Source organism: Falco rusticolus, chromosome 6 (genome assembly GCF_015220075.1).
Source record: "Falco rusticolus isolate bFalRus1 chromosome 6, bFalRus1.pri, whole genome shotgun sequence".
Lineage (NCBI taxonomy): Eukaryota > Metazoa > Chordata > Aves > Falconiformes > Falconidae > Falco > Falco rusticolus.
In genome coordinates, this window is record NC_051192.1 from 33,417,026 (window position 1) to 33,489,114 (window position 72,089).

The window sequence follows — 72,089 nt, forward strand, 5'->3', positions numbered from 1 at the left end:
CCCTCTGTGGGGAAACCTGTATTTCAGTCAGCAGCATCCGTCAGCCAAAATAGAAGTGTAGGGACAGACGCTAGAGAAAGGATGACACTTCAAAGTGGTGGCCGATTTCAGAACGAGTGTGTTTCTGTGTACCATTAAGGCAATGCCATGCTTGTACTAACGCAGCATTTTATGCGGATTTATGTGCAGAACATAACTGTCACTCTGGGCTCATTTTAGTGTGCTTTGCGGTGCTAATTAGGCTCCTGGTCCTGTCGTCGGCCCAGACTAGCCCATTTGGTGTCACATCTCCCAGCAAGGTCATGCAAGGCAACGAAGGAGAGAAAAAGTGTGTTGTACAGCTCCCTCTGCTTCTGCAGCAAATAAATCCTATCACACTTCAAGAGAATACTGCCAACTGAAAATCCACAGGTCTTGGCCTGGGGCTTGCTCAGGTGGCACTGTGCCGGTGCCATATTCCCTCCGTTTCGGGAAACCTCTGCACGTGGCAGCAGCCGGATTTGAAGACCAGGTAAAGGCACTCGGGGAACCGCCGCGTCCATTTTCTTTCCTGCTGATTAAAAAAGGCCTGGGCGGAGGTTTGATCAACTTGCTAAAGCTAGAGCTAAACCCAAGTCTCAGCGAGCTTACAGGGGAAGCGGTGTGACACACAGCGGCCCGCGAAGGAACGGCTGTCGCAGCGTCCATCTCGCACCCGCCCGGCGGGCTCCTCCCGTCCCGCGCCCGCTGCCTCCGCCGCGGCACCGCGGCCCTCGCCCCGGCGATCGCTGCAGTCGGGCGCCACAGCCCCCGCCCCTCACCGGCGGCCGGAGCGAGGGCCAGGCCGAGCGCGCCCCAGGGGCCCGGCAGCGCCGCGGGCCGGGGCGTCGGGCACGGAGGCGCCGAGCCGCAAGCGCAGGTGAGACGGCGCCTCTGCCCCGAGCGGCCGGGCCACTGCGGGGTGCGCCGAGAGGGCAGGAGGGTCTCCCCGGATTACTACGATTTCCGCGGTTTCCAGGGAGCCGCTCGATCGCCGCTCGCACGCCGCAGGCGGGAGGGAGGCAGCGGTCCCGGCCCCGGTCCCGGCCCCGGCCACCGCCGCTCTCCTCGGGGGCGGCCGTTGGGAAGTACGTCACGGCGGGCGCGCGCCTGCGCCAGGGCGGCGGATTTGAACGGCGGCGGCGGGCGGGCGGGAGCCGTTGGGCCCCTTCGCGGCAGCAGCGGGAGGAGGAGGGGGAAGGATGAAGCGCACGGCGCCCCGCTCGACTTTGCGGAAAATCATCAAGAAGCACAAGCCTCAGTTACGCCTGGCGGCTAACACCGACCTGCTGGTGAGGAAGGAGAGGGGCGGGCGCCGCGGTGGCGGCCTGGAGATGCGGGCCGTTCCGCCCCTCGGCGCTGCCCCCGGCCCCTGACCGGCGAGGCAGGCGGAGGCCGGCCGCGGTCCCTGGCCGCTCCGGCAGTGTGGGGAGCCTGAGGGCCGAGTCCTTCAGCTCCATCCGCGCTCTCCCGGGGAGCCTGGGGGTGGTAGCGCAGGGCGGGGGGGGGGGGGGGGGGGGGCAGTTGGCCGCTTAGGGACAGGGGTCCCTAAGTGGGGACATTTAGTTTCGAAATGTTTTATTGCTTGAAAGACGCGGGCCGGTGGATTGTGCGTGCTGGAGCGCTTTGTAGTTGCTGTGTGTAATGGGATGTCACGTTACTGCTCAGGGTGTTTCTGCGGTGACCTACGGGCAGAGGGGCACAAAACTTGTGGGGAGATGGAGGGCGGGTTAGCCTAATAAAACGTTAGTAAATAGTGGCTGCAGCTTTCTGCAGCTTTCTGCCTGCTGTATTGTAGATTTCTGACCGAATTTGGGGATTCAGGGACAGGCTGATGCATAAATATTGTGTCATTACATGTACACGCTGCTCTTCGAAGAGTTCTATGTAAACGGGCTGAGAAATGGGAATTTGGTTTACGTGGCTGTAACGTTTGTTGTTTATGTAGGGCAGGTCGGGTATGCGGATATCAATCCACTTAATTGTGATCAACGAGTTGCTAAACCATTAAGTCATCTTGAATAATCGATCCTACTTTTGTAGAAGGCCATCTAAGTAATCTGCCCAAAACTAAGGAATGACAAGTCTTGTTAGTTATCTAATGAGAATAAGGTGTTGAGATCCTGTTCATTGCTTTAAAACACCTGTCATAAAGGTGTAGACATAACAGAACCACATCAAAACAAGTTTCAGACAACAGGTCAACCAATTTGGATTCCTTCTGACCTGCAATAAGGGATTTGTGGCACAGGAAGGGTTTGTCTCACCAAGAAATTACTTGAGTACAGCAAGAAAACCTGACCTCGAGATCTTGTGGTAGCTGCTGTGTTGGAAAAAAAATATATCTGTGCATAAAAAGTATTCTTTGAAGTGTGTTCATAGGCTTGACTTGCTGAACTGTCATGCCCTCTTGTTTACAAATGTGTGTGATTCTCAGAACATTAATGCATGCTGTATACTAGTATGGTACCTGACTTGAATTGTAAGTCTGTATTTCTTACGTGTATAAAAGTTGTCTTGCAGCATCTTGAAGGTTGGTATCTGGGTATATGAGGCTAAATGTAGATATACAAAATTGAAAAAAAATAGATGAAATGAATATGCTAATTACATGAAGGGATTTACATTTGAATGTAAGCTGTACATATTTTTCTAATTGGTCTAATAAAAATAAGATCTTTTCCTACTTCTTTCGCTATCTTTGGAGTATTTTATGGACTAAAGACCTGGCCCCTTGCTGCTTGTGCTCACACCTACTCAAAGCTTACTCAGTGTCATTTATTGTCAACCAATCAAACTTACATAATCACTAATAACATTTTTTGTAGATGTTAGTAACAGTTGGTCTGTGTTTCCATGGTCATGTTAATTAGGCTTCAAGGTAGTGTAGCTGTCTGAAAAAGGGTAAGTGGGACATCCATCCAGATCTTGGGCATTGGTTCCCATCTCTTCTTTGTCCTGGCACCAGCATCCTGTGGATTGCAAAGACAATCAGTGAATTGAATTGACTGAAACTAACAAACAACAACAATCTGACCTAGCTTAAAATATAGCTATGCAAATACTCATTCTAACACAAAGGATGAGATAAGAATGAATTTTAATAATGTGGTGGAAGCATGGATTATCTCTTCTGGTGATGTAAAATTAAATGGCCTTTTATGTTAGGAGGCTTGGCTTTTTTATTTTACCTTTAAACAGGAATGCCCAGGGGTGGGGATTGCCCAATATATTCTTCAAATAAGCATGTGGCTAAAAGCTCTTTAGCTCTTTATTTCTATGAATAAATAACACAGCTGCAGTTTTGCTTTATTTAAAAAAAAAAAAAAAAGGGTGAGGGGAAAGTTTAGTTCTGTAGTTAGACAAGTAGTAAGTTTTGGGAGTGGTTTTTTAGTGTCTCTCTTATTCCCTACAAACCTTGTAAGAGTGATGGCATACTCTAGAAATTGATACAGTAGCTATCTTAACATGACAAAACCATATACATTTTGAGTAAAGTGCTTGTGTCTTCTGTGGGGGAATAGAGAATCAACTAGTTCGGTTTCTGGGTTGTCTTCCTGAATGATCCGTGCTCTGGTTTGAATCTGCTGTGGTACTAACCAGTCTAAGGAGGAGGTCTTCCTACCTAGTTTATGACTTAATCTGATTGTTTTCCTTTTCTTGGCCTTCAGTGATTATTTTTCCTCAATAAATCAGTGTTACCTATGTCATCGTTACTAACAAGTCTGAGAGACATAAGAATTCAGATAATTTATTAAATACTTGAATGTTTCTTCTTCGGTTTTCAGATTCTTTCAATCAAATCTCTTTGCAATTTGAAGCTTGTCAGAACCTGTTTCTGTAAGTGTTATCTTTCTCTGTGCACAGCGTAGCTAACAATTTCATCAAAATTATCAGAAGCTGATTTTTTTGAAGGAGTGTGATAATATTTTTGAGTGAAGAGATAGGAATAGCTTTTAAGGTTTCCCTATGCTATTAGAACTCAGTTAGTTACCTTTTGAAAATAAGAGGTAAAGATTTAGTACTGAAGTTCAGCTGTTCCCCCCTCCTCAACGGCCTGAGAAGAAAAAGCTGCAGACTTTGCTCTTGCTTGAAATTACAGAAGAAAAGCAAGAGCTCAGCTGCTTGTTTTATTCTGTAAGGGCAGGTTTATATTTACATTGCAGGAAAAGCTTGAAGTATTGCACTGAATGACACCTTTTTTCTTGGTTACCAGCACAGAATGATGACTGAAGGCAAAATATCAGTCTAAAGAATTGTTCTAAAGTTATGGCCGCAAAAAAAATTACAGTGCTTGTCCCTGCTATTCGTTAGTTCTGTTGAACAGGTGTGTGGGAGCTGCTGTGCAAGCAGTGTTGTGAGTTTTTACATACGTTTTTAAAACTTTGCAATCTTTTTTTTATGGGAAATAAGCATTCTGTTGTGTAAGGTAGTTTTCACATGTAGTTCAAAACTTTCTAAATTTTATGTAGATGGACAATAATACATAGTAAAGCAATGTCTTTAAACAAATACAGTATCACTTAGGTACTTGTCAGTAACTGCTGCTCATGCTATTCAGTCATTCTGCCTTTCATTAGCCTCTCTCAATTGCCTTGAATAATCTGGAATATTTATTAACATGTGTGCTTTATTGTGGAACGTTCTGATTTTAGTTATGTGACTATTTTTAAACCTATAGCAGGGGAAACTTCTCCACATGCAGCGATTCGCTTTGAAAATAGCAAGATAAAGGTACAGTGATTCTGAGAGAAGACGTGTTTCCTAAAGGCAGTTTTAAAATTAATACTTTTGCCTTTAGGATTCTCAGCAGAAGGACTTGCAAGTATGGAAGCTTTTGTTCCATGTCCCTTTTCTCCCCCAAGTTTTTTCCAGAAACCTAACCTCCATGTTGATAAGTCTAATAATGAGCGTTCTAATGTTGAACACTATTTTAGTGCCACTGCTTGATTCTGTCGGAGATTATTTCTGTGTAACTAAAGAGTAGTTTAAAAATAGCTTTGATATTTTGCTAAATAAATCTGCAAGAACATCTGCTTTTTGTGTTGTAGATGCTCCCAAATGATGCCAAATATTATGTAAATTTATCTATAGCATGCTGGCTTCATTTAATTCAGGAGATTAAAAAAAACCACCCTAAATTGCTTGTCATATGGACAGTGAAATGCCTGTCCTCTAACAGATTCTTTGTGCTGCAAACCCACTGCCAAAGTATTTCCTATAAACTCTAACTTGTTACTTATTATATATTTCTAGGCTTTGCAGATGAGGTATGGCAGAATAAGTATATAAATTTATATAAATATTTCATATATTTTCATATATTTCAGAAGTATTTTTATGCACTCTTGATTGAAAATGTATTTTTGTACACTTCACATAGCAAAGTTAATATTGTTTGAAAGTTTAATTTACAAAAGGTGCAATTACCAGTTTTCAGGCTGGACTGTTAAAACAGTTCACATAATGTTTGTATAATGCTAAAAATTTGTATTACAGGTCACTTATTGCACAGGGGTGCTTTTGGCTGGCAGTTCTTAGTCCACGTTAGATCAGTTCCTTGCCTGCTGAAATTTTTGCTGCCTCTGTACTAGCAGTGTAGCATTCTGTATTGAACAGAATACTGCCCTATCAGTTCTTTTCATGTAAAAAGGTTAAGTAAGCAATGAACTGGGAAAAAAATAGATGGAGCCTCCTGACAGTGGAGAATTTTTTGTTCTGGAGAAATTAATGTTGGTGCTTCTTTACACTGGAAAGGGGCAGAAGTCCTTGAACTTGTCTGTGGTCCATTTGCTGATAAGGCAGGGATAAATTTGCTGTTCGTTAAAAGTCTGGCCATTGTAGTGACTGAAAACTGACTATACTAACTAGTAAGCAAAAAAGGCTTCATCTTATTCTATGATATTTATATTTTGTTATAAAAATACTAATAAAAATCAGATTTGACTTCTGTTAGATCAGTTGTTGTTTGTATGATCATTTCTAGAGCACTTCAACTATTCAAGTATACCAAATTTAAACTTTATTTACTGGAATCTTGCAGTAAGGAATGTCTTGGGAATTTATTGGGACTTGAACTGAGTGGTACTTCATTTTCCTGAGAACACCTTTCAGGAATTTGGAAGCAGTCTAATATGTGAATCCTCTGTCTCAAACAATGAACTTTTTTAAAAAAAAAAACCCAACCAACTATGCTTAAGCAGTTTGAACCCTTCTTGATAATTTTTTTTTTCCCCTCTTTTAAAGGTACACTTGAGCTTCTTACTGTTTCTTCATCGGCTAGCAGAAGAAGCCAGGACAAAGGCTTTTGAGAACAAAAGTAAAATAATTAAACCTGAGCACACTATAGCTGCAGCAAAGGTAATAAAGCATTTGTAATATTTTTCTTTTTTTTGTTTAATGTAAAAATGTATTACAAAAGCATATGCAAAAGTTTTCTGTGTTAGTGTTTATGTGTTTGGATTTATAGTCCAGAACCTGCAGAGACTTAATGTTCTTTAATCCATTGTTGGCATAGTTCACAGTTACCAAGACATCAAATTAACTCTCCTTGCCCTAATAAATATAGCCCTATTTTTGATTATTCCATGTTTAAGTTCATAGTTTCATTATGTGGGTAAGTCTACACAGTAGTCTACCAGCAGGCATCCTGAAAGCCCAGGGAATAGGAGCAAATTCCAAAGTTGGAGTTCAGATGGTACTATATCAAGGAAACATTCTGTTTTAACTCCAGTAATATAGATGAAGCTTTATGGAACAAGTGAGAAATAGTTCAAAGAGGTTCAAATACTTTACACCTTCAGTTCTTACCTGCTTAGTCTGAAAGATGTTTGAAGTGGTTTCTTGCAGCATTGTGTGGATGGTACTTGAAGAGATACTTCGTGTGATGTGTTCAGCAAGCGAAGGACTACGCGAGGATTAAACTGTGGGTTGTTATATGGGTAGTTAAGCATAACAAAAAATTGCTCTATGAATATCTGTGAAGGAGGAACCCTTTGAATTACAGAGCATGGTAAGTTTTGTGTACATGCAAAAGAAGAGAAAGAGGAAGGTACTATGCAGCTTTCTCTAGAAGGGATTTGAGTAGTGCCAAAGTATGACTGGAATCCTTCGTATTCCATAGCTCATTTCACTCGCTAGGATGTATCTGCTTTAGGTTTCATGAAGGAACTCAGTCTTTAATTTGTTGTCTGTTCAACCACCTATTTACTGCTTGGCAAACTGGAAGAACAAAACAGTGTTATCTGATATTTGGGTCCCCTGGATTCTGTTTATCTTCCCCCCCCACCCCCCTCTGGTGAAGTGTTTAGTTTGATACTTTGTATTACTATAGTAACAGAAATATATACAGGATGTGTAGGGTAGCCAAGTGAATGTTACAGTTGGAATTGCATTTGTGATTTCTTTTTAACTGCAATCTTAACATTATTTGAACATTTTTGTGCTCCATTTATTAATTTTTTTTTTAAGATGAGAAGAAAGGAAAAATTGCCTGTATTTTAATAATGTTAACACTTAAATGGTCCCACTTGGGCTTTGAAGTTCATTTTTCAACTTAAACTCCAAACCAAAAAATGTCCTTCCAAGGGTCTGGGTACTCTTGATATAGAAAGAAATAAGGCATTACAAACAAAAATTGAGCGTAGTAGCCATATAATCGCAAACCTTATTTTTATCTTTTTGTCTAGGCCTAACAGGGTAAGAGCTTCAAGGAATATGCTGAGAGCTTGGAAGTGTTATTGGTATTTCTCAGCATTTCATTTTTAAAATAAGCCTTTTCTTTTACAGAGTTCTTGATTATGAATGTTCTTATTAAAAAAAAAACCAAAACAACAAACAAAACCCACCAAACTTTCTGATACTGCATTTTTCTATGTGCTTTATTTCTAACCTTTTCCCTAGTCTTTTACCCTTGGTGGCTATACTCCTGGAAGCGGATTGTTTGGCTAGGTGAAGCTTTGGTCTGATCAGCCTAGCGTTTTGGATTTCTTACTGCAGCCCGGATTGTAGTAATAAAAGCAGTTATAAATATACTTTTTTCTTTTTGCAGGTTATTTTAAAGAAAAGCAGAGGCTAGAAAACAGACCACTGGAATTCAAAAGCATGTTTTTCTGTGTTTTCTTACTAACGTGAGATCCTGCGAGCCAGCTTTTTGCACGCGTGGAAGTATTTATTGATGTCTATCTCATGACTATTTTGCTGTTTCTTAAAAAAACTAATTTAAAAATCTTACAATGTATATTTTCATACACTTCATGCATACTATTAAAATGTGTGTCACTTGCCTTGAAGACTTCCAGCGTACCTTATTTCTTCCATAATAACAGAGGGATGCCTATACCATAGTCACTTTTCACGTACAATGTGACATTTATTATAAGTGTGAAACTTTTAAAGGAGAACAGCAATAAAAATGCAGGTTCCACTAAATCCATTATAGATCAAGTCGTTGAAAGTAGATTTACTAGTTAAACAAAATTTTGGCTTTCAAAACAATCACTGTAGAAACTAGTGTATTGAATGCCTTGGCTTCGATTTATTTATAAATGTCTTAATATTTTCTAAATAACTTTGAAAGATAGGCTGAAACTTCTGTGTTCTGGGGAAAGAATACATACTTTGTATTCTAAATAGCACTCAACTGTTAAGCTGGTCTTTTGTTTGATGTGGTATATGAGACAAGTTGGTGGTCTCTGATGCAGTTGGTGTGGAGAGATGCATGTTATGGATAATAAAAGATCTGGCACAGCTGATGTTTTTGAAGTTAGATCCTGTACAAATAGTGAAGATCAGTTGGCATGAGTGCCAAGCTACTTCCTCCTCCCTTTCGATGAGTGTCATCCTAACTTGTCAGAAGTCTGGAAATGTTCATTATGTAAAAATATCTTCTTAAATTAAGATCATATCTGTTCCTAATCTGATATTTTAAAACAGCTGCTGAATGCTTTTCTTAATAAATCTTTTAATAAAGATATAGTTGAAACTCACATTTTGAGCTGGTAATACAGTTTTGTGGAATATGAGGTATCTGATGCTTATGCACAGTGATCTATTCTTAAAATAAAGAATTTTAAGAAACATTTTATATTGAGTAGTCTAATTCTGTTTAACAAGTTACTGAGTGTATTCTAGAAACTCAGTAAAAAAGAATTGCATTTTATATTTTTGTAATCTAAGGAAACTGTCCACATACTTTTAAAAGCCTGTACAACTTTTGAAAAGTCATTCTTTTACAGTATGCAGAAAGAAAGGATGACTCTTCTGCTTGCTTAACTCAGGGGCTTAGTTTAGTCTGCTTCTTGTAAGGTTGACTAGATTCCTTACTCTGCATTTTCTTCTCTTATTCCATTGGAATCCACAAAGAAAAATGAGAACATACATGTGTAGAGGATATTTGGACTTAATAATTTGAAGTACCTTCTCGGGAATAAGGGAGATCTGGCTAGGTATTTAATTACTGTCTGCGATTTAACAGTTTTATTACAATACTAGATTTTCCTTTGTTAGAAATGTTTTCTCTTAATTTTTCCCTGAAATATTTTCTTACGGTCTTGTAAAACCACATACCTTTCCTCATCATACAGTTGTTTGAGTGCTGTAGCTTTTGGAACTTGTTTTGATGTCCACTTCTTATTTTTTATTTGCCTAGGAGCAAGATCGACTGTGAGTTTAGCAGAGTGTTCTCATTCTTATGTAGTAGATGGATAATCAGCTACCATTGGGGAAGGGAAAGAAGGCAAGGAGGGGTTAAAACCAGCCACCAGTGCACTGTTATAATATCTTACACAGTGTTTTCGGCTTGTGTTCATAGTTAAGAAAGTGCCTTTTTTTTTTTTAATTGGAGAGGGTTTTTTTCTTCAGGCCTGAGACGTTTGAATCCGAATGTATTCTGTTGCTAGATTGCGACTACTTTGTGAATGTTTCATACTAGCTGAAGCAGGCAGGTATTGAGAAGACCTGAATAACTTGGCAGGTCTCTTAATTTTCAGTAAGCATTTATTTAAAGTTTAATGTGGTTGATGTAGTGTGGTTAAGCATTCAGAAGTATACAATGCTCTTATTTTTTTCTAGTATCTTCTTGAACATTCACTACAAGGTTAATTGTATTCATATTTGGCAGCTCTCCTGTACTCCTTCGTGTATATACATAGGGTCTCTTCTAATCGGTACTCCTTACTAGATTTTAAAAATCGTAACGCCTTACGGCAATGTAGTCATGAACACTTCCAATTAATACAACTTCGGAGAATATATTAGTAATTCTTTTCCATTATTGAATCTCTATTTAATGACAAAACATCAAAGCACATATTTCTAGAAAATGTCTTTTTAAACTAGATCTGTGGTAGAAGTCCTAACGAGCTTGGGTTCTCTTATTTAAATTCCTGTGTTGATTCTCTGTCATTAGTAGAAAAAAGGCAAGGATTATTGAGGGAAGAGTCATGCAGATGCATTGTCTCTTCTACGCTTCTGTTTCCATGAAACCTTGAGAAATTCAGTGTTTAGAAACCACTGAGGCTATTGACTCACTATTGAATTTCCTCTGGTTTTAAAGGTAAGATTCAAGAGATTTTGGGAAGGGGGGTGCTCTGACAATACAGTTATGACTCTTCATTTCCTCAGAAAACAGGATAGAAAACATAAAAATTTAAATGCACAGTAAGACATTATTCAGTTTTTCCATTCTTTCTTCTCTTTGCAGCTTTCTCAGTATGTTTCTGTTTCATGTCCTACTGCACCCTTTCACTATGACCATTAATGAAAGAGGGAAAAGTAAGAAAGTAAGAAAGAAGAATTTGGCAAAAGTATTTGTGGTGGCCCTCATGTTGGTTTTCAGCTTTTCATGTAGCTAGTGTTAGTCCCTGGGCCAGCGAGTGGCATCATAAGTGCTTAAGGCACAGAAGAAGAAAAATGTTTATTGATAAGCAGGTGGCCATGAGGGAAGAGAGTGTTTTCCCTTGTGGGGTGGTGCTGCTGATATTTTTGTTTCATCTCATGTATGGAGTGACGGAATAAAGAGGATCTGCTATTTGCCAACTTAAGTAAGTCTTATGAGGAGTATGGACAATTCTAGCTCTCATGGTCACATCATTTTTCTTGCAAGTGAAGAGAGAAGATAGTTGTGAAAACTTTAAAACCAGATTCATGCACCCTTTTATTTTGTAGGATGTGTAAGTTTAATATTTTCTGAGTGGTATAAATCACCTGATTCCTAGATTTAAAAGTATTTTTTTTAAATGTGAATATTAAGAATGGTATATCAGTGAAGGTAGATCCATGGAGAGATCTAGCTGTTTAACTCCTAATGGAGTCAACAGGAATATATCAACCTGTATGATGTTGTGGGTTAGGGCCCAAATAATTACTGTCCTGTCTGAATCTAAAGCTATGTTGGATTATTAAGTCTGCTGTTTTGATTCAGAAAATCAATACAGGTGGTAGAGAGGACACTTACGCTTTGGAGTTTCATTGTGCTTGTATGTGGGGGAATGCATGATTGCTAAAAAAAAAAACCACCTTAAGTTGCATAATACAAATAGATACAAATAGGACATATTCTTTGTCTATAGTGATAAAGTAAAGGAAAAAAATCAGAAATATATATGCTGTGATAGGAAAATTCTTTTTCTAGCCATAAGGTGGGGATAGAGCAAAAACTGTCATTTTCTTCCCTGCAGTGACTTCCTATTAAAGAAAACATTCTGTTTATTCCTACTAAAAAGTGACACTTCCAGATTCTTTAAGACCGCCAAACCTGTGCTGCTGACAAATGTAGGGCAATTAAAGTTTAAAAAAAAAAAAAAAGAAAAAAAAAAATCTCATTCACATCAAAAAGGGTATTCTGCTGATCCATGCTGAGAGGGTGAAAGTCAGATATGTGAGGCTTTGATGCATTGCGAAGATTTTTCTTTCTTCGAAGCTCAGTGTTTCAGCATCGGATAGTTTTCTTAGTTCTAGGTTTATATTTATTTGTACAGCATAGCCTTGTTTTTAAAAACTAGTGTGTTCTATGAGCAGTTTTATGCAGGAGATTTTTTGTACAGGACATGGGCTTATATTGCAACCTTAATGATAAAATATGTAGCTCACATTGGTTGAATTGCTGTTTATCTGCTTAGAACAACTAATGACAGGACATTAACTACTAAATACATAGGGTTTTGAGGTGACTTGTGGGTATATATTTAGGTGTGACATATATTTCAAATAAAAGTGCTGCTTACAGTAAAGCAAAATTACATTTTCCAGAGCTGTAAATTTGAGTTGTTCATATTGTTTCACAGCACTGTGTTTATTTTTTTTTTCATTTCAATATACTATATATGTAAGTATTGGAATATAGATTCCTTGATATGTTTTAGTGGTACTGTACTTGTAGCTGCTGTGGTAGCCTACTCACATATGATAAGAGCATAATAGAACAAACTTCTTACATGTTTGAGTAGTTTCAGTTCTGGGCTGAGAAGATGCTGACAGCATTTTAGTTGTGTTACATACAGAATTGCAAGTTCTTGAGGAAGTTGGTGAAGAGTCTTCCCACCTGACAGCTTCTGGTTCTGCAGACATAGTTGGAATTCATTCATCTACTGTTTGCTGAACAATGTTGGGGGTATGTCAGTTTCTTTGCAGTCCACATTCAACAAATTCACACAGGCTTTGGTACATAATATCCTCCTGTGGGCTGGGTTATTAATGTCATGCTGACCAAACTGCTGAAAGATCTTTTCAGGTCACTTGATACCTGTGAGATCAAGTTTCTTACTGAGAAGGTCGCTTTCCTGGGGGAATGATTTCAGTGCGTGGAGAACTTGGTAGAGCGTAGAATGCCTAAACAGCTCTAAAATTACTTCTGGTTTACAAAAGACATGTAGGCACAGCCTTACTACTGGGTGATAATGCAATCGCAGCAGTTAAAACCAAGAGCACTTCCTACAGGAATGGCTTGCTTTTAACCTTCTAGCACTAGGTCAGTCTCTACAGGAACACAGACTCTTGTTTTGTTACGTAAGTGTGTAGAAAGCACAGAAAGCTACATATTTGGGCAATTGAACAGATCCTGAATCAAAAATTACATTATAATAAGGAATAGGGTTGGATTATCTGGAGGTTCTAATCCCTTATATCAGGTTTAAGTTGGTCTAAGCGTATTTGTGCTAACCTCTAAAAGTGACAGCCTAATGTGATTTTTTTTTTTCATTTGTTTAACTTCAGGTAAGTACACTTGCAGATTAGAATATGTAACTGTAATCAGTTTGAGTAAGATTTGCTCAAGTTTTATAATAAACCAGATAAGGGAAAACATTCAAGTAAATTAAGCCAGTCTTTAAAATTCTGTTACATAGCTGAAAACTTAGTACGAGGAAGCCTCTAGTCCTAGGTGGTGCATGGTACTGATAGAGTAAAAGCTAAAGTTAACATACTGGTGATGGGTTACATTTAAACTTATTTAAATTATTTATTCTGTAGTTTGTACACACATAATTTACTCTGAGGAGTGAAAACAATACCATTTCCAAAATTAGTCAGCTGTTTAAGTATTACTGATTTCTGGAGGTCAGTTAGCAATTAAAAATGAGTTATAGACAGACCCTAATTTTTTTTTTTTTTTTTTTTTTTTAAAAGAGAGGGGAGTCTTGTAAGGAAAAGGGAAAGGTATGGCATAGCAAATGATTGTTTGGCCAACCTTATCTCTGTTTCTGTAGTTTCACAATTTGTTTTTCATATTGAAGTTTAATTGTGGGTTTCTGCAATTTCCAGACTTAAAGGGTTGGGTTTTGGGGGAAGGAGGACAGTAGTTTTCATATAGTCTAAGTAACAATGCTCTTCTGAAACTTGTTTCAATAGTTGGCGCTGTGTCTGTTCGACCTTAACTTCAGCTTAATTAAAGTTTTCTGGTGTATGGGATATCTTCCAAAATTGTCATTGGGGTTCCACATGGTAATTAATTTTGATGGTACTTCTCCTGTTGCCTATCCTGAAAGTTTTCTTTCCACAAATTCACATGAAGAAACCTTGAAAATTCAAGTTCAGAAGTGGACAAAAGAAATTAATCTTGCTTAGTTTTTTGTCTTCATTATTGTTTCCCTTTCCTTTTGTTGGATAAGACTGGAGAACATACTGAAGTTTTAATTTAGGGCTGCAACATTTGAAAATCCACTACTGCCAAAAGAATGGATTAACTATCAATTTTCTTTGAAGGCATGTTAGTATTCTTTATGTGAATTTGGGCAATAACTCATTTTTCATTTAAACGCTTAAATGGCCAACGGGTTGTTCGCTTATATTTGTTTGTCATATGTTAGTAAGTCTTTAAATATATTTTTATATATATATGTATATATGCAGCTACGGATTTCAGAATGAGAGTCCTCCTTCATTACTACTTGTGGGTTTTTTTAGGTTAGTTTGTGGGGTTGTTTTTTTGGGGGGTGGCAGTGATGTTTGCTTTTTAGTGGAAACAAGGAAAGTTACTGAAGATAGTGAACTTGATGAGTAGGCACTGTAGTTAGTGTGAGAATCCTTCATCAGTCTGTTGGCTTTGAAATGTATACTGAGTTCAAGAGAATTTAAAGAAAAAGCTTCAAAGGAGCCATCAACAGCTAGGCGAAGCTTTCTTTTCCTCTCTTTGACTGAAATTTGTAAAATGGGAAGGAGAGAAGGAACAGTTGGCTAAGAATGGTTCCAAACTTGAAAAAAACCCCACAATCTAGCCCCATCACTGGTATTATTTCAGGTTTATACAATGTCTTGCAGACAAATGATCTGAAATTAGTTTGAATCCACCAGTCTCAGAAGATACCTTTGCAGATGAAAGCTTCAGTCTCACAGTCAAGGCAGAACATGGTACTTTCCCTGGTCTCAGCTACTGTGGCTCTGTGGTGTGTGCTATGTGTGCCATGGGTCTGTGAGGTGAGACTCTGCTTCGGGCAAGTATCCAGTCTTGGAAAACACAGTGCTGTATCCATGACATTCTGGGGGAATTTCTTGGAACATCAGTACTGGAATGGCCCTGGTGTCTTTCCATATGATTCTATAGCAGGGCTGCTCTGGAGAATTTTCTTTTTCTAACCTTTCCTGTAGGTTGTTCTGTGCTTTTGTGGACATTAATACAGAATATTTTATTTAAGTTATCCTAATTTGTAAGTAAAATTCAAATATTAAATTCCACAAAAACATTAATCTTCAGGGAGAAGCCAAGCATAGGAGCTAGTAGCCCTTATAAAAGATTTTGAAATATCGTTGCTTACATTTCCCTGGTCACTGAAATATTTCTGCATATATGTTGCATAAGCATAAACATTGTAAGGTTGGGAAAGTAGGACCTAGGGTTTAATGACACTGTTTGTTGACTGCAATTTTTGAAGTTGTCTCAACAATCTATGGAATACCTTACTGGCTTGAAAAGGTGTTAGTTGTGTTAATTGTACTATAGTTTTGTACCTACAAACACAAATTTTATTGTTCACCTTCACCATGCCTTACGTTGAACTTATTTGCTAAACAGTGCAACTATAGCCGAGTTGGAAGAATAGACAATATTAAAAACATAGTATGAGCTGCAAGCACAGCAGTTTTACTTTGGCATATTATTCTCATGAACCTAGAATCTTTTGCAAGGTTTTCCTGGAAATAAAAAGAAAACACCTTTCCAAATCATCTTTACTTGGGTAGGATGGATGCTTAATTACATTGAACTTCTCCAAAACAAACTTTTGTGTATTGACCTGAATTGTACCTTGGATATTTCTGCTAACATGTTTTTTTCCTGCTTCTTGCTTGCCCACTTTCATTCACAAGGGAAGAGGATGGGGTAAGCTGGATACTCCTTTCCCAAGGAAAGCTCTTCTAATGGCTTTTATTTTTTTTTTGGTGAAGTTCCTGGTGAAGCAGAAGGCTGTGCATCTCTCAAACGATGTCATAGAAATTTGGTGATTTACCAAGAGAGTATTGTTTTGTCTCTACTAACAGTAGTTTAAAACATTTGTTATGATGTGTAAAGACCTTCTCTGTATGTATTGGATTTTATGTATACAACTTTTTAAAAAATTAGTTTGGTTTTTTTTTTTTTACAGTTCAGAAACTCTGGCTGATATTTTCTAATGTATAAAACCCCAGATGGAACTTAGACTACTTGGGGCTATGTTCTATTCTCTGAAGAACCCATCAATATCAAGCTACTGTCCAGCTGAGAATCCAGGAGAGGATTTTTGTTAGATTATTTTTTTTTGTTCTTTTTTTTAGGTGTTCTGTTGTTGTTGGTTTTTTTTTTTTTTTTTTTTGCCAACTACAGGGACTACTAGATATTTTAAAGGTTTTTTACAAAGTATTTGATACTGTATGCCTTTATTCGAGCATGAAAATCCAATTATGACTCATCTCCCAGAGAAATCTTCCAGTTTCCATAACATTCCTAATATTCTTAATTTTTAAGATTAAGCAGTTTCTTCCAAGTATTTTCTGTTCCTCCTTTTCCAACCCCTAACTTCAATGCTAAGGGAAGAGAGGGAGAGGATGGTTGCAGTGTCACAGACCGTTGACGCTGGAACCTAAGCAATAATAAATACCAAGCTAACAGGTACCAGGCTTTAAAGAGTTGAAAGAATAGATGAAGCAAATACTCCATGTTCCTTATTAAATTTAGATGCTCCTTTGGGGAGATAATTCACAAGATGAGCCTTCATTAGCATCATTAGCAGTGCTGTTGCTTTTGCTTAAAAATTGTGGAAATTTCCCTGCCCTCCCCCCCCCCCCCCCCCCCCCCCCAAAAAAAAAAAAACCAACCCAACTTTTTTTTTAATTATTATTAACAAAAGAGAGAAAAGCATCAGATCCAATGTAAACATGAATAAAGACAATTTCATTTCTTCTTTACTGTGTTAATTATTGGTTGAAAAACATTGTTTCATTTTCTTTATTTTTTTTTCTAAGGAATACATATTCTTTTGAGAAAACTAGATTAGAAGCTTAATGTCTAAAGCTGTACCACATCTAGGACTTTATAAACTGTAGTAATATCAGTTTGTTAAAAAAATAAAATGAAGTTATTGTACAAACAGGAAAAATACTTCTAACAGTAAAGAAACACTTTTGAAATACCAACTTTTTTCACTTTTTCTCTTGCAAATTCCATGTATAATTATAATGTTTGTTAAAAAGCTTGTGTATAATATTTTTAGAGCTTAGTAAATTTAATTCTTGTCTGCATCCCTCTTGAAAAGAAATGTGGACCATGTTTGAGACATAATTTGCGTAACAAAATATCTTTATTTCTGAGTTAATTTAATTTTTACATGCCTCTGTTACAGAGGAAGTATACTTCTAATAAAAATCATGTGTTTAGAGCAGTAATTTTTGCATTCAACATAAATTATTTTTATGATGTTACTGTTTGATGTGAAGTCTACATTTTCTATGAGTAAAATTCTTAGCAGTTACAGTACGGATCTCATTTTACTGTATCAGTACCACTGTGTTACCAATCACTATATTGGAAATAAATCTTTAGAGGTTGATATCAAATTCTGAGGAGAACTATGACTCTACTTTCAATACAAGGTACACTCAATATTTTTTTTTATTTTTAATTTTTTTTTTTTTTACCTAGGCTTCTTGTACTACCCTTGGAAACCCAGAAAAATAAATTTTGATCTGTTCTTGTAATTTCCCATTTAAATAGGGTCTAGCACCACATGAAACACTTTCCTGACCTTTGGCAATGTCAGAACATGAAACAGAGGAGGAGGATATCCTATGGTGTATAGTACATTAAGGGGATTACCTCATCAGCGTGAAAGGTCCATAACTAATCTACACCAGAGACATATGAACCGTTGGAGGAAGACATTCTTGAGGATATAAAGACGCACATCAAAACATTTTCTGTAAGAGCTTTTCAGCACATAAGTGGAGCAGCCAGCATGGGAATGTTTCTGAATTGCAGTGTCAAATCTGTTTTGTTTCCAGTGTTTTTTATTTATATACATACCCATACCCCAAATGTCAAGCCTAAGATGGAGCTGATAAAAGACACAGTCAAACTGTGTTTCTTATAGAAAACGAAACTGAGGGGGAGATTGTTCCTGGTATTTTTCTTACAGTAAGAAGCAAGGTTCTCCTTACCTTGTGAACTGTGGATATTTAACAACATAAACATTGCAGGAGGTAACCGATTAAGAGGGAAGCATTTCCTATTTATTTCCTATTTCGTTCCCTTCCCCCCCGCCCCGCCCCAACTTCCTAAAGTGGTTTGAAACTACCTTTACACCACTTTATTCTTTCTCTGGTCTTTCTTGAGCTTGCGTAAAGCCAGTAGAGACCCTCGGGAAGATCCAATAGTAAAGAAGATGCAGTTCTACCCATCCATCATCTGCAACTCTGTAACTGCAGCTATGATAGACTTGCTGTAACTGGCAGCATTTATATTATCTTAATACGTGTTTTTCTATGTATAATCTTTCTTTCTAACACAATGCTTCATGACAGATTTGAAAAACTGACCCGACCCTGTAAATAAAATGAGTCAATCTGAAGTTTTTATTAGCCCTGGCTAAATCTTGCAAATAACATGGTTTTTAAATCCTTGGGTTTGAAAACCCTATTGCAGTTTTGCGTGTGAATCCTTGTTTGACAGTATTTCTTATTATTAAGAGAGGAAAAAAAAGGAATCCAATGCTGAATCTATGGAGACTTGCCAAAAATTGTTTAAATTAACCTTATTAGATCACAGTAATCTGTTATTGAAATACGTGCTAGAATTGTTGGTTCATATACGTTACAATATATCCCTGGAGTAGAAGAGCAAGATAAGAGAGCAAGGCATCCTAAGCAATTAAAAAATAATCTTTATCCTTACTTTCCTTATTTTTTTCAGTTTCAGGTATCTTTTTTGGTTTTTCTGATAAGAAATTAGATTTTGTTACCCTATAAAACTGTCTCATGCTGATTGATCAGATTTTTTAGTATCTCTGAAATTCCTATCATTAGCCATCCATTTTAATTGTATTTCTTTTCAACAGTAAATGTATCATATTTAAATGTTTGCTTGCAGTACTCTAAAACATTTTTGAGCAGAAATTCACAAAATTTTCCTTCTTTACCATGAATTGTTGATAAATAATTCAGTTTCTTCAAGTGTATTCACTGCGCAGAATTGTTTGTTGAATATTCTTGGTGAGGTTTTTTTTTAGCCCACTGGTCAGCTGCCTGGTTTTGCCGATTGCCATTCGAAAGGCAACAGTCTGTGATCAGCCAGTTAGTTTGCATGTTATGTTTCTTTGTCCTGATTGAACATATGTAATAATTCTTAGCTGGAAGCTTGCAGAAGACAGATGTAAACATGCCTTCCAGTAAACACTTTCTGAAGTGTGCTTATATTGATTAAATCCCTATTCCTGATGATAAACTTAATTTCATTAACTTGGGAAAAGCTAAGCTGAAATATGTATCGCTAAAAATCTGAGTTAACACTGGTGGAAAATATTTCACAGTGGTTGATTGGTTCTAGCTGCAGAACTGTATAAGTGTGACAAATAATACAGCCTTACTAAAGTTCAATCATTTATTTATTTATTTGTTTGTTTTTGTTGGCGTGAACTACTGTATTTGTACAGATCATACACAGTAGATGAAAGATTGACCAAGTGCACTGGGGAAAACCCTTCCCCTCTAGGAAAAGTCCAGGAAGAACAGATGTAATCTCCAATATAAGTGGTTCTAAGAACTGAAACCCTTTGATCTGAAAGAAAGCCAACTACTAAAAATTTGCAGACAATAACTTCTTTACGATCTATGCCCTCAGTTATGATTTAGGCAAGCTACTTTCTCTGGTTGTCTGTTATCTGTTTTGCAGTAGGATCCAAATCTCAGTTCAACTGAGGTAAATAACAGAAGTTATTAACATTTAAGGGATCAGTATTAAAAATCATAGAATTGTGTATCTTGCCTCCAGTAAGAAAACCCATTCTTGTCACTGCCTTTAAGCGTAGATTTTCTTGGGGGCTCAGCTGGCTGGGCATTGCAGTTGCTGAAGGGAAATATCAATTGGCTGAAATAAAGAACTTTGCAGGTGAACATATTTTAATGTCTATAATTCTTAAATTTTAGGATTGTTAATTTTTTTTTATTTTATTTTTTTTTGTCTGTAGGTACATTTCGGGCCAAATTTTTCCAGTTTAGACTGGTGTAAGTCCAAAGTCATACAAAGTGTTCTACACAGCTGAAAATGGGAGCAAGGTTTTGCCTGGATAGGTTTGACTACTGTATCTTGCTCTTAAGTGCAGTCTCCAGACTGCATTTAATTTTTCTTCATGATACTTGATGTTAACTAAGTAACAGCTTCTCTACTACTGCTAAATTGAGGGGTTTGAGTACTAGGCTTCCACACTAGCAGATATTTTTGGCAAGTATGTACCTTTACCGCAAAGTTGTTGCTATTATGGGATTGTTTTAGTCATATGCTGAAACTAATTTTCTTAAATGCACTTTTAATTCTTTCTTTGTTTTGTTTTTATTGTTTGCATAAGAACACCACATGCTAATTCACCACATGATGTGTATGTGCAGTCCAAATATCACAAAGTCAGTTCCAAAGTCCAGACATTTACCAGCCTCCCTCTCATAAAGCATATAATGGCAAAATCCTTATTCCAAATTTAAGTCAACCAGAACTTTGGAGTATCTTCAGAGTAAAATACTTTTCAGAACAGCTGCAGGAATCTTGATATATAACCCACAGTGGGGTGGACATAACCCTCTAATACTGAAAATATACTACATAATTTACACATGATGACAAGATAAACGTTTTTATAAGAATTTCTTCAAAAGAAGAAGGAGTAAGAAAACAACTAAAAATAAATAGAAACACTTTCCTGTTCTTCTAAGCCCTCATTGGGTACAGCCATGATGGCAGCCAACACCTTTTTGGCACAGAGCCCTGCCAGTTGCCTCATCCCAATTTCAGAAAGACAGAAAACTCAACTCCTCTTCTGGAACTTTTCCAACCATTTTGGGAGTTTGCCTTCCTGAAAGAGCCTGGGGGAAGGAAAACATATAATCCTTTTCGCTTGCTTCCTACTTGTTAATAAATTGAAAATGACATAGTCTACAAACATACATTTGGGTCCCCTCCTTGTTTTGCTGGATTCCTCAAAAAACATAAATCATCAGAAACTTAAGTGTTGTTAAATGTTATCCCAATTATTTTGTTCAACATCACACGGTTTTCTTATGTAAAGCAAAATTAATGCATCTTAAAAGTGTTCGCTGTATTTCATAAGACCGTATCATAAGCCATATAAAATAGATTACTTAATGTCAAGGGGAAAAAAAATTTTGGGGGAATTTGCTAGGATTTTATCTAGCCAATTTTGCAGCAGCATGCATCAATGATTTGATAAAAGTGTAGCGCATAACCTTTTCAACCAAATTGGTCTCAATGTGTGTTAGAATGGCAATCCTTAACTCAATACATTTTCCAAAGCAAAATATTTAGGGAACTGTTTCTACCAAGAAACCGTGCTGAAGAGTTTTTGCGAGAATGTTGTTTTTAAATCCATGAGTATTGTAACCTGGGAGAGGAAGTGAAATTTTCACACACACAGAGACAAATGATAACACATATACATACAGGTACTTTTCTCTATGTATGGATAAGACGATGTCTCTAGCCAGCCCACTGAATGTCCATCCTGGCAAGATACGGCCTCAGACCCCAGCCATGTGTTTTCATTCTTGTAACTGAGAACTGTAAATGTCTTCTGAACTGAAAGAAGAGGAAGAGTGGAGTTCAAATGCAGATTCTTGAGTCCTAAAAGCTCTCTTCTATACACAGCAAAGTGAAAATACTTGATCTGTTTCTCTAGTTTACTCAGGTCCTTGTATGTCACTCCATCAACAAAAAGAGTTAAATCCTGGTCATGGGGGACAACCAGATCTGTGACATCTCATCTTACTTTCCCATATCAAAGGTCTTAGTACAGGATGAGGTATGAGCTGCCGTTGCTGTAGTTACTCTCATCTGCTCAATGGTGTTTTGAGTCCAACTGACATATGGAATGAGGTAGAACAGTTTCAAAATTTCCCTTACCAACCCCAGAAATATTAGGCTGGACAGTCTTCATAGCTCCCCCTTCTTTCCTCACTTTTTCAGGTGAAGCAGCAGAGACTGCTCCCCCTCCAAAATGTCTTGATCAGGTTTATTTGGTTTTTCTAAATTTTGAACGATGACTGGCCATTTGTGAGGGGAAGAATGCTATTCCATATTATTATTTAATATTATTAAGTAAACCTGGAATGTATCCAAGTCATAATCATTGCAAACTCAGTGGAAAGGATGACTGACTTTACCCCAACTCCCGCATTTCCAACTTTTCATGTCCTGATAGGAGTGAATTTTTTGAGTGCCAGAAGGTTTATACAGTCCTTTGTAGTGAGTAAAACATCTTCATTTTGCCAAGATACGTTATTTGGATATGCTTTTGAATTGAATCATAATTAAAGCAAGATACGGTCTAGAAGAGAGGTGGGTCCCATGGGAATCTATTTCTCATCCTTCCTCTGAGGAGTATAACTTAGTTGTGCTAACTACAGGGAAGCACAGTTGCTCTTCTGAAGCCAAGAAAGGAAAAACTACTTTGGTTTCAGTAAGAGGTGCTGGAAGTTGTTTTGTGTTCAGTTACATGCAGGTGAATTTTATTTTAAGTCCTCTCTATTAAATATAGTTCCATGCTGTCCTGGTTCTGTTTAATTATATATCCAGAATATCTGGAAGGGTCTTATGATTCTATGAAAATGAACTGGCTAAAGCATTGTTTCTTAATTTCCATTCAGACCCATTTTTACCAGATTGTTATACTGAACACACTAGATTTCAATCATATCTTAAATTTAAGGTTGGTTAGATTATCTGTCAGTGTATTTTCTGATTCATTTGGAGAATCTTGCTGTTAAATATTTCATATTAACACCTGGTTATCTAAATGCTTACACTAAAAGGATTTAGCTATTTTTTCTCTTTCTAGATACCATGAGTACTAAGAACATTGTCTGTTGTGAGAAGAAATATGAGGAACTTGTCCTATGTGTATTGAGAGACCGGGTTAAAAGGCCAGTGCTTTCAAACCTTAGCTCCTAAACCAGAGAAGTGCCTAAGTCAGCTTTTGGATATACTAACTGGGGTTTTCCCAAACATAGTATTTAAAGATGGGTCTAGACTGCATTTGTTTAAGTAAAATATGCATGGCGTATAGGAAAAAATGGTAGAAAGATGGTCTAGACATAGAAAAACATTAATTACTATGGAGCAAGTTGTGCTATGAATTTCTTTCATCTTACTGTCAATATGATTGTCAATATGATGCAGTTTACCTTTCTGCTATTTCCATTGATCTCACGTTCACACGGTAGCTTGTGGCATGAAGTCGGTTTCAAAACTTTCATGGATTTTGTCTTTATTAAAATATTTTCCTGCTCTAATTTGTTTTGATAAGTTTAAATCTCTCTTTAAAAAGACTATGTAATACTATACTTCCGAATATCAATTTCATTGTGTTAGACTGTTCCAGAGCAAAAGGAAGTTTTTTTTGTTGACCTGATTTTCTCTCATTTGATTTCCATTTCATCCCAGGTGGACAAGCAGGTTGATCCAGAGTTTTTCAAATTTTAACTAATTGTCCATTTGGAGTTGGGTAAATGTTCTTGTTTTTAAAACAAATGCTACAGAGCCATGAGATAGTAGGATTTCCTTGTTCTATTCTTTTCATTTTATGACTTTCTTCTCTATAAAGATAGAAGAAAGAGATAATAGCAAAAAAAAATATGTTTTGAAAAAATGTTTTAATGAAATTAAACTTAAAAAGCATACATTTTCAGTAAATCTCAGTGCATGAAGGTTCTTTCCTTTTCTCTCACTCTCTTTCCTTTAAGATATGCAAGGGGTTGATAGCTGGATGTTCTTAGTGCTGGGTCTGAGCTCTGGATCTGCTTTACTAAAAAAGTCTCAATTTTAGGGCTCTGCTAGAATACCTGAAAACTTTTAATCAGAGCCAGGTATTGACATGGATATCAAGTCAGAAAAGATTAGCTGATAATCCCCTGTAAATTTTTTTCTTTTTGTGCTTTGCCTAAGCTTGTATGTCTGTCTTGACTTCTTTGGGGTGCTGGAAAGTACAAGAAAGAAATAAATATTAATTCTGAGTCTGATCTGGCTTACTCAGGAAAAAGCCTCATTAGAAAACATAGGTTTTAATCCTAGGTATTTACGTAAAGCAAAATATTCCACCATTTACCATTCCAAACGCCATACCAAAATTTTGATATGCTATTCAATTTATTTGGGTTTAAAAATATTAATAATAATAGTAATGTTTGACCCAACAAAAGAATTTTCTGATTTTAGGCTCCAGCAGTTTGTGTACTACCATAAAGTAGATGGCTCATCATTCCCAGAGACTGTTAAACTTGTAATATGCTGAAGCTGCAAAACTTTATACCCATTTTGAGGTTTTCATGGCTACTGTAACTAAACATAGTAGATATAGCAAGAGCAGCTGTATTAAAATCATTGCTGGAATCAAGCAGAAAATGCTGTATTGTACTTTTCTGAAGGAGTTACATCAGCATTACTTTTCAGTGAGTGTACAGAAGCAATGGATTATAAAACATTGGGAAATAACTACCATTATAGACTTTTTATTCAGATAATTATTTTTGTGCTTTTACAATTATTTAAACATATGAAACAGGAGCTCTGGTTATATAAATGCAGACTGAAACAATTCTTTTAACATTCCCACCTCTGAAAAGCTTCCATAATCAAATCATATGCAGTTTTCCTGAAGGAAGAAGGTCAAGCTGTATCTTTCCAATGCACTGAGTGTGGATTTTTCAGAGAGAAAGGAAAGCTTTGGGTTATACACTAGTCATTACCTTTCAGATACAATACAAACTCTTTCTGAAAATAATTGGGCCAGTTGCACACTGTAGTCTTTATGAGTTATAAATCTGCTCTTTGCAGAATTATTCAGTTATTTTGTAGTGGGAGAATTGTCAAGGAAATAGTAAAAGTTTCAAAACATATTTCAGGAATTGATGGTATGGGAACAAGTAAAAGAAGGGTGAGAGTTGTTGTTTGGTTCCAGAGACAGTACTATTAATATAAGGGAAAGAAACATACAGTAGAAGAAACTAACACACTCTTGAGTCCTAAGGAAGTTTAGGAGCAGGAAAGCACAAAAAGAGAAAGCTGGTGTAATGTTAATGTCATAGTTTTTATAAAAGCTCAGGTGGGGGAGGAACAAATGTAGAGAAGGGAAGAGGTGATGAGGAGCAATTCCACTTCAATTTTTGTACAAAATTTAAAAACATTTTTTATTTTTATAAGAATAATGAATTGGATAAGAGGGTTATTTTCCCTTTGAACATCATTTTTCATTTGATTGAAATTGTCACAGTTCTATGTCACAACAAAAGCAGGCACATTATAATACCATTATGGTGTTTTCGAACAGATATCTCATGAGGAGATTCCTCACTTGATATTTTCAGTCATATATTCCAGACTTTAGTGGGTCTGATAAGTGTGGTATAAGTCAACACCAGGATTTGTAGGGGCTTGATTGGGTGAGGGATCTCCAAACATTTCAGTTTAATTTTCAGTCTGCCTTTCTGGAATTTGTGGATACAGTTCACAAATACATATTTTTCAGCTAAATACAACTCTTTCAATCAGACTCTGCAGGCTGCAGGATTAGGCCCTGTTTTAAAAAAGGCATCTTATCTCCTGTTATACTCAGCTGAAAGTAAATCAGAAAAAAATCTAACTTTAACCATTTTAAACCAGATGATCCTTTTCATCTGGAGTAAGTTTATCCTTAGGGGGGACTACAGAGTACAGCCCTTACAGTAATACCTCATTAAAAACCATGTATTGAATAACCATATTTCAAAAGAAACATTTCAACTGATTGCAGAAATACAGCTGTCCTTGCAAAGTCAGCATGCAAGGGAGGATCATGCAGATTAGCACAGACATAACTACGTGAACCTTTTGGGTCAGTTTGAGGAAATGCCAAGAGTCGTAGTGGCTGGGTGCGCACCTATTCATGGAGACCACATAATCATTTCATCCTGATGATATCATTTCATCAGCATGCTAGCATTTAACCTGCTTTTTCCTCCACACATTTTACTCATCTGGTTATAGCTTTCTTTAGACAAGTAAAATGATAGCCTTTTCCTTACACAACAGAAAACAAACTGGTCCAGATAGTTTTCAATTTTCTGTGCAGTAAAGATTAGCTGATAAATTATTTTTAATTGAAGAATAAAATGGGCTAAATTGTTCTGCATGAGACTTCCATGGACTTTTTTTTGGGGGTGGGGTGGGGTGACAACTCCAACAAAAAAAACTTCACCCCCACTTTTAAAAATCTGCACTGTGCATCATTTAAAATAGTCAAGATTTCTTTGGTGCTCCACTGAAACCTGCAAAGCACCCGGTCACTTCAATTGAATTATTAATCTTCAGGGTGCAGACATGGGAAAAAAAAAACCAGTGTGTTTTTTTTTGTAGCCATATCTACTAGTTTGATATATCAGAGGCCAAAAGACCCATCTTCCATTCCACAAATGAGAAAGCCTGGTAGTATGTCCCGGCAGAGTAATGCAATGGCATGGAGAAGTGCACTTGGATAGTGTGTTAGCTCTGCTAAACCACAGGTTTCATGCCTGTTTGAGAAATTCACTCTTTTTAGTTTATTTTGAATTTGACCAGGTATCTGATCTGCAGTAGTCTATGCAGTGCAAGGATCACAAGGACTTGTAGGGTTAAGAAAGAAGCTGAAGAAGAGCTACTTCAACTAACACTGCTGCTGAAAATCATGAAGCTACAGTAGCAAAAGCACAGTAAATTAATCCTAGTGGCATCCTGTGTTAATTTCACTTTGTTGAGTTGGTGCATGAGTTACCTTTTGGACAGACAGTTTGAATGTTTCACTGTGTAGTAGCTGTAAAGGCTCTAGTCTTTGTAGTGTTATACCACTTACCACACACATCCACACGTAAGGACAGATAAGAAATTCCTGTCTTTGAATTGTCCGATCTGGGGGTGCTGAGTTGTCAGCTTTTTGAAAGAGGCTGTGTCCTTTTCCGTATTGAGGTTTATGACTTTCTATCCCATACAGTTCTGCAGCTATAGAGAAGCATAGGGTGAATATGTATACTTTGGGCAAATGTCACAGCATTATAACTAATGATATTAAAGCTCCTCACAGTGATAACTCTTCTAACATTTTTTGTCAAAAATAGTGAATGTAAATAATTATCAAACTAATTTTTGCGATGACACAAAAGATGATGATCGGGTCACACAAGGAGCTCATAAAGTTGTCTGTACATAGAACAATACGTTCTATAATGATGTAATTGATTTTGCTTCCACCAATTTCTGAGTAACGCTCTGGAGATGAATAGTCTCACAGCTACCATCAAGCAGAATATGATTGATGGGAATCCACTAAGTTTGGGAACCAAGCCCCTGAATTAGTTTAGTTATTTTTATAGCGCATTTATAAAGGTTGTAGCCATGGTGAGACCAAGGAAAGTATTACAGATTGCTTAGAAAAAATAGTAGGAATTTCCGTTTCTTTGCAGCCTCTGAAAGCAAGGCTGCACCCTTCTACTTTGGTTTAAAGGTAGTATAGGAGCGGGACTGAAACTGAGTTATCTTTCCTGCAGAAAGAGATCACCTTGTAAAGAAGGAAAATAAGAAAGGCAGAGGAAATGATTTATCTAGCAAGTAGTTCATATCAAATATTATACTTCCTTCTAAATTGTCTTTGTGATATTCTTGTTTCCTTTCTAAGAGTTTGAATGCTAAAGTAGTGTGTGAAGTCAGTCTTCTCACTCAAAATATTTTTTTGTCTGTTATCTTTCATTGTTTAAAAACAGGTCATACTCTGCTGAAAGTCAAAATTATGTGTTATTACTGTATGTGAACATTTTAAGCTGGTAGAATTATTTGCGAATGTTTACAACCTGCTTCTAGGAGAGTAGAGTAGAGTCATACCCATAGATAAAAAGAACTATTTTGTAACAAAGTCTTTCTTCTGCTAATAATAAAGAAGGAACTGAACATTAGTTGCTTGCACATTCTGAGGAATTAAACAAAGTAGTATTAGATGAAATGGCAATAATAGATGAAAGGTATATAGCGAAACTTTTTGTAATAGTATTATTGACATCTCTTCAGATACCCAAATTAGTATTCACAGTGCAATTCTATAAGCACATACTTATAGAACTGTAGAATCATTTAGGTTGGAAAAGACCTTTAAGATCATAGAGTTCAACTGTAAACCTAACACTACCAAGTCCACCACTAAACCATGTCCCTAAGTGCAACATCTACATATCTTCTAAATATCTTCAGTGGTGGTGACTCAACCACTTCCCTGGGAAGCCTGTTCCAATGATTGACAACTCTTTTGGTGAAGAAATTTTTCCCAATATTCATTCTAAATCTCCCCTGGTGCAGCTTGAGGCTGCTTCCTCTATGAAGATACAAAACTCTCTATTTTAGAAATAGAATAATTATTTTGCTTGAGAATTTTGACTAAGCATTTATTTAAATGCTTACAAGCTATAGATTTCAAGAGAAGAATAGGGCCCAACTGCCCCTCACAGAAATGAGGTGGACATGGCATGTCAACACATGACTCCAGCACAGACTTGAAATTTTATTCCTTTTTTCCCTTTAACTTGGATGGGTAAACCAAGATAAACTGTAAGAAAATAAGTTCAGACACAAAATCTGGTCTATTTTTTCCATAAAATATGAGGAACTAAAAAGCAGCCAGTGATGTACATGTTGTCCTTATTTCTGGCCATGTGCAGGAGTTTGCTCAAGTACTACCAGAAACATCCCTTTGGGATGTTAGGAAAGTTTACCTTGTAGTCTTGAAGGAGCAATAGTCCCTTGTTTGAGTTTCCAGCCAGTTTAGGTGCTCTGCAAGTTACTTATGGGTGTAAGAAACAAACAAAAAAATATTAAAACCTATGGCTATTGCTTTTATGGCCTGGATTAGAGGGAGAGGAACGTGTAATGTTGCCTGTGGCAATACGCTTGCTTATTCAGCACTACTGACCCTGAGCCAGCAAAGTTCTTGTCCACTGCTCTGGAGCTATTAAGAGTTCAGCCAATAAATTCAATAGGATCAGTGTTTGCCCTTGACAATAAGGGATTTGACAAAAGGACTCCACCAAAAGCAGAAAATACTGAAAGGTGCAGTTACTACCACTACTTTTACCAAAGGAATTTGCAAACATGTGTCTGACGGTAAATGCCAGGGAGTGTTGTCGTCTGCATGGTGAACCATGACAGGTCTCTCCAGTGATTTTTCTTGAATGTATTTTCAGAGAGTGCTTTTAAAACTAAATATTTAAGTGGTGTGCTGCTCACCTCTGTCTCACAAATACTGGAACTTTCAAATATATTGAAAAGGTTTTGTCTTTGAATTTAATGGGTTTGGGAGTTTATGACAATTAAAGTAACTAGGTAAGGCAGAGGTGAACACCACCTGTCTCTTAAATGCACTGCATACTGTCAAGGTTTTAGTTCCAGGTTAGGTGTCCAGGCTTTTTTTAATCATTGTGGTACAGTTAGGCACCGAAGGAAGTGATCCTGGGACACAAGCAGGGAGTTTCCTGAGTTGCCACAAGAAGGATGGAGAGGACAGAACTGGGAATCTTGTTTCAGGGAATTTTTATCCTCTCTTGTAGCTGGACATGCAGAAATGTAATTTTCCTGTCTGAAAAATGAGGAAAACTGTGTATTAGTAGTGTGGAACCAGAATTCACTCCCTCTCTCCAGGGAAACTGTTTCTACAAATGGAAAAAAATTGTCAGGAGAGGCTGAGAAAGATGTGCTCCTCAGTGGCCACTACCCAAAGAGTCAGGGCTCTCAGCTGGGACCTGGCAGCCTGGGATCAAGTTCCTGTTCCACTTGAAGCATGGCAGGGCCTTCAAGCAGCTCACCAGCTGTGGCTCATCTTCACACATAAAGACCAGAGAAATTTAGATCCTCCCGGGATTATGTGGCAGTTCAGTAGATGAAGAACATTAAAGATGCTGAAACGCAGGTTAAGTGTGTAAGTAGGAATGCAGACACCCATGTATCGTGGCAGATCTGATCCTAAACATTCAAATTTCCTGAGTATTTAGTCTACTCAGCAGAAATGCCTTGCAAACTCTGCAGCTACCCTTGGATACATTAATAAACTACGAATGTTTGTTATCCCAGAAAAAAACCATGTAGCTGAGTACTTGACTAACGAAGTGAAACTTCATGTCCTTTATTACCTCCAGTTTGTACTACTGTTTTATAGCCCCAGAGAATTACTCATTCTAAAAATACACAGTAAGCCAAACATTTAATAGAATCATAATCTGCAATCTTTGCCACAGTACACTTTAGACAAGTGGTGTTATTGGAAGGAACAGCACATTGAGGAATTGTTTCCAGATTATTATAGTATTTTCTTGCTTAGTTTTTCCATACAAATGCTGTATGTATACAGTCATCATCCTCACTTGAGGATTTTGAGATTTATAGGAAAAAATCATGATAAGTGTTTGGTAGAGTCCCAGTTATATGAATATACAATAATGTTCTATGGAGTCTTATTGCAAGACTTTCCCCACAGTTATGCTTAAAGGTAGCATATTTATCTCATCTGCTCAAATGGCATTTGAAAGACAAAAATAAAGCTGGTGTCATCATTTGTCTTGGAGATTTTCTCAAGCTCAAGAAGACAGAAAAAAGTAATTTTGACCTGAGGAAAAGCTGAACAAAATGTAGTGCTTTGTCAGAGAACATGGCTAAACCTTTGAAGATTTTTGGAGTAGGAAGTCCACATAGATATCTGATTCTGTTAGAAATTATTTGTACCACATAAAATTGTGATTTTCTCTTTTTTCCCTTCCCTGTTAAGACTTCACTTGTCATTTCATCAGAGATCTTTTCAAATGTACTTGTTCTCATTAGATAGTGAGTGTATTTGGTTGTTACACTCCTGCTGGAGACCCCGCTTCCTACACCTCTTTCTCAGATACACATACAGTGAGGGTAATTAAATTTTAGGAGATAGATTAATTTTTCAGTAATACTTTGTCCTTGTTAGTGATGCTAGTCTCCAAGTTGTTTACCAATTTTCATTTTCATTAACAATAGTAAATTAAACTTTTTTATCATAGTTTCAAAAGGTTCCTTACCCACCCCCTGCTTGCTACAGTCCCTGTGCCTGTCAGAAGCTTTCAAGTCCTGTGATACAGAACAACCATGTTAAAATGTTCACCTGACATTTGGCACAACCAGCAGCCAAGAGAGAGGATGCAAAAGGGGAGGTTCTTGAGGGGACCTGCCACCATTGGAGCTGTTCCCTATTCCTCCAGCAGCTGATTCGCTGTAGGAGCTTTCTAGCTGCTTGCTCTGACCTGTCTTTCAGGAGGTTTCCAACAGCTTTTTTTCGTTTACTCTTATAGACTGATAAATTTCACACAGTAATTTAACTACCTTTGCTTTCACAGTTACATTTTCCACTGAAGGTGGACGAAGCTATTATCAGGCATTAGATTGTGCTGGCCTTGGGAGGTACACAGGAGAGTTGAGATGCCATAAAAGTTGTTTTTATCTGATCTTATGTATATACCTTGCAGTAGCCATCTCCAGGGGTGAGAGAATAGTTTAGCTGGCCTTTCTGTTCATGTGTTAGCTTTGCTGATGAGGGGAAAAAGTGTCTTCGTGGTCCTGCCTGATGTTCCATAACCACCTCTCTGGCTGCTCAGTGGCAGCACTGCTGATGGTTTTAGACATCAGCTATTCAAACGCTGCAAACACACATAATGATCAGAAACAAAGTTGTGCTTAGCTATCCTCTTCATGATACTCAGTTTTGTGCTTTCTCAGAGAAAGTTCCCAAGAGGCAGAGTAGGGAAAAAGTAGCACCTCTCAGTTTTTTGATCAGAATTTTTACAGTCTGATTGCACAAACATAGGCATTTTAGCAGGAGCAAACACAGATAAAGCACATTTTACTAGGTAAGCATTCTGCAAAACTGAGTTTTTTGGGTCTATCTATACCCAATTACCACAGTATATTGGATGATGTCATTTAGCTTTAGAAAAAAATTGGCTGCTGTTAAAAGTTGTCAGATGTCTGTAAACAGGACATATCCAGCATCACCTGGGTGTCTCCTGCCAAGAAAAGGGTTTGCTCCCACAGAACAGGTAACAACAGTTATTAGGGCAGGAAACTAAGCCAAAATTTTTGAAAGATGTTAAAAAGAAAAGAAGGATGTGGGATTGTGCAAAGGGGTCCAGGACACTGTAACTAAGAAGAATAACAGATTTAAATGTAGCATAGGAAAATTAGGCTGATTTATGGGATTTTTTTCCTAATGATGAAGTCCATTCAGCTGTAGAAAGTTTTCCAAGAAAAGTGGTAGAATACCCATCCTTTGGGATATATGAAAAGAGCCTGAACAAAGCTCTCTAAACCATAAAATAGACTCTCACACTGACCTGCAAGATGGAAAAAGTGAAGAACAGCTTTTTCAATAACTAATTTCCACAAGTCTATGAGAACATTAAACAGTTAAAAAATAAGTGAGGCAGAAATATTGCTGTAAACACATGAGATTTAGCTGGAAGCACTAATTGGTTGTCAATAAATCGGTTCCCTGATGAGAAGAGAAAACTTCAAAAAGTATTTCTACACCGTGAAATTGTCGTCAACTAAAAATAAATAGAAAACTTATTTTTAGCACTGTATTCATCAACTGTTACTTAAACGCATGATTTTTGTTTCCTAACAGTAACCAAAGGAAAAGGTGATCTCTGAAAAATTAACATTACCTCATCAGTAGAAAAAGATGGAATACAGATCCAACAGTCTTTGTCTTTTTTCATAACAGAAGTGGACATCCCTCATGAATTTTAGCAGTATTTGGACTGCTTAACAGTCTAAACATCATTTAACAGCCTAGACATGATTACAGGACAGTCACTGTGTAAAAAAATGAGATCAGAGCACATCTCAAACTTACTGAAAGCTGTCTCTAGTGATATGATCTCATTTTTTTTCCCTGCAAGAAAAGCTAAATGGAGGAAAAGTTGGCCTTAGAAATCATCATCAAAATAAATATATTGTTAACTTTTTTATTGTGTGAGGAACTGGTGATGAGGGTGAGATATGAATATTAGGAAAACTACAGTTACTGCAAGTCCCTTTACTTATTTTTTGACAACGGGATTAAAGCTATAATAGTGTTTTATTGATTTGGAATGGAAGGCTTTCAGACACTTGGATTTTACACTGCTACCACAGTCAGATGGTACCACCTTTTTTTCCTTTCCTGAGCTTTGTGTTAAATGAAGTGCAGACTCTCCAGTGGTTTGGTGCTGAATCTTCTCTGCCAAAGTGAGAAGACCACCAAGATTTTCCTCAAAGCTGTGTGAGGTAGTGGTCCCAGCATGCCGTTAGTCATTAAATATTTTCAATTTTTGCAGTATCTATTGAGGCCATTTTGGCCACCATTAGTATATTTCAGTCAAACCAGAAAGTACTCCTGCTGAAGTGAGTGAGTAAATTCTCCCCAAGCCTATATGTGTCTCATTACCCATGATTTCCATTGAAGAAAAAACAACTAAAACCATAACTCAAGAATTAAAAATTTACGCCCTTTGACACATCAGCCAGCCCACTATTGAAAGACTCCTCTCTGAGTTTTCACATCTCCAGCCTAGTGGGGAATAGAATTTTAAAGCACTTAAAACTGTTAGTTGAATAATATTAAAAGGTTTTAAACCCACTTTTATTATGAGGTAAAGGATATTGACTTTTCACATGGTTTCCCTGTTCCAGCAACCTATTATTAATTAAAACATTGTGTGCCACTGGCTTTTCTTTCCTTTTCCGCTTTCCTCTGCTCTGGATTTTTCAATTGGCCATGGGTTTTATATATTTCAGTGTTGAAAAAAATAGTTTATTCTCATTCTTGCCGTGACAAGCAACCAGCTCTATCCTAAAGGGAAATATGGCTGTTTAGAAATAATTAATAAAGAGAACAGAATAGAATAGAAAAGAATAGAATAGAGTAGAATAGAATGGAATAGATTGGAACAGAATAGAATAGAATACAATGCAATGCAATGCAATACAATACAATAAATTTGTTCCAGTTGGAAGGAACCTACAATCATCTAGCCCAACCGCCACCTGCCTAATCCACTGATTAGGTCTATCTCTATGGCTACGCATTGATCTGAGCTGGCCATATTGCAAAGCAGGTCTCTCTAAACAGTCTGTTCTTAGACTCCTGTTCTGGATCACTCTCTGAAAGAATCTTTGACCTATGTCACTGTGTCCACTGTGGGTAGGAAGAAAATGATGATTAAAAAAAAGACACTTGAATTGGAGTGATGACAATACAGGTAAGGATCTGGGAAACCTTTTAACACTAAGAATTACAAACTGTTAGGTTGCTCTGGGGTGTTGTGAAGCTTTCACAGAATTAGCAGCTTACAAGGACAGGTTAGACTATCTATGAGGAAGGCATGAGAAATGGGTGATCTTGTTTTAGGATAAGGAATAAGCTAAATGATCTCTCAAAGCCCTTTCCTATTTTTAAATCAACCTCTGGGCCTAACTCCATCATTGACTAGAGAGCAACCTGCTGACCGGGCTAGCTGCCCCAGGCTAGGTGATGTGAATCCTTTCCATGCAGGTCCAGCACTTCGTAAATTCTGCTACTACAATGTGTCGTTAAATTTCGAAGATATTTGCTGCATGGAAAGCATGCTTCTTATTCATGTCTAGAGGCTGATTCACTCAGAATATAGCAGCCTTCTATTTCTCCCCATTACTCCACTCACTTAACATACCTCAGTCTGTAGTCCTGTTTCCAGAAGATCAATGTCAGTTCAGTACGTCGAGCGCAGCTGCTCTGGAAATGGATCAGGCTTGAGTAGTGATTGTCAAAAAGGCCCAGTCTTTGAAGTTGGAAAGGGCTGCCAGAACCAAAAGCACATTTGCATCATTAAGGTATTTGTCTGCTACAGTCAAGAACTGGATTCTGTTTTTTTCATCTGCTACAAAGGATGGTGGAAATTTCATTTATCTCCAGTACTTTGCATGTAGTTACTGCATACACGACTCATGTCTCCATGTCTGACTGGAGTGCATAAGCTCTGATTTGCAGAAAAGTTGAGTCCTCATATGTGCAATTGGAATCTCTGATCCCTGTGCTTTCAAAATATGAAGGGTTATCCATGCTTAATATGTTAAAAAATTTGGCTATGGTTGCCTTAATTTTGACACCAAAAATGGATGGTTTGTTTTCTTTTACATTTGTGCCTTTGACTCGGTTGCGTGAAAGTAAACTCTATTCTAGTAATTTAGGGAGCAGATACCACAGTGATAAGAATGACAGATAAGTTCATGACAAAGAAGGGTAGCCTTTTAAATACAACACCTAACATTAAGTTGCCTATTGCAGAGAAGGGTACTACCAGCTTCTCTTGTCATCAAACCCACTATTTCCTAGAGGGGACTTTACACAGAAAATATTCCACCTTTCTGTGAAAGAGCTTATGGTTATTCTTTAACTTGCTGGAGAACCTTAATCAATAAGCAGGTGGGGTTTTTTTGAGAAGTGCAGTGATAAAGAAAAGACAAAGCTAGCAGAAGCTAAGTGTGCTGCCATTTCCAGCTACCAACACTTCTGTGCTCCACCTGCAAGATGGGGAAGTTGGTTTGGGTGTTTGTTATGTTTACTATGAAAGCAAAAGTTTATGCTTAAGTAAATTAAGCAGGCATTGAGTTGCAGGTCACAGGAAAATTATCCTGAATTGACATCTCTGCAGCATTTTCTTGTTCTTACTCAGCTAGAAGTTGTTACCTAATATTCCTTTGAACAAGATGTACAGAGAGCACAAGAATTATTTTGCCTTTGACTACTTCAATGACTTTCAGATCTTTTAAAACTCTCATGATAGGTGAGTGATTTGGTGCTGCTGACCATGCAGAATTAGACTCTGAAATAAAGTTTTTGGTCTAGGAAATTGAAATAGTGGTCTCCAGCAGTATGCTGGAGCACACGTATGCTAAGCAGTTTGCCTGAGGAAGGACATGCCAGCATGGGAAGCAGAGACACAGAGTTCTGATGAGGAGTTCCCTGGTACATCTCCTGGACAAGGTGTTGTTTTGATGTTAGTTACTGAGAGCACAGAGGATAAGCTCAGTAATCAAAAGTGTTTTTCCTCCCAAGGAAAAGATTTTTGGCAACTGTGTGCTAATTTTAGTTTATAGTCCTACTGCCTTCTTATCTGAACTGCCCATTTATGTTGACTAGAAATAGAAGGTTTGAGTGGGTTGTTTTTTTGTGAAAATGCATTATTTTAACGAGTTTTTTTGAAGGTAAAAGTTGGGTAAAAGACTTTTATTGTGTCATTTTATAAACATGCACACACACACACACATATTTATGAAAGCTTCATTTTGGTCCCCGTTTTCTGCTATGTTCTGTCTGAACAGGACTTTCTGTAACCATGGCAGCAATTGTGTAAGAGACAGTGGTTATCATCAGCAGTGCTGCTAACTTCTAGTCTTCAGAAAGAGCCTTTTTTGTGACTCTTGGCTCCATTAGCGTCAAGAAAGCTGTATCTTGTCAGATTTCTTGGCTGGTTCTTTTCTTGATGTGACCTCTCACTTTAAGATGCGTCAGTGACATTGAGTTCTAGTGCAAAGCATACTAGAAAATTGTGGGATCACCACAACGTGACACCACAGCAGGGCTTTTTTAAGCTGAGAAGATTTTCTTAACTGATGAGTTAACAAGATGATAGACCAAAAATACACTGGGACAGATTGAAATGAAAATTTCCCAGCAGCAGTGAGTATTTAGTAGACATTAGATTGGCATGGTTCTGAATTTTACCAATCCCAGCCTATACAATAATAATGCCAGAGTCTGGAGGGGATGAGACCAGAGTGCTACTGTGCTCCAGATAATTCCAGCTGGCAGTTTGCCACCTTAAGACCATTGTCAGCTGGTGTAGGTTAGACCAGCCTGAGGGTTGCTCTAAGGTTTGCTGCCTCTGTGGCCAGTGCTGGCAGAGAATCAAAGAGTTGTAACCACATCGTCCTGATTACTCACTTTCTGTCCTGCACTGATCAGCCCTTAGCCACAGCAATGATTTACCTCTGTGAGTTCAAGAGTTGCTTTCCAGACAACCGTAACAATGTTCAGTATAGCAAGTGTAATATCCATATCTATCTCTATCAGAAGTGGAGCTGGGTAGGAAAAAGGTTTTTTCATCTTGCAAAAAGTATGTAGATAAAAAGTCTCTCTCTCTTTTTTTTTTGTGGTTTTTTTTTTTTTTTTTTTTTTTTTTTCCCCCAAGGAAAATCCAGAAACTATTTGAAATAGTTCATTGACAGTAAAAGAACTGGGACTATAGACTAGACCTGGAATTAGGGCACTCGTGAGATGTAGAAACTCAGTTTTGTCTGTTTCTGATGGGGAATAAAATCTTTCAGGCACCCTGTCAAACGCTTTGGCTATTCTGGTTAGGCATACCTGTCTTTCTTTATCCATACTTGGAATACTGTTCAACAGGTGAGAATCTTTCTTCTGCTAAAAAGATATTTCAGTTGTGGTGTTTCTGCTGAAAACTTAGATTTAACTAAAGCAGTATGTTTCATTGTGTGCACATAACAATTGTAAAAAAAAAAAATCCTTACTATCTCTAATTTGAAGGTCTGGATTCTTTTCTAAGGTCTATTTATCACATAACTCCTGCCAAGTTGATTTTACTTCAGCTGTACAAAAAACTGTACAGACACTGACTTTTCTCTACATGGAAGAGAGATGCTAGTTATTTTTTATTAGTGCTGAAGCAATGAGGTTTATTCTTTGATAAAATTTATCCCTTGATAAAGCATCCTGTGAAAAGTACACAATCTACTGCTGTTTGCAGCACTGAAAAAAAGCTGAGGTACAAAATTCAGAAGCTTCCACTTGTGGTTTAGATAACTATGATATATACTGAGAGGAGAGATTGCTAATCTCAGGTTTTTTCCTTTCTTTCACTGATTCCCTCCATCCAGGGTGATTCAGCTCCTTCTTGCCTTCCCTGTCATTTTCCTGTCTGTTGGTGGAGTTGCTTGGGTTTAGTTTGTTTCTGCTTCAGGCATCACGATGCCTTTTGGTCCCTTGTTCTGTGCAGCAACAACTTAGCCTGTCTAGTGCAGTACATACGCTTTACCAATCCCTGACTACGATTAGCACACATTTTAGACCATACATAAGCCTTAGAAATGGAGGAAGATAAGTGTTTTGCACCCCAGAGTTTATACAGTCTCACAGCACAGTAAGCATCACAGCCTAATTCATAGGGCCATATAAGTCAGTCAGTGAGTGAACTGAGCCGGAGAGTTTCCATGTCCATCAGCAAAGCAACCAGCCATGTCCTGAATAAGAGCTGTGGTAAGAAAGGACCAGCTTTTTTCTGCTGTAGTTCTCCAAAGGAAGGTATTAGGTATTATTCTCCTTCCCTATAGCACGTAGCAGGACTCCCTGTGCTGTTCAACTCAAGACTGAAAAATTAATGACACATTTATGCATCAGGTACTTCTGTTTTTATAACACATTCACCACCCAGTGAACCTAAGGCTCTATACTTCTGAATCCCCAGTGGGCATTGCAACAGTAGATTCATGTGTCCATCAGAAATACAGCAAATTTTATTGGGAGTCCTTTTTAACAGATCATGATTTAGGCTCAACTTTAATGTTGGTTTTGGTTTTTTTTTTTTTTGACATTTGAAAGCTGAATAATAATGAAAGAAACAGTGCAAAGAGTTATACATGATAATATCACAAACCATCAATAAATGGGAAATAGATATTTTAAACTAGAATTTTGTCCTAAATAGGGCTGCATAAAAAAAATCATGTGGAGTGAAAAACCAGAACAAATTCTGGTTTCCTGCAGAAATTTTGTATTGTGTTTCATGCATCTGAGAAACATCTGTATGGCTGTTTGTTTCATGACAGGGAAATTGTGCTGTGTATGAAGAAAAGCAAGCCTAGGAGCTTTCATTTGGTCATTCTGAAAACATTTGCTACATTAAAACTACAAACTCAGATCAAGACATTTTAGCACCATATACCTAAGTGAAGTCTTAGGTGAAACCTGGATGTCAAAGTCGGAATTTCTGTCTTGCAAACTGAAAATTTAATTTAATTTAATTTGATTGTCTGCATTTCCAGAACTACCCCAGTCCTGACAGTTGGTCTGTTTAACTCCTAACTCACATCTGTGCCTGTTTGGGGAAAAGTTAAAATGACAGCATCTATACTGATGAATCACACTGCGTTGAGAATGTTCCTGGACATAACTCAGTCACCTAACTTAAATTGTTGGAAGGCTTCCTAGTATGGTTTTGACCTGGACCAGCTAGCACTATCCCAAGCAATTGCTGAGAACAGTAAGGATTTCCAGAGGCCAAAGATCATTCAGAGATCACAGGCAATTTGGTGGCTGCCACCATGTTTTGGAAGATGAGAATCGAGGAGTATGGATGTAGGCTGCTCCATGCCAGTTGGACTCAGTGACAGAAAACAGAGACCCACACTCATTTAATTTAGTAGTAGATAGGTAGCCAAAGTGTTTTCTGTCTCTCAGAGAGGCTTAGTTTAGTAGGTATTGCTGAGAAAACTAAACACTTCCCAAATTCAGGATCTTCAGAACATGCAGTTATTGCTGACACTTTATGTCCACAATGTTCCATTTTCCTCTCTCCCACAAAAATACTTCCCACTAGGTTATCCTGGTATAAAATGCTCAGTTGCCTCCTGATTGAGTTCCCAAGGGAATACCAGTGTTCATTCCCAAAATGTTACAACACAGGACAAACCTCAAACCAGCCTTTAAGGTAAGAAATTGGAATGCTGAAGCCGAGACAGTTTTCATCAATTTTTTTTTGAAGTAGCATCCTAGAACAGAGAATTTGTTCCATCTAAGGGAGAACATAAAGACATATAGGCAGAAGTCTGACAGGTAGCCCAGCAAAGATAAAACAACAGTTTGTGGTGGGAAGACTGGGGCCTTGCTTCCAGCACCATTGCTCAATTTTTGCAGTTATTAGGATGAAGGATAGATGCTCAGATCTCACTCCCCTAATACAAATCTTCAACATGTAGAAGTTTCTCCTGCCTTCAGTAACTTCATAGTTCTGGCTATGAGTTAATTGTAAAGCTGTGCCCATCTCTATTCTGCTGAAGAAAAGGCTTCTTCACAGAAATGAGTAGTAAGAGGAGAGTGATACGAGGCCAGATGTCCAAAACCTTCTAGCCATAGTAGGCACTACAGTGTTTTAAGGGTAGAGCTGTTCTATTTTGTGTTATTTGCAACAAGGATGCTGTCTTTTGTAGATCAAATGTCAATTGTATGTAGTTTACATCAGCAATATTTTTGTAATAAATATGGCTAGGAGTTTAACACTTGACCCCTGTTTTTGCAACTCAGTTTAATCAGAGTTACCTTTGTTTTCTTCATCCACATTGGTCCAAAGGTAGATGCTGAACATCTACATCCAAAGTCATAATTAAGTGCTGCTGCTTAATAAAGAAAGGGTGAATGTCATAGACATATTTTAAACTTTTTTTTTAATATTTTAAAAATATTTTCATCTTTTAAAAGAAGACTTTAAAAGAGGATTTTAATATTTTTCAATGTTTTAATTTTAAAACCTAGATTAGGATTTCACATGACTTAATGTGACCATGTTTTCACAAGCAATCAAGAATTTGCTGTTTCCATGTGTCTATTGAACAAATTTGTCCTGAGACTGCAGATCCTCCTTTTTCTGGAGCGATCCAAAACACCTGTAATGTTTACAGTTCAAACTGTAGATGCCCACAGCACTTCAAGTCCATGGATTAACTTACCCATACCATTCGCCTTGGAATACTTTTTACATAATTTTCATCTTTTTTAATGGGATGTTCGTTTCTCCCATATAGCTAAAGCCTCAAGAGAAGGCAGCTTGCATTACCTGTTATCCTTTCCAGTAGACTTTTAACACATACAGCTTTGCTGCAAACAAAACCCACAACCTAATTAGTACAGAGAAATGAGACTAATTTTAAACTGTGTTTCTTTGAATAAAATTTGCCATGCCAGCTGTACATCATGTCATACTCTTCACAACGTGATAGCCTGATGTCTACTGTCCATGTTTTGGAGTTTGACCCAGATGAAGCTGGGTGCTTAGCTGCAGCCGCAGGGCCCCAAGGATGGGCCCAAACAGACCAAACATGCATCTCCGGCTCCTCGGTTGTTTGAATGACTTTGTATCATTGGACCTTTGGTTTGAGAAGGAAAACAAATTCTGAAATAGCGTCTCCTGGATTTCTTCACCCAGCTCTGACTGCAAATAGTAATAAATTCATGTATTTACTGCATCACTGAGGCCCACTTTAATAAGTGTTTACTCTCTGTTTCCAAGAAAAAAAAGTTGTACAAGTGGTTACTATGACAACCATTGGCTCTGAAAAAGCCTTTAGCTTTGTAACCTTTTGATTCTCATTTTAAATCATCCTCCCAGATTTTGTTCTAATCTTAATTTAACTTTGTGTGTCACAGTCATAGTGTGGGAGAGGATTTCTCTACTGAGAGAAATGCTTCAGTTTAAAGTGCAGTACTTTGTACATCTGCGGTTGCAGTCATATTGCAGGTGGTGACAGGTGTGCTACAATCTCCAGGTGTACACTTTGTACCTTCTTCTGGTCAGATGAGATGAAGAGGACATGATAGTTATTGGGATTAAAAAGAAAAGGAATTGAATGTCTCTAGTAGACATCTTTTGAGTATTTTTTCTTCTAATGTTAGACTGTAGAGCACTTGAAAATCCTCTCTTCAGTAGACTGAATTTCTTTGAACTTAGTTCTGTGCTAACTTACAATGTTTCACAGATATGACCTCACAAGCACTAGCCCACTAGCCCTGAAACAAAATAGTCAGGAAACCTGATGGTGGGGAAATATATTGTGTTTTTAAAGGCATACATGGATTCCTTATTTAGTCCATAAACCAGAACCCATGTTTAGAGCTAAGTGCTTTTATCCTTGCTGGTGACCAGTAGCTCTGGTCATGGCTGTGTCCTTATTAGGGGTCAGTGGTTGAAGTACTGCTTAGTGATCCAGGTTCCCTCTGTTGTCTGTTCTCTTCCTGGAGATGCCTTGGGTCTATACCCTCTCATCAGTGGATGACATGGACCCCTCTTATTGCTTTATGGACCTATTTTATGGCTGTCAAGATTCAAGTCACCATTGAGGTACTACTTCTGACTGAGAGGCAAGTTATTCCCTCTGAAGAGGTGCACTTCCCTTGCTTCACCCATTCACCCATGCTTTCTTGGGTGTGCTGTCTGTTTTCGTCCTACAGCTAAAGTCAAGGATAACAGTTTGTTCTCTCCCTTGTTATTTGTGCACTGGGTAACTAGAAGAAATCAACCCCCTGGCTCGCCAAAGCAGTTTCTCTGACATCACTGGTACTGCCTGAATGAAGCTCTAGGGTACGCTCCAAGTATGTTTAAAAAGTCAGATAGTTTCCTCTCCTCTACATCCTTTAAAACATCTCATCAAAAGCTTTTCCCAGCAGATTCACTCTCCCATGAAGGAGCCTTGTACCTCCTAAAGAGCTTTCAAGAGCCAGCTCCCTTAGCATATGAAAAACTGCTCTGAAGTCATTGCCAAATAAAGATCTCAAATCAGGCATTTATCAAGCGTCCTTCACTGACAACTACCTCTTGAATCCGGCAGGCATGGACCAAGCCCTTCCACACTTCCAAGACTACCTCAAAGGGAATTCAGCATGGTAGCAATAAGAAAACAAGGTGAGATTCAGGCAGCCACATACAACCTAAGTAGGTGAGGGGTCCTTTCATTTCTCTAGAGGAACACATCTACATAAGGTTTTGTCTATCTATTCACTCAAAAATTAACAACATCCTCTGCTGAGCTTTGTTTTCCACACTGGGAACATATCAACATCACAGTACAAAACCTAAAATGCTTAGGTAAAAAAACAAATGTCATTTTTATTAAGTGACAGTATTTTCATAATCAAGCATAATAAACTTAAAAAGATACTGTCAGCACCATATCTTTGGTAGAAAAATAAATCACATTTATCTCTGCAAGTCAGAGCAACAGATGGGTAAATGTTTCAATAAAAATGACTTATTGAACGTCTCTCTTGTGCAGGTTGATGATTTTCAGATTTTGGGACTATTTTTTTGAGGAAAAAATAGTCACTGCTTTCACAAATATCTTGTCCAAAAATGTCACCAAAATTATAGCATACTTGGGCCAAAATATAGTGGATACACATATGTGTACATGTATTAAAAATATGTGTACATATGCATATATGTATAAATATTATCTATACTATAATTTCAAGTCACGAATAAAATCCCTGGAGACCAGCACCCCTGTCTGCACCTGCCTCACATTTCGCAGCAAAGCTGCTCTCCTCATGTCCCTCACGGTGTCTGCCTAGCGCTGCAGCCCCCCGGCCCAGGGCAGCAGGATCCTCTGCCATGGCTGCATAGGGAGCACGGGACCCAGCCACACTTGCCAGTCACAGTCCTGCCAGGTCCCTCAGCCCCTGTGCCTTGGAGACTTTCTTAGTGAAGTTGCCCAGGCAGTAACAGCTTAATTTAAAATACATGCATAATGAAATTAAAGTCACTGTGGAAGAAAATGGCCGGCTAGATTTACTTGTCAGAAGCTAAGTCAGTTATATTTATTTTCAGTTTACAGGGGGAAAAAAGGAAAGAAAGAAAGCATAGTTTGCCACCTTTGGAAACTATTTGCTCTCTGTACTCCCTGGTGAGCCTACCAGCAAGGCAGCTAACTGCCGAGAGCATGTACACCCTAGCCATGTCTGGTGATGTTTGCTCAACCCAATGCAGATTTCACCCACCCCACCTTTTTTTAAAACAGTCCTCCACACAACATATGTGTAGTACTGCGTGGACTCACTGTTTTCTCTGGGAAGTGAACTTCTGGTGCAAAGACCATCTATTAGTAATTGGCAGCTGCTTTTTCAAGGCTTAGTGATCAAATCTGGACACCAGCTTGCTTGCACAGTGTGTTTTGGCTTGCGTTGCCTCATTTAAGTTATTAAGTTTGGGAGTTTTTTTGATCATGCAAACAAGTTTTCATTTGCTAGAAAAAAACTAATTATGATCAGATGTCCACAATTCCCCCATCACAACCTAATTAAAATCCTTAATTATATATAATAAATGGGCTCAGTACTCTGATCTTTCCTTTCCTTTCTCTCTGCACAGCAACTAGGCAATGCACAGGCTGTAACTTTTCGGCATGAAGGTGGTGTCTGGTTGGTCCCTTGGGGGTTACATTTCCCACAGAGCATACAACAGCATGGTGAGCTGGGCAGTGATGGGCGTGGGTATGGCATGGGGCATGGCAGGGGACAAGGTGCTTTCTGCTCAGAATTGTTTAGAACTGAGCTGTTGCTCTAAAGTAAACCTCATCCATGTACAATAGTTATCTATACATATGCATTTGTCAGGACTTACCACAAAGATGAATGCTCAGGATAAGTTGGTTAAAAAAACCTCTTGGAAACAGAATATCAGTATAAAGTAAAAGTAATTTTCAATGTGGGGGGTTTTTTCCCAATGAATTAATTTGAGGAGATTAACTGTGATTGCAAGTCCTCACCTTTTCCACTTCATAATTGTCTTCACTGGTACAGGCTGGGGGAGTAAGAGCTAGTGGGATTCATCTCAAAGGATATGCCAGACATTTATAGGGACATTAAGTGATTTTAGCTCTCGGGAAGGATGCTACTAATTGAAAGAAAAGCAGGTTCAGAGAGAAGAAAAATTTATGTCTCCTTGTAGCATCACCTCAGCCCTTTCCTGCATCAAGTTGGAAATGCCACCAGTACCTTAGTATCAAGTTGGTTCAGTTTGTCTCTTTGTAAATGTTGTTAAAATGACCTACAAAAGTAGACGTGACTGTCTTTTGTACGGAGGTACTTACATGAGTTTCTATAAATCTATTTGTTGTTAATGCATTTGTCACTATTGATTTAAACTAAATATGCTCTTTTATTTTTATATATATAAGTATCTATATAACAAATAATGAACAATGATACCATATGACCAGTCCCTAAAATCATATATTTGGGGAATGCTGTTTATTTTGTGAATTAGTGGACATTACCAGCAATTATTGAATTTTTTTTTTGATAAAAACTTTGAATTTTTAAGTTTTAGTACATTCAACTTAGAAGGAAAGAAAAGAAAGATTGGTATTAAAATACCCTTTTAAAATTATTTTTCCCAAAGGAAAATGAGTTAAGGATCCTGGAAAATGTTTCAGTCCCTTTCTTGTACCATAATCTAATCCTGAAGGACGCTCTTTGATTCCCTTCTATAATACTTGGGTTTTTTCCCTCTTGTTATTTTATTTTACTTATTCCCACAGCCAGCTTCAAATGACCTCAAGAACACAGGGTAGCTAAAAGATTGCTTAAACTTCTTAATACTTTTAATCCTTACTTGTTATAATTTGATTACTGAGACAGATTTTCTCTCTGGGCCTCATATTAAATCACTTTCAAGTTGAAACAAACCAGAAATCCTTTCAACTTAACAGAGCTTGTATTCAATATGAGCTAGTCAGATGTAGCACAGAGACTAGGATGTTGCATCACATGCTTCCTGGATTTTAAATACAGGGAAAATGAACTTCAATTAATGTTACATAGGAGTTTACATTCATAGAGTATTTAACTTTCAAGAGCAAACATGAGTAAGTATAGTTATTGAAGTGCATGTATGTGCATGTATGTAAATGTGTTTGTGCCTGTACACAGGCAGATACAGATTTCTATGCAATATATATAACTTTGCTGATAATATAATCTTTGGGATTGAAAAACATTCCTTATTGTAGTAAGAATGAGTCCCTAACAAGCTTTCCTTTCATGGAACTCATTCCTTAACTCATCAACTGTAACAAAGAAATTACTTTTTTTTTCCAGGACAGCTGCTCAGTTAACTTCATAGTATCATTTGAAAGTGATCCATTTCTAAATTGCTTTGGAAAAATATGGTAAAACAAGATGACTTGGAATTCAGCAGTGAATAAGAAATCATATAGTGGAACTGTGGCTACTTCACAATGGAAAGTTGATGGTTTTGTCATCAAGTTTTATTCTGAAGCTTTTGTATGAAAATATTTCTCAGAGTGTGTGTTTTGCCTACTCAGCCTCCATTAATTAGGACAACATGGAAGCACACTTTAACTAGCTTTGTGATACTCAGAGGCAGAGGGTTTGCAAAGTTCAGGTCAAGTGCTCATCTTAAAGTTGCATTCTGCCAAGGAAAGGCTGAGGAAAAGATGTATTCAGGAAGGGGAGAATTCAATAAAAAATTAGGAGGGCTCATTTGCTGGAGCAATTCCTGAGGAAGAGAAATGTCAGGAGTTGAAACTTCTAGCAGCATCCTGTAGGTAAACTAGTTTTAAGGAGATTAATAAGGTACTCAGTTAACAATCCCCTGAAGTTAAACTTTAACTGAGTGCCCCTGTCCCTTGGCAGAGCCTGCCTTGTCCCCCCTGACCTCTTCTGCCACCACCCCCTCCTTCTCCACAGACTCTGGGTGCAGGGAAGGATCTGCAGCCTGGGCTCTTGGTGCTGATGGCTACAGAGGCTCAGATTACTGTCTCACCTCTTGAAAATCTAGTTTTTAAAAACCACAAAAATTTAATGAGAACCTTAGATTTCCAATAAACAGCCTGGAGGCCAAACATCTCTCCCTGATGCTGAGGGCAGTAATAGTGAAGGCTCATGCTGCAGTGATATTCAGGAGGGCAATGCCGAAGCGTTACTGCAGTCTACTCTCCTGGTCATCTCTGACCTCAGGCTGCAGCTGGCATGGCTCACTCTGCCTCTGAAGACTGGCTGTAATGGAGTGCTATGTCATGGTGGAGATCTATTCAAGCTAAGTCGCTTCCAGAACTAAGGCCATATTTGCTAGTGATGTCTAGAGCTGCAAGAGCAATGCAAATCCCTGCAGCCCTATATTCTCATCTTGGCAGAAGAAAAGCCCTTTCACTTTTAAAATACATTATAAGATATGGGCTCAGATTAAATCCCCCGATCCAAAACCACTGAACTCTCAGAATGATCGAATCCAGACTCAGTCTTTGCTGGTTGGGCCCCTCACTGATATCTGTATATCACTTATAAACACACACAGGTGCTTTGTGAAAAACAAGGGAATCTTAGGTCTGTTAATGAATATACTGATACACCATGTAAAGGATTTTCATCTACGTGAGAGTTGCATCAAGATAACAATAAGAAGGAAAGCTCCTTCTTAAATGCTAACTATGTGTTTCTTATGTTTCTGTAATTTAAAAGAGGCCAAAGGCATCCCTTTGAAAATCTGCAAGCATAAAAATTGCTTCCAGGCTGGAAAATTTTATGCCAAGTTCCTTCTGTAGTCAAAAATTTTAAAAAAGGGAATATTAATGAGAGCAATGACCAGCTGTTGAGTTTAGTGGTATTGGTAGGTGTTGCCGTCATTTACCTATTGGGCTTGAACTAGGAAATCTTGAAGGAATCAATGACTGCAAACTTTAGGTAATAGACTTAGCAGCTTAATTTATGTTTATGGATCTGGTCCTGCCGTTCCTTCATAGGCAAAGCTACTGTGAAAGTCAGTGAATTTTTGCTGGGTTGATGGCAGATAATTGGGCTTCACATCACTTAAGCTAAAAAATACAACACTGAATATTTTAAAAATACTGAAATTGCTTGTTTTTTTCAAGCAAGCTAGCTAATTATTTCACTTTTAAGTATGAACGTACTTCCCCTCATTTTGTGAAGCCAGAGTACTTTCACTCAGGATAATAACATTTTATTAGAGACTATTATTATATAGAGACATCATCTTCTGGACATGCCACAGAGAATGACAAGTGTTTCCATACAGGAGCCTTCTTCAGTCCCATTACCCACGAGAAGCACACCCACAGGTGGAGTATTGCTGTGGTGGTGGGAAGTAGCCCAGCCTAGCACCTTGCCGCTGCCCACCTGAGAATGAGTTGCTTTGCTCAGAAGTAGCTGGGGTCACTATTGCACAGAGGTGGGATATGTGGTTCACATAGGTGCCTGTGGCCAAACTAATTCCTGCTTTTGACCTTCAAATTCAACATACCCACTCTGGTGCCTCGTAATTCTTGTAGTCATAAGTCCTCGTTGTGGCATCTATCATGGTGCTCATTTTCTGACCATGCCTTCTGGATCAGGCTTTGCACAATGATGCCATATATCTGGTGTTATAATTTTTTTCCGCTCCAGTGGCTCAGAGTTAGTTCTTACCACTCTGAAACCATATGTTGTACACATCAGAGGATAATCTGGGATGTCTGAAGCCTTCCTCTTACAATTTTGTATGGAACAGGCAACCGTTTACATTTGTACTTTCTGGCAGCCAGGTAATATGAATACAACTACGCAGGTCATTGCAATCAGGTTTTCATTTGAGGGAGAGATCCAGTCTCCTTCCAATCAATACCTAATTTCATAGATGTTAAACAATCATTTTCTTATGTCTCCAAATCTGTGTCTTTCCTCTCCCAAATGTGTATCTTAACTAAGCTATTGAGCTTCACTTCTTACTCCCTTATCACTGTCTAAGAAAGCATTTTCTCCAGTCTTTCAGTTGGGTTTGTTGTTCTTCCCCTTCCCTCCCTACTGTTTTGCCATGTTTTCTAAAATGTGCACCAGACCATCATGCATCACTCTAAAATGCATAAGCCTTGTGCTGTATGAGGGATAAATTAATTTCCATAATACTATAGTCTGCCCCCATAGTGGGACTGGTTCCCTCTTTATACATGCAAGGATTGCATTAGCCCTTTTCTTGTAGACCGTGTACGAAGTTCAGGCTGAGCTCTCCACTTGCTGATTCATCAGTTATTTTCAGGCACTTGTTTCTGGGATCCTGTCTTTGCAGTTTGTGGGTCTGACTTAAGCCTGGTTTAGAAGTTTAAATTTTCCAGTTATAATTCATAATGTACAGGAGTTTTTATTTATGTCTCATGAATTTGTTGACTTCCACCTGAAATAGTATCAATTCCCTGGAACCTCACTAATAACTTGATGTAATTATGATACTATATTGGCAACTGCATTTTGAAATCTCTCAGCTACACCATTATTAACACATTTACACATATGCTATTGCATTGATTTTGAGACTTTCATTTCTACAGAAGGTGAAGAGTAAATATTTTATTATGTCACTACTGAGAAAATTAGTGAATCCCTTAAGTCAGCATGATAAATTGATTGGTGAACACAAATTCTTGGTTTTGTTAAATTATTACTCATTAGTTCTTAGATAGATTCCTGGTAATTAGAAGTGAAAAAATCTATTGGCTTGTTCGATCATGTCTACCTACTCATAAGTTCATGTATTAATCTGATACCACAGACTAATGCCTATAAATAATATCTCAGAATTGCTCTGTAAACAAATCCATATGGTATAAAGAGTAGGATACTGCTGCTAACCTTTGCCCTTTTACATGCTTTGTGATAAGATTATGAGTTTTTTAAGATGTACTGGTGATTCAGATATAACCTTTGCTTTCACTGACTTCTACTAACAATTTGTCTTCTAAGTAGACAAACTGAGAGTTTATGGGCTAGATAAAGTAGCAGTTTTATTTCAAGCATGTGTTTTTATTAGACAGGACTAATAAAATCTTCAATGGATTTTGTGTATACTTGTAGAAATCTGTAAATGCCACCCAAAATTATAAATCAGAGGTGATTAGAGTTAATAGGCTACTCTGAAGGAAACTTGAAACTAGAAGGTCTTTTTACATGTGATTTAAATTATTTTGAAACACTAGTTTCAGAAAGAGAGAACATGTGAAGGAGAAAGAAAGGCAGAGATTTCTGGATGTTCTGTGGACAGGGGGTATAGAAGGGTGACTGAAGCCAGTAACCATACAGCGATTCCTTGTATCACCTGTATTAAATCAGGAAAGGACAGGCGATTATCAAAGAATTCCTCTTCTTTCTGATTTGGTTACAAAACTTTTTTGTTTACTCATATTATTGCTTCTTTTTTTCCTCCATTTTTAAAACAAGCCTAGGTCCCCATCCTGGCACTGCAACCTATGCCAGAATCATTTTCCAGGCTTTTAACATTGTTCTGTTTGGAATGAGCAATTCTTTAATTGATCAGGAAATCCATATGTGACTCACTGGTGTTACAGTTGTGGTGAAAACCAAAAAATGTGGAAATCAAAATTTCACTGAGGGAGAAAAAAATTTATTTTATGTGCAGCTACACTCAAAAAGTAAAATACCAGGGATTTGAAAAAGATGAAAATATTGCATTGATTGAAACTAAACCCAATATTTACACAAATAAATGCAAACTGAAGGGTGCAAGTTACTATGGCTCTAAGTTGTCCTAGAATTTCAGTGTTATCTTCAAGCAGAGAAAAAAAGTGCAGTTATAAAATCAACAGGACAAGTTTTTAAAAACCTGGCATGAAAATCTATCTAGATATGGTGTGGCTGACAGAAAACATGCTGAGTTGGAGTTTGCTTTCAACATTTGTGTGGCTGCCAGAGTACTATACTCAGAGATATTTAGGCCAGAAGGGACATTAGATCATCTAGCCTGACCTTCTGTGTATCACAGGCCGTTGCATGTTACCTAACTGCTCCTGTATTGAGTCCATCTAATCTGGCTCCAACTGCCATCACTGGTTCTTGTTAAACCTTTCTTTGCTAGCTTACAAAGAAACTCTTTGAATGATAATATTTTTCTTAATATCTTTGTCCTGATGTTCAAGTTATACGACTTTTATCATTCATTTTTCCTTGTAAAGGTTTATTTCCTTTTAATGGTCACAAAGTGAATTTATAATGGCAACAAAACATCAGTACAAACACACTATGACCCTGAAAAAGAACATTAAAAAGGCCATACTTTGTCAGAGCAAGGGCTAGTCTAGCCCAATGTCTTGCTTTCAATTGTGGCTATAAGCAAATGCCCCCAAAAGGACAGGATAAGCGTATTTGATATTTTTCCTGAGTATTGTCTTGGATTCCTACTAGTTGCAGGTCAGGAGAATTTCTGAGTCTGTTCTGGTTTCTCTCGTTATTCCCAACATATGTCTCTTCTGAGTCCTACCCCAAGTCACATTTGAACAATGAGGTCCATGGTTCTGCTTCCTTGTGTGTCAGGAGTCACCTGATTTTGAAACTGGCTGCTGTTAACTTCATTGGGTGGTCCTCAGTAGAAGAGATGGTGAACTGCATATCCTGCTCCACTCATGGTTCTGGTGGACTGTGGTCGTAACACCCCTCTAGCCACCTCTTTTCCAGGCTGCAGAGTCGACTCTGCTCAGCCACCCCTCTCATGGGAGCCATACCAAACCTTTGGGCACCTCTGGGGCCCTCTTCTGAACCTTTGCCACTTCTACTATATGCTTTTTGAAATGACAGCTACAGACAGTATTCAAGACACAGACACACCATGAGTTTATACAGCTGCGTAGCTATGTGTGCTCTCTACTCCTTTCCTAATAATTCCTAACTTTCAATTTGCTTTTTTGATCACAAGGAAGGAGTTGTTTTCATAGAACATAATCCCGGGGTCTTTCTCCTGAGTGGTAACAGTCAGCTCAAAGCCCATTATTTTATATATGAGGTTAAGATTATTTTCCCCATATCACTTTACATGTGTATCCATGAATTTATTCTGCTGTTTTATTGCTTGCTCAGTCTCACAAGATCCTTCTGCATTATCTTAGCCTGACCGTACAAATATTTCCATACATGTTTTACTTCCCACACAGTGTGGAGTCACATTGACATGAAGGGGCAAAGGTAAGCACTTTCAGAGCTGCATGTGCATGACCAGCTTGAACTGTGGCTAGAAAAACCATCATGGTTTAAAGAAGCTGCCAGCTCATGATGCAACCCCCAAAAGCAATTTAACCCAACCTGCCAGTGACAACATAAGCACAGGTAAATTTATTGTGCCTTGAGTTCTATGGTGTGCAATGCATTTATACTTTACTAAGACAGAGCCAGGCTGCCCACAGTGCTACGTGATAGATGGACAAGAGATCGTGCGTATAAATTGAAATGAGATGGTGTAGACTGGATACATGGAGAAACTTCCTCCCCTGGGGCCACGGAGGTAGAGGTGCAGGCTGCCCGGGGGGACTGTGCTGGCTTTGTCTGGGGAGTTTGCATTCCCAGCGGGGCACAGCCTTGAGCAGCCCCATCTGACCTTGGTGCTGAGCTGCTGCGGCAGGGCTGGGCCAGGACCTCCTGAGGTCCCATCCAGCCTGAGCTGTCCTGCAAGCCTGGGATATCAAATGCACACTAGTGAGTGTTAACTGGTTAACTCAAAATCTTCTTTCAGAGGTAAAGATAAATATAAGGGTGTTTTTTCCTTTTCTTTTCTTTTTTTTTTTTTAATAGACATATATGGAAAGAGACAACTATCAGCCAGTTTCTAAATGACATGGACTCAGGGGATCACTGGCTTAGACTTGATTTAGAGTGGTAAAGTAAAGCAGAGGGCATACCTTGAAAACAGCACTGTGAAATGTAACTGAATTGCTTTTAAAGTTTTGAAGTTGCTCTGCATCTGGCTGATTTGGATCCTGGGTGGGCAAATCCACTTATTCCTGTTGGTACCTGTCTGTATAGAAATAACCTACATTTAGTTTAATATTTGAAAAAAAAAGTAATTTCAAATTAACCCTTGGGATCTTATGGGACTTCTTTAATTTTCCCTTATCAGAAGTGGTCAAACTAGATAAAAATAATTACTGGACTTCAAACAGATATCTGTTTGTTGAAGGGAAAGATATATTTTAGTTCCAAGCCTAAAAGCATATTTTCTCTGTTGCTAGTGAGACATGATTGTGACCAGAGATGGGTGTACATGTACACACAATGCATGACAAAATTTCCTTTTCACCCCAAATAGCTTTGAAAATAGTATCAGATGGAAACAGACAGAAACAAAAAGGCAATCTGTCTGTACAGCATCTCATTTAGCTGCTCTCTCAAGCTAGTTGGGACAGTCCTAACCTACTTTACACTGATTAGAAAAGTCTGAATAATTACCTGCACTAGATACAGCTTTCCTCTGTGCAGACCTTTTTATCTTTTAGAAATTCATTGCTTGTCTTCAATTATTTGTGCCCCTGGACTCCTTACCCAGGGACCACTGGATCTGAGGAAAGGGGAGAGGGAGTCAATGAGTGTCTTCCATAACCAAGCAGGAGTGTTCAAAAGCAAATCCCTGATTTAAGGTTGAGGAAAAAGAAAATAAATCATCAGAAATTCGTTTTCGAGAATGTTTGTCCCAAGCAATGAGTTATATTTGTCCATTTAGTCCATCACAAGTTTTCTCTCTATGACATATAATACTTAACATGTTACAAGAGAACACTGTAATTTGAAGGGCATAGATCAGACTCCACTGCTTTCTTCCCACCCACTGTCTCCTTTTTAGTAACAGACTCCTGGGAAAATGTCTGATTAAAATACTGATGTCTTCTCCGAATTACATAGTTGTTTAATACCTATTTTGAGATGTCTTTGTCGGTCAGTTTGCTTACAGCAGCTGCTTGTCCCACAGGAGTGCATTTGCTGTAGAGTGAGAACTATGGCCCTGGATGGCAAAAGACTCAGACACAGGTTTGGGTCTTCTCTGATTTGCGTGCCAAATTTATTAAAGCCAGTAGTTTGTTGAGAGTTTATTCTGGGGGAGATGTAGAACTCTTCTCTTTCTTCAGGACTTGTTTTAGCTAAGAGATGTACAAATATCTGCCACAGACTTGGAGAAGCCATAACTTGCTCAGAAGTACCCATTCATTGAAAAATCCCCTTCTGTTGACCAGCTTGAGAAATGTCAGATTTCCCCAAGAGTCAACAGAACAGCAGCACGTGTTGACTACAGCTGAGCTGGTAGGTACTTCAGCTTTTCTGAAAACAAAGGCTGGAATGCTTTTTTTAATATGGCCTTATCCATTTTGGAGTCAGTTTCCCAACTGAGGAAGCAGATAATGGCCTAACACATGTTGTTTGAAGTGTTTTGGAGCTATATCTAGTTGTGGTTGTACAGCGCTTCACAGTCCTCAAAGTGAATGTACTGCTGAGGTATAAAAGTGTTACTGAATAAGCTGTGCAGGTAAAAGCCTTTGGGGCAGGTTCCCGCTTGCCAGCAGTTTGGTCAGCGCAACATCTTGGTATGTTCATGTGAAATGAATCTCCATCATGAGCAATTTGGATGAGAAAGGGTCATAAACACAGATAGAAAATGAGGCGTGTGTAGGGCCAGGACTGTGTTGCAGTACCATTTGGCTCTGTAGAGATGGGAAAGGCTCTGTGGAGATCTTACAGTAAAGTATTTATCTCTGAAGCTGCAGAACATGCTGAGGCAGGAGGAGCTTCCTTTAACCAGCATTGGCATGTGTAGCTGGAAAGCCACCCAAGAAGGAGGACTGAGAGGCAACTCCTGTCCTACTGGACATGGATCTGAGCGCCCTCCTCACCAACACTGCATCACAGGCTGTGAGGGTATCGTGGTTTAACCCCAGCTGGCAATTAAGTACCATGCAGCTGCTAGCTCACCCACCTCTCCCCCTGGCCCCTGGCAAATGTGATGGGGAGGGGAATTGGGGGAAAAAAAGGTAAAACTTGAGGGCTGAGATAAGAAAAATGTAATAATTGAACTAAACTAAACTAAAAATAATAATAATAGTAGTGGAAAGGGGGGAGAAGGAGAGAGGAAAAAAATCCAAAGGTAAGGGAGAAAAACAAGTGATGCGCAATGCAGTTGCTCACCACCCACTGACCGATGCCCAGCCCGTCCCTGAGCAACATTTGGCAGGCTCCAGCCAACTCCTCCAATTTATATACTTAGCATGACATTCTGTGGTATGGAATATCCCTTTGCCTAGTTTTGATCAGCTGTCCAGGCTGTGTCATCTCTCAATATCTTGTGCCTCTCCAGCCTTCTCGCTGGCAGGGCCTGAGAAACTGAAAAGTCCTTGACAATACCTAGCAACAACTAAAAGCATCAGTATGCTATCAACATTATTCTCACACCAAATCCAAAGAACAGCACTGCACCAGCTACTATGAAGAAAATTCACTCTATCCCAGCTGAAACCAGGACAGAGGGAAATGGGAGGGGAAAGGGAGAGGGGACAGCAGCCACACCTGGGATGAGCTCAGCACTCAGCCTGGAGGCTTGGGTACCAAATTGAAGGACTACAGAGAAGGCAATGGTGGGATGGGTGTTTTATTTACTAGCTGTGTAAATCCTTGCTGTGCTTTTCCAGCATGATGCCATGCTCCTTTCCGCCTCCACTCTTTGTAGGACATTTTATATACTGATTCAAAGCTTGTAAATGCAAAAGCAATTACTTGCAAATGTGGATGCACAGGCAGGTGCCTGATTTTATCCAGGTTCCTCTGGGAAGCACACTGATTTCAGGATGTTCATTATTTTTAAGTGAAATATTTGAAAAGTTGAACCTGACATTTTTTTGCTGGCAAAAGTACAACTGTGGGAGTGATACTAAATCTATCCATGTCCTAAATCCTAAAAATATTTGTTGTGGTAAGTGCAACCAAAGCTTTCTGATGCAATTTTAATTCAGGCCCCAGCCTAAGAGGCAGTCTGGCCCCATTTCTATTTGTTTCTTATGTACAAACCTAAATAGTCTGGTTTGTAGTGTATCCCAAAATGTAGTGGTTCTTTTTCAGTTTGGCTATATCCTCACATCTGCAAAATTATTACATCTTAAGTTGCATAAAGCAGCTATATACAAGTAATTTCGTTCAAAAAACCCAAGCCTTAGGAAATATTATTTCATATTCTGATTGCAAAAATTCATTAAGTATTACAATAAAGAAAAATAACAAGTTACCCAGACAGTGATTTGTTTTGTGTGGTTACTGAATTCTTAAAGAAAATTGCTTTTGAAGTTTATCATTGAGAAAGTTGTCAATAAAACATCTTATAATGGAGCAACAATAAAAATAAGTAAAGTGAATTTTGAATTTTCTTTCTGGGAAATTTACACCAGTAAAGTAGGTACATATAATCACTCAGAGAAAGAAAACATATCATGTGGTAATTTTAACTTTCAACCTCAATTAAGGTAAAACAGGATGACAAAATCATGCTTTGGAATGATGAATATATTCTGTAAAATAAGAACGTCTTCACTATCATCTGATTTTGAATAGAAAAAAACCCAGGTATATCAGATGACATGTCCAAGGAAATCCAAGCTGCTTGGAAATGAAGTTTGTGTGAAGAAGAAAGAATTTGGCCATTTCTCTGGAATGACTGAATATGCAGTAGCCTGCACACACAACTGATGTGCAAGCGAACTAGTCTAACGAGTCCAGAATACATTTAATTGGAGGTGCATGTGCATCTCTGCAGAGTGCACATAATGAATTCAATGCATTCTGGATCACCTGCAATGCATGACTTTGCACAGGGTGCATACCATATGTGGCTACGTTTCCATTTCTATCCGAGATTCTTGCATCTGGGAACCTCAGGAGCAGAAAGGAGGAAACTATTTACATCAGTGTTTTTCTGTAGTAAGGACATAGAAACAAGATATTATTTCTTTCTTTAGGGACTGCATTGTAGAGTTAACACTTCAGTGGAACTTTCTATCATAACCTGTTGATGCTCACCAACACACTTTTTTTTGCAGGTGGATGCACACCAGCCTTTTAGGATTTCCTTCTGTGTAGCTGACCCAAGCAAGACTCTTACATTAAACCACTGAGTTACAGAAATCTGCATACCTGTCATCAGTTAATTTTTTCATCGTTTGTTCTCCTAATGAGCGTGAGATATGCTGAAGCTGCTTTTTGGTTTTTGTTTAGTTTAGCTCGTGCTTTGCACAACTGGGAGCACTGTAGCTACTTTTTCTAGTTAAATGTTGATACTGAACAATCAAACATACTTTGCAGTAGAGAAACAAATGATTTCCATATGCATACAAAATCCCTAAACAAATCCATCAAATATGTTGTCTCAACTATTTTTCTTCCAGCACTGAGAGAATACTGGCACACTGTTAGTATACAGCATCTGGTTAGCTGAGAATACATCAATATCTCTGAAGTTTTAAAACTTTTTCTTTGAAAAGCAAGGCTTTCCCACGAAGTATGAAACCATCTGTCTACAGCATTTGACTATCATACTGATTCCCCAGACTTTTAGTATACTTGACAGGCAGTTTAGGTAGGTTTACATGTAGAAAGTAGCAAACATACATTCAGTGCTGGCAAAAATGGATATTTTTGTAATTTGTTCTTTGGAAATTATAATTGCCATAATAAATATTTGTATTTCATGTCATATATGTATTGTTTATGATCATAGGGCTAGAGAAAATGGCATGTCATTTGCCAAGTAGGCTATTCTTTAGGAGTGTTCCCATTCTAGTTCTAACAAGGAGCTCTTGGTGTTGCTGAAGCCAATAGTGAAATTCCCATAGACTTGAGCAGCAGCTGCTGGCCTCTATTTCACCATAGGAATTTAAGACTGGATTCCAAAGCCGATCTAACTCTAGGTCCAAAATTCAGATCCTTAAAATCTCTACTCAGATGGTGTCTAAACTCTCTAGGCACCTACATTTCTGTTGTTAAAATTCTCCAACAATAATATTCTCCAGCTGCCTACTACATTTACCTTGAGAGCACTAGGCCATTTGGTGCCTATTTTAAATCTGCTCCTCAAAAACACTCACACATAAGTGTTCTCCAGACTGTCTTACCCACAGTGCTCAGTCTGGTAGCAACTTCAAGGAACAGGTGAAATTTTATAGACTGGGTTGCGTACATGAGGGTAAAGACACTTTCCTCATCTGCAGCTCCACTTTGTTACTATTTCTCTCACTTTCTAAAGATGTTGTAGCTCTGGCTTAGGAGTCATCTGAGCATGGCTTTGTGGAGACTGAATGAAGAGAGGACAGAAAAACAGAGGAAGAGCACATCCAAGCATGGCGCTGGAAGGACACCTGACTTCTGGTTACCCCCTTTGCTCTGCTGCATGTGTTTTACTCGGGGTGGCTTAATGTAAGACTGTGCATGCTGTCCTTGGAGCAGGGACAGAAAGCTTTCTCTGACCCTCTCTGATGAGTGCTTACTAGGTTCCAGAATTACACTAACACCAGCTCCATGTCTCTTGCCAGATTTATATTTAGTTATTCCCTGTAAAGTGAAACAGCTTCCTGTCTCTGAGTACCCAAAGCTTGGCAGTTAATAGTTCAGGCATTTCTGCAGACAAAGTGTGGGTTCAAAGCACCTAAGGGATGGGGGAGGAATGAACCTTTGGCTCCCAGCCTGACTGTACCTGTGGTGCTACAGGGCTAAAGCAGCTTTTGCGATGCTTGGGGGTGCCTGAAGCACCTCCTTGCCAGACAGAAATGCTGCACTGCTGCAGGGCCCAGAGGGCTTCCTCCCATCACCGCACTGCCTGGTCCAGAGCTGCCAAAGCACAAGTAGTGGGTGCCACCTGAGGAATGGCAGCTGTGTAGTGAAAATCCTGGGGAATTACTGAGGGAACATGTTTGTGGAGAAACAGCACCATGTGCTTGGAGGTGTGGGGGGAAATCCTGCTGGAAACAACGGTTGGGATGCCAGCTAATGCTTACCAGACTGTTAATTCTTTTTATTTCTGACCTTGTCGAGATCCCAAGGCACCCAAAAGACAACGCTTGGAAACTATCCTGTAAGCTGGTACCTTTAAAGAGCAAGCAAACAATGAACGCATGGTCTAATTACACCAGGAATTTTCCAGACTTTTCAGCTGCTATGTAAAACATTTTGCCTCCCTAGTAATAATTATAAACTTCTTAACTAGACTGATTTACTCAGGAACAATAAAGTTTAGCCTAAATTTATATGTTATTCAAAGGAAAGCAGCTCAGGAACTTGCTGTTCAAAGGGAAATTTGTAGTGCTGTTTAATACAGAGCTAAAATTAAAAAGAAAGAAAAGAAGTCTGTGTTTTACATTAAACCAAACCTTTTTGATAAGAATGCTGGCCTGGAGCAATTTAAGCCATGAAAAATGAACTCCCTGAGCACTCCTGTCAGAGTCCAGTGATGGAAGGATCCCTGTAAATTCTTAATCTGCCTTTCTTCATGGCAGGACAATATAGTTCTATAGAAAGGAAGGTCAAGGAACTGAACCCCCACAGTAGGTATCCAAAAAAGCAATCAAGCTAAACTAGCAGGGAGTGGATTCCAGCTGAACTCTGTAGTGAGGAGCTTTTCTCTTCCACCACAGGTACCTTATAGAAGGGAAGATTCCTGGGACTAGTGGTTTAATTTCTCTGGCTACCATGCTAATCACATACGTCCCGTAATTACTGTCTTTCTTTCTTTTCCCCAGACTGTCATTCTTCTGCCTCTTAGCTCTGTCCAACAGGCAGACAATGTGGACACAAAGGCTATGCAAGCTGGTGAGGCACCTGATGGAACTCTGAAGCTCCATGACACACTACCCCGTGCCCTGCTCTCTTTCAGATATTTAATTTGCATTCTTTCCCAGCAATAGCCAAATGCTCAGGGGCTGCTTTCCATTTTCACCTCATTAGATTATATGTCTGAACATAAAAATGACTCAAAGCTGTGAAGCAAATCAAGCTCCTGCAAAGTGTGCTGCAAACATGCCAATCATAGTGATGCCACAAGGCGAGGATTTGGCAAAAGTCATGCATGGCATTAATGTTAATTGTGTATTTGCAGGTTAGACCAGTGTCAGCTTTACAGCAAACTTATTATCTTATTTACAGAACAGTGATGGATTTCCCAGAAGGCAGAGTAAATAATCCTACAGGAGGCTGTGCAGAGAAGGGGTCTTTGACCAGAGAAAACAACACAGCATTGGTCAAAGGAAGTGGCCAAGGGACAGCAGCTTCTTTCCATCCCAGTCAAATGCATGGGTCATGCACCTTCTCTGGCTATGTAAGACAGGGGAAAATGATACAAATTAGACTTAGCCCTAAAAGTTGGTAAAGCTCTTCAAGAGGCTTTCAGGTAGGTCAAGAGAGTCACCGTCTTATGGAAGCGCTTTGCTGACAGGGTATGAATATGGGAGATATTTGTTATGGCCAGAAGTGAGAATGCTGTCCTCACTCCGTGTCCTTCCCCTGAGCTGGACCTCTGGATAGGGCACCCTGCAGATTCCTGGGCAGTTTGCTCTGCACCAGCAGCAAAGGGGCCAAGGGCCTATGGCTGCTTCCAGGCCACAGACTGCAAACAAAAACAGGGAGGGGTCTGCATCTGGGAACAGCCATTCATATAAGTCTGCAGGGACTATTTCTAAATTTAGATAAATATATTTCAGACAGAACTTTACACAGTGTGGAGTCCTACATAAGGTCCCCATAGTGAGCACTCCTATACCCTGAGTTTTAAACTGAAGGAGGAAATTGAGAAGCTTTATAAGCTGAAGTATGAGAAACCTAGACAGTAATTCCTTTTGTGGTCTATTAACTCAATAAGAAGGGAAAACAATTAGGAGATGTGCACAATGGTATAATCATAAAAATGGTTAAAATATGTGGCAGATGGGGTTTTATTTCACCTTTTTCTCTCTATATTCAGTTGGATATTTGGTGTAAATAAGCAAATATCAAGTCTCGTGTGACATAGTATTTGGAGAAGTGTATTTGATTTCATGAAAGAAAAAATGAGAAAAGAGAAAAAAATATTTCAGTAAGAAAATACACATTGTATTTAGAGCTTCTTGGGACAAAGGGAGCAGGCTGAAATGTAAGGAAAGGAACACACTGGGGAGAAACACACCCTGCACCTCACCAGCCCTGTGCTCCAGGATTTCGTAAGGACTGTAGTTAAAGTGGCAGGAAAGCCTTTCTCTTCATCTTTGAAAAATGTGCCTGCAGCCTTCCTGGGAACCCTGATTAGGCAGTTGATTTGAAACTAATCTGCTGTGTGCGTTAACTGTGAAAATATACCTTCAAGCATTCGACAGTTTTCTGCCTGGCTTATGAGAGATGTGGTCCTCAATTTGCACAATTTGGATTGCAATTTTCCTGTAGCTCTAGGATATGTATATTTAAGGCTCTGATAAGAAGCAGCTTCTACACACTGGGGCAGAGAGTCAGTTGCTGGTGAAGGTGTGAAAAGATGGGCAGGAAGCAGAGGGGGCTGAGGGAAGGCAGCCCCCACCAGTCCTTTGCAAGTTAATGCAACCCTTTTGGTACAGGGTAATATTCACCAGAGCACTTCTGTTTAGGAGCCTGAGAAGGGTTTTAAGATGCTTGACCATTTGCAACTGTGATCATCAGGAATTTTGTATGTCCCACATTTCTGAATATGAGGCTGCCTCAAGCACTTACACACACACTGAGTTCACTGGAGCTTACCAACTGCAGCCTAACTACGGTGTCTGTGTGTGGGCTCTGAGCCTGACACACATGCAAGTTAACTCTTTCTCTGTGAGTGAGCTCAGCTGAAGGTTGTGATCCACAAACCTTCCCACTAGCAAACAAGATGAGCTCAGGTCCCCTTTGCTACATTATATATGACAGCTCCGTGCAGGGACACTTGCTCCTTGGCTCCATCATGTGGGAATTTGGACAATGTTGAAGTGGGCACAGGCTAAGAGCTTGCACAAAAAGTGTTGACAGCATAGCTTCTAATTAGACTTTTAAATGTTTGCTGCTTTCCTACTTTCACATCAGAATTTTCCATGGATATTAGTGAAACTCTCCATAGCTTGCAAGCTTAAAGAGCTTTCTTTTAAGGAAAAGAGCCTGCTTGCCTGGTGAGTTTTCTCCAAGCTAAGCTGTACCAGCTCTACTATAAATCTAAATTCTTGCGTTTTCTTTTATATTCTTTGGCGAGGACTCACTTGTATTCCTTGATTCTTAAAGCCAACTTGATGGAAAGAGCCGAATATGTAAATGGCTCCCTAAATGAAAATCTAGGCCAGAAATTTCAAAGAAAGCATTGTCACAATCCTTTAAACTACAAAATCATAACTCAGTTACTTAAATATAACAAAACTATCTTATAGTATTTTACTTTATCGCTGAACATTATCGTCTTTAAAGTGACTACTGAGACTGACCAGCTTTAATAATGACCTCATAGCTGATAAATTTTGCAGCTAAGTGTCTTTCTGCCTGTGAGGTAACGCTGGAGAAACAGATAAGTGTGTCTGTCTGGCTTTAAGAACTGCACTTTTTTAAGTTTCCCTCTTAATTCTTTCCTTTAAAGAACAGTATAGGCTTTTTTTTTTTTTTTTTTTTTTTTTTTTTTTTATCTGCACTGTTAAATACAGTTCTCCGGGGCATTAATAAACAGAACATATAACATATTTAGTGTTCTGGTTGAACTGTAGATGGGCTCCCTCATAAATGTAAGAAGGCAATCAGCAAGTTTTAAGAGGAGGAAATGCTGCTGAAAGGAATGAGCAGAATTACAAGCTGTGACATAAAAGTCATCTGAATAACTAAACACAGCAAAAAAAGTACAAAGAAGTGGCTAGACCTATGTTAGCAGAGGAAACTGGGGACGTCTGGAAGTGGTTCAGTGTAAAACTATCTCCAAAAGAGGTCTTTCCAAGCAGCATGATTATGGATGCATGAGTTCTTGGATTTTGAGCCAAATTTTTAATTCTGAAACAGCAGATACAAAGGCTTGGAGGCAGAGGGTGTGGGGGAATTTTTCTTCCAGCAATGAAACATGCACCACATCTCTCCTACTTCTTCTAGGATATACAGTAACAGAGATAGGACCAAATAGCAGCAGGCCAGCTGCCTATCCATTCAAATACTACCTGTCTCTCAGGGGCATCAGAAACTTGACAGGGAAAGTGCATAAAATACCGTAACAGGCAGTCAGAAATAGCTTGCTTGTAGAGAAAGTTTCTCCCTAATCAATTAATGTTTGACTTATGTACTAGATGGTAGCTGTCTTTTTGTAAATGCAACTCTGCCTATGCTCATTACCCTTCTTAAATATCTCATCTGGTTTTGATTCCTATGAAGACTCTGGATTCAGCTGTATCTTACAGCTGTACTTGACTTTATTGGTGTTAAATATTTTGCCTGATAATTTTGTTGGATATCCTTCTTTCTTTTATTTTTTTTTTCAAATGAATGAGTAGTAGGAATATAGTTGGCCACAGCTCTAATAATAAAACCAAATTCAAGCAGAGAATGTATTTTTGCTGGAATGAAAATTGCTTTATAAAACTGTCAGATTTGCTATGATTTTGTTACAAAAGAAAATTGGAAAAAATGTTCCAGAAACCCCAAAAATCCCATCTTGCATTTAATTTTGAAAACTTGTTTCATTTCAACATTATTTGATTTTGCATTATTATGTTTTTAAAGTCTCAGATTAAATACTCTGATGCGCCTGTATCACATTGTATTTTCAGAATGCTCATTTATAAACAAGTTGGAAATTTTCAGTTCTTACTGTGATTCAAACAGCAGTTTTGCAATACTAAATAAGGCATCCTGAAATAGAGATATCCTCAGCTACAGCTTTACTTGGACGTAAACAAAAAACATTAATATGCATCATTCATTGTTTCCTCTTTCTCCTTCCTTTCAGTCTCAATTTTTTTCACTGTGCCATTGAATGGGAATTGTCCTGTGTCATTAATAATAATTAACATCCATCTCTGGATTTTTGTTTTCACTCTATTATTCTAGTATAAAGTGGCCAGAACTGAACAGTTATTCAGATATTAATGACATATAAGGTTAGTCACATCTTCATAACTTTCTGTCATAATTTCTATACTATCTTTTAATGATTTGATTATACACAATAATTTTAGTTTATAGACCTTCATTAAATAAGCCATATAGCATGCACACACATACATACAGCTTTACTCTGTCATTTTACTCTCCCCAAGAGAGGCTAAGACATTTCCCTTGGACACTTATTCATGGATACCTTAATTTTGATCTTCTTTGGATGCTACTTGACATTTATCACCTATGACTTGCATGTACCTTTTGCTGCCAGGGTTGGAATTTTTTTGAAGCGTTACTCTTGAGGAGCAGTAAGACCATAAGAAGTTTCTGGCTACATGTTGACTTTCTACTCAAGAGAATGAGGTGAATAAGTGTCTGCACTTATGCTGGAGTTCCCACTTAACAAATCCATCCTCACATTATTACGTCATGATTTGCCTTTACCTTCTGTTTTGAGGTTTCCAACAATGCTCCTTGTTTTTCAGAGGTTAATGGGTGGTGCAATGGGATATACCTTTTAGGGAACCAAGGGTGCTGCCTCCAAATTCCTCCCAGCTCTGGAAATGGATATTCATTGCAGTTTATCTCACCTAGATCTAAACAGCAGAAAAATTAATTGCATAGTATAGCTATATGCAAGTTTATGAAGCTACCTAGATGAAGCTGACAAAATACAGGTGTCGGTTGTGAAATGCCTCCTTAAAACTAAGCAAAAATATGAAAGTAATGGTATTTAAAGTCCAGGGTGTGCCTATCTCCATGGTCACCTGTCTTATGTTGATTCTACAACCCATCCAACAGAGCACCTGGCTATTATTCAGCATTGCTTCCAGGTATGTGGCTTGGGCACATCAGCTTCTTACTAGCCGCGCTTCCCAAATGGACACACAGGGAGCTGCCTGCTGAAATTGGTATCTGGGTTCTGGAGTGGGGTAGGAGACACTCCCTCTCATTTTTTTCCCTCTCTCTCTACTTTAAAAACGTCAGGATGTATTTTTTTCCTATTCTGTATTGACGTGCCATCAACACAGGTCAGAATTTTGGAGGGGAGAAAGTTACTGAGCCCTCCCAACACTTCTCTCACAAAAGCCAGATGGACAGAGCACTCATACTCCATCTGAAGTTAGTCCCTGGCTCACCAGAGCAGTAATTTGAATTACAGCTGGGTGACTGTCCCAATAACAAGGTTTTACTTACTACAGGATGATCAGGAATGTTTGTCTTGTTCTTCAGTCTCATGTACCTGGGAAAACCCCCTGACTCCACACTCTTTAAAGCCAGCACATTCCTACATGAGGTTTCAAGTAGGGTGAATCAAGATTTTAAAAAACCCTGACAGTGTTACAGAAGGATTTCAGACTTTCCTTGATTACTTACTTATACATTAGTTACTTACTTACTTACCCCACTACTTAGACATGCCACATCCCACACTAGACATTGTGTAGCTACAGCTTCTTGTTTAACTCTTTTGCTGCTCTCAGCAAAGAAATTTAATACATAAAGTGAATCATTCACTTTTATAGCACTTGGGAGTTAAATATGTTATAAACAAGCCCTGAGACTCAGAGCCCTCAAACCTGAACTCATTCTCTCCCTAATATGTAAATGCAACAGAGCTACTGATGTGCTCAGGCCATTGCCTACCCTGCTGATCAAAAATGCCTTTAGCCTCCTAGTACTCCATCTGCTTTAATTAGTTCATAATCTCATTGGAAGGATGTAGCATAGCACTGGGTACATGGGGTTCCTAGTCTATAGCTGAGGCTCAGTGAAACACTAATATAACCAGCAGTAATTTCCAGACAAGAAAGACAGAAAGCCTCCTGGTCCCTTTCCTTTACAAATCTTCAGTCAGCAGTGACGCTGTGTTGTGAATGACCAGAACCCTGCTTTTCCTTAGGGTTTCCCCCTATGCAGTGTTTGCACTCTTCCTCCACAGGAGTGGAGCAGCAGCAGGGAGCCAAAGGTGGGTATTTCTGGGCATATCTGGATAGATGCAGAAATCTACATTCTTCTCTCAGCCTTGTTAGACCAGGTTAGTCCTATTTTGGAAGCTGGCTTCGCTTAGCTGGTTTAAGATTGGTGGTGTACTAATGTATGAGTGCGTGTCTTTTGCAGGCAGCGTTTGCTGCACATATGGTCTGGAGACTGCAAAACTGCAGTTAGGAAAGCACTGAGCCTGAACTAATAAGCCCTGTCTGGCAGTACAATGCAAATTGTATAGACAAGGAGAGGCCCAAACCCAGAGCTTTATGAGGAAGGCAAGACCAGGACCTAAAATGCTGTTGTTTTTTGTTTTCTGTTTCTTTCAAAATGACACTGTGCCACAGTAAACATGGCTACAACTCTGCCTGCTAGTTTAGAGTGCTGGCGAAGGGAGCTCACATCTGCCTGCAATTGACTGTGTAGAACGTATCCTACGTGGCTTCTGTACCGGAGCTGGCTCCTGTTCGGCTAGCTGTGTGTATGGGCAGAGTTCACTTGTGTCCCTTTGCACCCACTCCTATAGGCATACCCAAATCAAGGGGATGTAGGCTTTATGGGCATTAGCCTTTTACTGAGGTGCGAAAAACCTTTTTAGGTCCGGCAGCCATATGAATTTAGTGTAATTGGTTGTAATTGGGCATGTCCTGGCTTGTTTGCACTCTTAATACAACACAGGGTTCATAATTTGACACAGATATATCCCATTCTGTCACAATGGTAGTTTGCCAAGATTTATTCTTTTAACAAGGAACACAGATTCTTTTAATGTCTGAAAGCTAATGAGGAAGGCTTTTCCAAGTGCAATGTGTTTACACAGAAATGCCAATTTATTTTTTTTCCCTTTCTTTTTTTCTTTTCTTTTCTTTTCTTTTCTTTTCTTTTCTTTTCTTTTCTTTTCTTTTCTTTTCTTTTCTTTTCTTTTCTTTTCTTTTCTTTTCTTTTCTTTTCTTTTCTTTTCTCTAACTTTCTCTTCTTTTCCTTTCTCTTCTCTTCTCTTCTCTTCTCTTCTCTTCTCTTCTCTTCTCTTCTCTTCTCTTCTCTTCTCTTCTCTTCTCTTCTCTTCTCTTCTCTTCTCTTCTCTTCTCTTCTCTTCTTTTCATCTTCCTCCCTGTTTCACCTTTTTTCAGACAATACAGCTATTGCAGAAGGGTGTGGGGACAGATTTGTTCCCAGCCCCCACTCTCGATATAAGCAATAAAGTAGCTCGCTTCCTGTACTTTCTGTGAACTTTCTGACAAATAAATGAAGCCATATTTGATAGGAACTCATAAACGCTTCTTATATTGCTTTTTGGAAATGCTGGTAAATCAGCGTACAAAAGAGACCTCAATTATTTCCCAGTTTATGTTTCCAAAAATAATCTTTCATCCAATATTCCAGAAATTGGACTTTATAGTGTGGAATGGTGCCCTTTATTGGAAACAGTGAGTCTGTGGCCTTTGTTATTGCACGTCAGGTATCAACAGAGAGATATCTGGATTATGGACTTGTTTTCTTCTTTTAAACTCTTCAGTGTGTTTACAATGTTATTATATGTTTCTGTACTGTTTTGAAAGTCCTTCCTGAATTTCTACCGTTCTTTCTCAGAAAGTCCTTCCTACCTCTACCTCCCTGCCATTGTTTTTGCTCTTTTAGGCTGGCTACATCTTGATTTCTCAGTTCTTTCCAAACACCACTGGTTTGAGAATCACCTTCTCTTAAGCTTCTGCCATCCAAAACAGCTTTCTTGTATCTCTGCGTCATGCCTCACCACTTATTCCAAACCTCAAGCACAGTTTCTTTTTTTGGCTATATTAATATCAACTCCCTCAGACACTGACCTGTAATTCAGTGCTTTAATATCTTCACCATACAGCCTTGCTTACTGTAAACCACCATCTTCTAACCTAAATGAAGATGACTTTTTTTGTATAACTGAAATGCTATTTGGACATGTGGCATTTGGTTTAAATTTTCTGTGTTATTTTTAAAAAAGGTATATGTACAGTTGTTAGAGATGTTGTGTTAAGAGGGGAAAACAATTGGTGAGCTCTGGGCTGTTCGGTATGCTCAACAGGCTTTTTTTGCAGGGGGGAAGAGGATTATTTGGCTCCTTGCTTTTTGCTCTATCAGCAAGTCTGAAGATTTTAGAAAGAACTATACCATATCCTGTGTAGGAGAAAAGGTAACAGTATTTCGGACTTTACGGGATTGACAGGAGATTTCTTTTTGGTTAATGAAAAGCAGGGCCTTCTGGTGCCATAATGAAATTATCCAGCTATAGTATATGGATGGTGGTGGGATGAGGAATGATATGGTACTCAGTGTGTGTCTAGGCTGGTTTCCTTAATGTCTGAATACTAAATGCTATTGTACAAAACCTCCGTGTTCAGGAATTTGCATGTATTTTATTTAAAGATGGGTGGGAGATTTATAAAATAAGTTAGGAGAAGAAACAAACAATATTGCACAAAATAGTGGAAACTCATTCAGAGTATGGATTTCTGAAGGCTGTGTGCAATGATAATGATGATAATCTACTTAGACAAAGAACAACTCTTTAGCATCAGATGATCTTGCTTCATACACTGGCAATAAGAAAAAGAAGTTTTGTAATTAGAAATAGACTCTGATTCTAAAATCCAGTTTCAAAAAGTAATTGGGGCATCTGGGACCCTAAATTTGACTGCAAATTGATAGGGCCTGTGTTTCTTGGAAACGTATGTACCTTCCAAATTTCTGTCCCATTGGTATTGGAATGAAGCTGAATTCCAACAGAAACTAAGTCAGGCGAACTTCAATAACTTAACTGATGCATCTAAAGATATTTCAGGCTGGTCTAACTAAAAATGGCAGAAAACCACTCAAAAACTAAATTAACTTGTTGTGAATGTTGGAAATATCACAGTCCTGTATTCATCGCTTCAGAACAACAATGAAACTGCAGCATTTCTTTAGCAGTCTCTCATGACTAAAAAGTTTTCTTTGAAAGAGAAGAATGTGTGATGAGATGAAAGGCAAAATCTTCTATGCAAGGAATATCACTTAAGATGAACCTGAGACTGAACAAATTTTGGAGGTGAGTTTAGAGGAAACGAAGATATCTGGTCTGTATCTGTCTCTTTTGGAAGATCTTTCCTACTGACTTTAACAGTAGGGTCCTTTGTGAAGCTGATGACATTCACCCTTATCACAGTGCCTTTTCTCCTGTGGTTTGGAGCAGGTCCAGGTGACAGCATGGTGTAACTGTCTCAGAGTGAGTCTATACCTGATGTCTCAGTGTGTGAACAGGAACATGTCCATAGTCAGTCATTTGTGCTGCAATAGCATGGGTTATTAATAGTGTGAACCAGGAAAAAAGAATACTTCTGTAGAAAAGAAAAATACTGCAGTTTTTCTTGGGAAGAATTCAGATATGGGCATTTTTGGTCAGTGAGTGCTGCTTCATGGCCATTTCCACACACTGTTGGTATGTTTTTTCAAAAATTTATTTGGTGTGTGATTCAAACACAAATTGGTGGCTCTTGCCAAACATCATTGGAGTTGCTGAAGCCCATCAGCTGAGCAGATATGGCTTTGGGAATTATCCTGGTTTGAAAAGTTGCCATCTGATGCTGAGGGTCTCACAGTGACACATGGGATGGCGTTCTGGGCTGAGGGAGGGGGCACAAAGCCCTTCAGTGAGGAGGGCTGGAGGGATCTCCCAGCTCAGTCCCCTTCCCACACAGTGCTTTCCAGCCTTGCTGAGCTGGGCAGGGCAGGCACCTGACTCCATGAGGAGCCATTTCTGCATCCTCAGGCTACGTGTCCGCTTCTAGGGCTAAAAGAAGTTGTTTCTGGGACCCATCCTCAATGTGTTTTCCAGTACAGTTTTCAACACAGCGTTTTGCAGGGTGGAGTACAGGCATCAGTGTGAAGTTTTGAAGGAGATCCCTGGAGCGCCATGTTCCTCAGACCAGTGGTGAGTACCTGTTCTGTGGGGCCCCCAGTCAGCTGGTAACATCCCAGCCTGCTGAGAAAACACATGGCATAGAGGACGAAGCCTTTGATCTCCTGAAGAGAGAGCAAACCTCCCACCCACCCCAAATTCCTGCCTGAGCTAGCTGGGACATTAAAATACTGTTGTTACAAGGTGGGGTGGGACACATTTTACAGCTCGGCACAGGTACAAATCAGGTTTCAAAGCTCTGCCACTGCAGCCTGGAGGGAGGTTCAGACAGAGGTTTTCTTCAGGTTTAATGTCCTGTGGCGTGTGCCTGTGTGTGGCGAGGGTCTGTCCAAGTGCTAGCAAGTACGCTTTCTATCTTGAGAGAACCTGAACTAAAACCTCACATTTTTTCATACAAATTTTTTCCAAAGTAAATGATCTGCAGGCATTTACCCAGAATATCATTAACACAGAAAGGGAAGCGGAGTTTATTGTGCCCAAATGTTACACTGGTGTTTACAGGAATTCTGATCTTTAAATTTCTTACTAAACATAATCTATCTTGTGTATGTTAAAGTAACCTTGTCTGGGAGTTTAAATAATAACAGAAGACTATAAAACCTAAAATTTATTTTTTCAACTCATTAGATGCATTTATAGATTTGGAATATTCTGTATGCTCCATTTTCTACTTCAATATACAAAAATTAAAAGCCTTAGAATTTAACTAAAACCATAGAGCTAAACAAGGTTTTGTTTATGGCCTGCATTGTATTAACATTGTTGCTTTTCATTATAGGGTGATGCTGAGGAAATGATGAACTTTGTTGACAGTGTTATCAATTACGTACTTTCAAAATAAAGCTTTACATTTTATTACTAATGGGGTGTAGGGGGAAACTGGTACAAATTTGACTCATGCAGCTTGACTGAATCACTAGTGTCATCAGATTTACGTCAAAGTTGGGCTGGACTGAACCTCCCCTCACTGAGGAGAAAACTCAAAATTTTTTGGCACTTAATTAGGAGACACACAAACATTTAAATGCTGCTCTTAAGCAGGATTAGGCAACGAGTGCAGAGTTCAGCATGTGTACTGGGCAGAAACAGACCTCGGGAGGCTCCTTCGGCAGGGGCTCATGGCTGCTCAGACCCTGGCCATGTGCCTGCTGCGAGGCTGGGGCCTGGGCAGCCTGCAGGCCGGGCAGCCTGCAGCTCTCCGCACCTCAGCAGACTGAGGTAAAGCAGGGTGTGTGGCAGATTTGCCTTTCCTGGCTAGCGTGGGAAAAGCACAGATTACCCTGTTGTTGTAAGACTTTTACCTTAGACAAATTATTTTGCAGGACTGACAGATTTGCAGGATCTTTCAGCCCCGCACCTAGACAGCTGGGAGTGCTTCCTTACTTCTGTCCAGGGACAATACTGAAGTACAGACAATATATCAAGTACTTCCATCCTAGTGCCTCTCATGACCTGGTTTCCAAAGGAAGAAAATGCAGAAATATGGGCTGTAAACATGCTCCAGACTGGTTCACAATCCTGGCAGCTAGGGACAGGGTGGGAAGATCTGCGGGCAGCGACACACAGCGTGTGCTAGGCCTGTCACGCTCTATCACATAAAATCTTTCATAATCCAACACAAACCAGTGTTGAATTCTGACCCCACCACTACAAAAAGATGGTAGGTCCAGAAATTCACCTTTCTTAGAGTGGAAACCTACAAGTATATCCAGCATGAATTTCTTAATGACTGCCTTATATCTCTTTGTTTTTATGCCAACTTTTTGTCTTTAAGCTTATAAAGCTCTTTCCCTTTTCTGGTGTTTATCCTCCAGCTGTATTTACAAAGAGTGACTGTATCCCCTCTCAGGCTTGGATCTGCTTGGCTAAATAAGCCACTGTCTTTTAATTTCCTCTTGTAAAATAAACTCTCCATTGCTTGGATCATCCCAGCAGCCATTTCTGCACCTGTTCTGGTAAGAGTTTCTTATCTGTCAACATGGGTGACCTGAACAGCCAACAACACTTGAAGGTTTCACAAGGCCCTTGTATTAGTGGCTTTCTTACTCCTAGAAACACCTTGCTGGATTTATTCTCAGATCACATTGCCTTTTTCGTAAGTACATTCTGTGGTGTGTAGGCATCCTGTGACTGACTAATAATGCTGTTTTTCCACTGCTAAGGAAGTAGCCAAAGAGTTTGAGTCTGGAAGGTCA

The 72,089-nt window shown here is 38.7% G+C and overlaps 1 protein-coding gene across 1 annotated transcript; it reads left to right on the forward strand.

Annotated features, from left to right (window-relative positions):
* The first annotated feature begins 1,147 nt into the window (after nt 1-1,147).
* CENPW (centromere protein W) lies at nt 1,148-9,005 on the forward strand. Its single transcript, XM_037392440.1, has 3 exons — nt 1,148-1,310; nt 6,265-6,378; nt 8,069-9,005. The coding sequence occupies exons 1-3, from the start codon at nt 1,221-1,223 to the stop codon at nt 8,093-8,095; spliced, it is 231 nt and encodes a 76-aa protein (XP_037248337.1). The 5' UTR covers nt 1,148-1,220; the 3' UTR covers nt 8,096-9,005.
* The last annotated feature ends 63,084 nt before the right edge of the window (nt 9,006-72,089 follow it).

What these genes read in the sequence shown, in the direction of transcription:
- CENPW (XM_037392440.1), top strand. Translation starts at nt 1,221, where the DNA reads ATGAAGCGCACGGCGCCCCGCTCGACTTTGCGGAAAATCATCAAGAAG. An exon ending in CGGCTAACACCGACCTGCTG is followed by an intron (nt 1,311 to 6,264) that starts GTGAGGAAGGAG and finishes CCTCTTTTAAAG; the next exon opens with GTACACTTGAGCTTCTTACT. An exon ending in ACACTATAGCTGCAGCAAAG is followed by an intron (nt 6,379 to 8,068) that starts GTAATAAAGCAT and finishes TTCTTTTTGCAG; the next exon opens with GTTATTTTAAAGAAAAGCAG.